The sequence below is a fragment of the Miscanthus floridulus genome, chromosome 3, assembly GCF_019320115.1.
Source record: "Miscanthus floridulus cultivar M001 chromosome 3, ASM1932011v1, whole genome shotgun sequence".
In the NCBI taxonomy this organism is placed as follows: Eukaryota; Viridiplantae; Streptophyta; class Magnoliopsida; order Poales; family Poaceae; genus Miscanthus; species Miscanthus floridulus.
This window is the reverse complement of record NC_089582.1, coordinates 125465599-125533662: the sequence shown is the minus strand read 5'-3', so window position 1 is coordinate 125533662 and position 68064 is coordinate 125465599. Positions and strand designations below refer to the sequence as shown.

At 44.3% G+C, this 68064-nt stretch overlaps 3 protein-coding genes and 2 pseudogenes across 3 annotated transcripts; 2 read left to right on the top strand and 3 right to left on the bottom strand.

The window, feature by feature from the left end:
* Positions 1-12082: 12082 nt before the first annotated feature.
* Positions 12083-13768, bottom strand: LOC136546808 (anthocyanidin 5,3-O-glucosyltransferase-like). The gene has a single exon (XM_066538778.1). The coding sequence runs from the start codon at positions 13686-13688 to the stop codon at positions 12234-12236; it is 1455 nt and encodes a 484-aa protein (XP_066394875.1). The 5' UTR covers positions 13689-13768; the 3' UTR covers positions 12083-12233.
* A 691-nt stretch (positions 13769-14459) lies between these two features.
* Positions 14460-25576, top strand: LOC136544363 (uncharacterized; annotated as a pseudogene).
* A 3252-nt stretch (positions 25577-28828) lies between these two features.
* LOC136544362 (uncharacterized) lies at positions 28829-29455 on the top strand (annotated as a pseudogene).
* Positions 29456-34924: 5469 nt separating this feature from the next.
* Positions 34925-36604, bottom strand: LOC136546807 (UDP-glycosyltransferase 71B1-like). Its single transcript, XM_066538777.1, is given in 2 exon segments — positions 34925-36341; positions 36344-36604. Coding segments are annotated over 2 exon segments (1413 nt in total). The 5' UTR covers positions 36477-36604; the 3' UTR covers positions 34925-35061.
* A 27367-nt stretch (positions 36605-63971) lies between these two features.
* Positions 63972-65623, bottom strand: LOC136542351 (anthocyanidin 5,3-O-glucosyltransferase-like). The gene has a single exon (XM_066534741.1). The coding sequence runs from the start codon at positions 65562-65564 to the stop codon at positions 64122-64124; it is 1443 nt and encodes a 480-aa protein (XP_066390838.1). The 5' UTR covers positions 65565-65623; the 3' UTR covers positions 63972-64121.
* Between the last annotated feature and the right edge of the window lie 2441 nt (positions 65624-68064).

The following is a 68064-nucleotide window of genomic DNA, read 5'->3' as shown; positions in this document are numbered from 1 at the left end:
TTATGACTTGGTTGATTATGTGAGGGACTGGCGTGCTGACTGGTTTTATGCCGCTAATATGATTCCTCCTCTTTCTGTTCATTCTGGATTTGGTCCCGTGGTTAATGACCGGTGGGAAAAGAACCCTGTGACGACGGCTGAGGTCCAGGCGATCAAGCCGTTTCTTGAGAGGATTTGTACTCTGAAACGGCAAGGATTGACTGGCTTCGGGATTATTTCTAATTTTCTTCGCCACCAAGTTCAACCTCTGAAGGAGCGAGAAAATTATGGTTTTGAGTACTCTAGGGTGGAGGACCCTTCTTGTATGGTCCCTGCCCTTGAGTTGACTGATGAGGAGGTGCTCGAGCGTCTTTAGAAGATGCTAAAAGGAGTAAGCATCGTCCCATTTGCTGTCCTTGAGTACAGTGCTAACAACCCACCCCCTGCTGTGAGTTGTTCTTTTCTTATGCGGGTACTTTTGTGTGTCTTTTGTTGTATCCACTTTTTGCTTAATCTTCCTTGTCTTATTGTTTTACTCTTTTATAGGAATTAGGGCGTAACTTTGCTGATTCGATTCCCCTTGATGATTGCCCTGCAAATGTGGAGGCTAGGGATAGTCTTGCTGGGGCATCCTTGACCAGTAAGTTTCAAACCACCACAATATTTCCTAGCGTTTCTTCTACAAACCTTGATGTATATGTAGAGTATGTTCCTCGTCCAGTTCCTTGAGCTCCTCGTATTGTCGGAAAGAGGGGGCGAGCGGATAGTTCTTCTGCTCTATGTACTGCCAAGAAGTCTTGCCAGTCGAGTACTCATCCAGGTACTCCAGTTGTAGCTAGCATGCTCTTAGGTGAGCATATTAATATGCTCTGTCCTTTTGTTGTTTGTTTTTATCTTTGGCCAAGTACTTTTGTCCTTTTTCAGCTGGTGCTATGGTGGCCTTGGTTGAGAGCGAGGAAGAAGAGGATGATGATGCCGCCCTTGTTACTCGTCGGTGAGTTGTTTTCTTGTTGTTGAACCCCTCTTTTTGTTTTGACTTTGGTCTTGTTCTCTTGTAGTAAGCGGTCATCGGGTTCAAGTTCTTCTGGGGCTCTAGTATCGGCCGCGCCGCTCCTATCGTAGGGTGGCGGTGATGTTTTTGCCACTATAGTTCTCCCTCTTAGGTCCTCTGTTGGTTTTCTAAAGAAGAGGATAGCTGAGTGAGTGATTGCTTGTTATGCTTCTTTGCTTCTGTTTTCTTTTTCCTGACTCATATTCTTATCATTGAGTTTTCTTATCATCTTGCAGACCCTTGCTTTCTCTTACTCCTCAGCCTCCCTCTTGTCAATCCTTTGGTGCGCCCCCACGTACTGAGTCAAAGGACTCAGAAAGTACGGTCGGTGAGGTGGCTGTGAGGGAGACAGGGCCCCCTGGTGATCATGCTGCTTCGGATCTGCTAACTCCTAGGATGACTGTGGCCGTGGGGGTGGATCCATCTGAGGAGGTAGCCAGGGCTTCCCAGGATGTGACCCTAGTTTTGCCTTCTTTGCCTACACTGGCTTCTCCTTCTGCCTCTCTTGGTACCAGTGCTCTGTGTTTGGATGATGATGTGTTGCATCAATTTGATGCTACTCATCGGTTGTCAGAGCTGACCACTGCTTGGGGAAACTTGGTGACCTTTGCGACTTCTTTTGGGGAAAAGCTCCAGGTAAGTTTTTTTGAAGTTCTTTCTTTGGATGTTCGTCTTTCTTCTGTCCTTATGTCTTGTTTTTCTCTCTCTCTTTTTGCTCAGTCTTTTTCTCATGATCATACCGGCTTCTTTTTCTCATCTGAAACCGAGAAAAAGTTATCTTCTAAGATGAGTACCTTAAAGGTAGAGCTTGTCCTCTGTCAGGATGAGTTGGAGACCGAGCGTCAGACGCATTAGGAGGAGAAGGCTCTCCATGCCCGGGTGGTTGAGGCAGAAAAGCAGTGAGATGCAGCTGCCCAGGAGGCCTTGAAAAATGTGGAGGCCATGAAGAAAGAGTGCACTGGTATTGCGAGTTCTTTTTCGTTTCCTTTTGTATTCAAATCTCCCTTTCTGCTGACTTGTTTTTTGTTGCCTGGTCTAGCTCTCTGAGTTGAAAAGCAGAAGCTCTCGGAGGGTATCGAGGAGATGAAGACACTTGTTTGTACTAACCACAATAGGGCTGAGAAGGTAATTACTCAAGCTGAAGAAGAACTTGCGCTTGCTAAGTTGATTAGGCGTGGAGCTGATAGGGATCTTGTGTAGGCCCAAAAAACTATTGAAGTCTTGACTGGCAAGTTGGCGACGGCTACTAAGAATTGGAATGCTTTGTGGAAATCTTTTCGGTCAGTAGCCGACCTTCTCCGGACTCCAACAGATGATGGCCAACTTTGGGCTCAATTTATTCCCCAAGTTCCAACTCATTTCTAGGAGTTCGTGAAGAGGTGCGCCCGCTTATGTACCAGAAATGTTCTTGCCCAGGTCTAGGTTCTTGCTCCAGAGTTTCCTTTGTCTAGGGTTGCTAATGAAGCCGAGAGTCAAGAATATCTGGATGCTGTTGAGAAGGTGGAGCCTGAGGTTGAAGATTTAGCCAGGAGGATTGTTGATAATCTTAACATTGATATTTCTTCTCCTGATGACAATGCTTGATGTAATTGACCTTTGTACTCCAGCTTCTGTACTAGAACACTATACTTCTTTTTGAATGAAGATTCTTTATTTTTTTGTTGATGTCTTCTTTGCCTGTATTTCTTCATCTTGTAAACAACCCGGTTTAGGTAGATCGTTGTCTTGACAAACTTTCTTGATCTGTCGAGTGCTTTTCTGGCTTTCGTTTGTGCCATGTAAACAACTCGGTATATGTAGATCATTGTCTTGACAGACTTTCTTGATTTGTCGAGTGCTTGTCTGGCTTTCGTCTGTGACTTGTACATAACTCGGTATAGATCGTTGTCTTGACAAACTTTGTGTTCTTGTTAGTACTAAAAAGACATAGGACCGACGATCTCAAGTATCTTCAGCTTCTTCTTTTCAGCTTAACTCGAGATGTGGTCAGCATCTGGTCCTTTCCCTGGTTGCAAAAAACATCCTAGGATCGATAAGCCCCCAAGCACTTCATGGTTGAGTTCTGGAAGCCTCGTCTTGTTCCTTCAGGTCCTGTCGAGTAGGCACAAGCGTCGTATGAGTGCTTTCTTGAGCAAAACCATGTAGCGCTTCTTGGGATCTTCTGAGTGCCCATCTGGGTGTAGCCCACGAGCCTCTTGCTATTTGGAACAAGGAGCTGGAGGGTCTTGTCTTGAAATTGCTTTGATTTATGCTTAGGCTTAGTTTCAGTCATTTTGCTTTTTGGTTCAGGTGTTAGCTTATTAGCTACCCTCATTGGCTGGCTCAAGCATCTTTTCAGCTCTTTTGCTCTTAGTCAGTATGCTCAGGCATATTTTCAGCCATTTTGCTTTTTGGTTCGGGTGTTAGCTTATTAGCTACCCTCATCGGCAGGCTCAAGCATCTTTTCAGCTCTTTTGCTCTTGGTCGATATGCTCAGGCGTATTTTCAGCCATTTTGCTTTTTGGTTCGGGTGTTAGCTTATTAGCTACCCTCTTCGGCGGGCTCAAGCATCTTTTTAGCTCTTTTTCTCTCGGCCGGTATGCTCAGGCGTATTTTCAGCCATTTTGCTTTTTTGGTTCGGGTGTTAGCTTGTTAGCTACCCTCATCGGTGGGCTCAGGCATCTTTTCAGCTCTTTTGCTCTCGGCCAGTATGCTCAGGCGTATTTTCAGCCATTTTGCTTTTTGGTTCGGGTGTTAGCTTATTAGCTACCCTCATCGACGGGCTCAAGCATCTTTTCAGCTCTTTTGCTCTCAGCCGGTATGCTTAGGTGTATTTTTAGCCATTTTGCTTTTTGGTTCGGGTGTTAGCTTATTAGCTACCCTCATCGGCGGGCTCAAGCATCTTTTCAGCTCTTTTGCTCTTGGCCGGTATGCTCAGGTGTATTTTCAGTCATTTTGCTTTTTGGTTCAGGTGTTAGCTTATTAGCTACCCTCATCGGCGGGCTCAAGCATCTTTTTAGCTCTTTTGCTCTTGGCCGGTATGTTCATTGGAAACAACTCGGGGAAAGCCATACATATGTTGTTGAAAAACCATCTTTATTGATCGCGAACATTGATAAGCCATAATAAGACATATGTTGTCGAGGAACCCTATATTTATTGATCATGAACGTTGATCTCTTGTGGTTTGTACATGTATTCTTCCTTGAGTTGTTTTCATGCATAGAATCTTCTTAGTTGGCTGATGTACCATATATTGTTGACTTCTTTCCCATCTTCAGTTATCAACTTATACGTTTCTGGTCCGGTGACTTTTGTGACAATGAAAGGACCTTCCCATGGACTGAGTAGTTTATGGCGTCCGTTAGTTTTTTGTATTCTTCTTAGTACTAGGTCTCCGACTTGTAGTGATCGAGGCTAGGTATTCTTGTTGTAGTGGCGTCTTAATCCTTGGAGGTATCTTGCTGATTGAAGGGTAGCGTTTACTCTGACTTCTTCTGTACTGTCGAGTTCTAATCTTCGGGTGTGTTCGGCTTCTCCTTCGTCATATTGTTCTATCCTTGGTGACGTCCAGATCAAGTCAGCAGGTAGTACAGCTTTTGATCCATAAACTAGGAAGAAAGGTGAGTATCTGGTGGCTCTGCTTATTTGAGTTCATAGCCCCCTTATGACCTTAGGTAATTCTTTAATCTATTTTGATCCATAGTCCACTAGTTCTTCATACAATCTTGGTTTTAATCTGGCTAGTATGAGTCCATTAGCCCTTTCTACCTATCCGTTGGCCTCTAGATGTGCGACTGATGCGTAATCTATGCTAAAGCCGCAGTCCTGTGCCCAACTTTGGAATTCTGTGGCTGTGAAGGGAGAACCTAAATCTGTGATGATTCGATTGGGCATGCCGAAGCGGTGCATAATGTCTTGGATGAACTTGACTGCTTTGGCTGTGCTGTATTTTGTGAGTGGTTTGTATTCAATCCACTTAGTGAACTTGTCAATTGCTACGAAGATGTACTCAAAACCGCCTTTTGCTTTCTTGCGAGGTCCTACTTGATCTAGCCCCCAGCAGGAGAAAGACCAAGCGGGTGGGATGCAGACGAGGTTGTGTGCTGGCACATGAGCTTGTCTTGCGAACATTTGACAACCTTTGCATCTTCTAACAATTTCTTCGGTGTCTTTCAAAGCGGTTGTCCAATAGAAACCGGTGCGGAATGCTTTACCGACTAGTGTTCTTGAAGCGACGTGATTTCCATAGCAACCTGAGTGTATTTCGTCTAGGATCTCTTTGCCCTCTTCAAATGAGACACATTTTAGGAGTACTCCTGATGATGCGGCTCTTTTGTAGAGCTTGTCTCCCACTAGGACGTAGTTCTTGCTTCTGCGAACAACTCGGGTAGCTTTCTCTTTATCCACTGGCAACTTATTCTTTTTGATGTAATCAATAAAAACTTGGGTCCATGAGGTGGTGATTACCAAAATCTAGGTGCCTTTAGCTGAGATTTAAGGGGTTATCTCACCAGGTTGTTTGATAGAGGGAGCTGATAACTCCTCTATGAATACACCGGGTGGGACCTTCGCCCTGTCCGATCCGAGCTTAGCGAGGATGTCTGCCGCAATATTAGAATCGCGCAGGACATGTAGAATTTCTAATCCTTAAAAATGTTTTTCGAGCTTTCGTATTTCAGCATAGTAAGCGCCCATGTTTTTTTTGGTGCAGTCCCAATCTTTGTTGACTTGATTGATGACTACTGCCGAATCGCCGTATATGAGTAAATGCTTGATTTCGAGGGTAATTGCCACTCGTAGCCCGTGGATGAGGGCTTCGTATTCTGCTTCATTGTTTGTAGCTTGCCATAATATCTAAAGGACATACTTGAGTTGTTTTTCGTCTGGAGAAATGAGGAGAACGCCTACACCGGCTCTGCCTAGCTTGAGTGATCCATCAAAGTACATATTCCAATGATCAAGGATGGTATTTGACATAGGTTGTTGAATTTCTGTCCACTCGGCAACAAAATCGGCAAGAGCTTGAGATTTAATTGCCTTCCGTGGGGTGAAATCGATATTGAGAGCACCAAGTTCAACTGCCCACTTAGATATACGCCCTATTGCATCTTTGTTGTGTAGGATGTCTTCGAGTGAGAAATCTGTCACCACGGTAATCTTGTGGCTTTCAAAATAGTGGTGAAGCTTGCGTGAAGTGATCAGGAGGGCGTATAGTAGTTTTTGCACATGCGGGTACTAGATTTTTTATTTTGATAGTACTTCACTGATGTAGTATATGGGGCGTTGTACTTTATATACATGCCCTTCTTCTTCTCTTTCTACGACAATCGTCGTGCTGATCATAGTAGAAGTTGTCGCAATGTATAGCATCATGTCTTCATATCTCTTTAGAGGTGTGAGAACGGGCGAGGAGGTAAGGTATGCCTTGAGCTTTTTGAAAGCTTCGTTGGCTTCTTCTGTCCACTCGAACTTATCTTTCTTCTTTGGTAGTTTAAAGAAAGGTAACCATTTTTTGCCGAGTCTTGATATAAAGCGATTGAGGGCCGCCATGCAGCCTGTTAGTTTATGCACATCTTTGACACTTCGAGGAGGGCCCATCTCTGTTATGGCTCAAATTTGCTTGGCTCTTGCTTCGATTTCGCGATGGCTGACCAAGAATCCGAGTAGTTGTCCTGAAGGAACCTCGAATACACACTTGTTTGGGTTCAATTTCCACCTCCATCTTTTCAGGTTTTTGAAGGTTTGCTTTAAGTCTTCAATTAGTGTGTCTAGATTCTTTGTTTTTACTACTATGTCATCCACGTATGTCTCTATGTTTTCTCCAATCTGCTCACCGAGGCATGTTTGTATGGCTCTTTGATAAGTGGCACCAGCATTCTTGAGTCAAAATGACATGGTTTTGTAGCAGTAGGCACCGAACGGAGTGATGAAAGATGTCTTGCTCTGGTCTTGTTCCTTTAATGCGATCTGGTGATATCCTGAATAGCAATCAAGGAAGGATTATAGGGCAGATCTTGCTGTTGAATCAACTGTCTGATCAATGCGTGGTAGCCCAAACGGATCTTTCGAGCAGTGTTTGTTGAGATCTGTGTAGTCGACACACATGCGCCACTCGTCTGTATTGTTTTTCTATACTAGAACTGGGTTTGCTAGCCAATCTGGATGGAGGATTTCTCTGATGAATCCGGCTACCATTAGCTTTGTGATTTCTTTTTTAATTGCTGCCTTCTTGTTGGGTGAGAATCATTGTAGCCGTTGCTTCACTGGCTTGGAGCCTTCATTGATATCAATTCTGTGCTCAGTCAACTCTCTTGGGACACCTGACATGTCGGCCGGCTTCCAAGCGAAGATATCTTTGTTGTCCCGAAGAAAGTTGGTGAGCATGAGTTCCTATTTTGCCGAGAGGTGCTGATGGTTGCCATTTTGGAGGGATCACCGGTGCCTAGGTCGATTTGCTTGACGTCGGCTTCTTTTGGTGGTGCGAGGATGCTGGGTTTTTTAGCTAGTATCTCTAGCTCTTCTGGGCTTATTTTTGCTGCAATAGTGGCTATTTCTTTTCTACCATTGTCGGCTTGTGCTTTTGCTGCAATTTGGATTGCCTGAACATCGTAGTCAAAAGCGCGCTTCAAATCACTTCGAAGAGAAAGGACACTGTTGGGCCCTGGCATCTTAAGCAACAGGTACGGATAATGCGGTGTCGCCATGAATTTTGCTAGTGCTGGGCGCCTGAGGATTGCGTGATATGATGAATCGAAGTCTGCAACTTCAAACTTGGTGAACTCAGTACGGTAGTTCGAGGGAGTCCCAAAAGTAACCGGTAGAGTGATTTGTCCAAGTGGCATTGTTGCCTTGCCGGGTACTATGCCATAAAAAGGAGTGCTCGTTGGTGTAATCATCCCATCGAGTTGTAGTCCCATCTTCCTTAGAGTTTCTAAAAAAATGATGTTGAGTCTGGCTCCCCCATCGATCAAAACTTTTGTGACAGTCATTCCGGCAATAGTTGGATCTAGAACTAGTGGGTAATGGCCTGCGTTTCCTACGCTAGTCCATTGGTCTTCTCTTGAAAATTAGATTGGATACTATGACCAATTGAGATATCTTGGAGTAGCTGGTTCTGCTGCCATGATGGTTCGTAGTGCTAGCTTTTCTTGATGTTTGCTTCTGGAATCTGGAACCCCGACGAAGATCACTGCTACTGTCCCTCTAGATTTTTGGAATCCCTTGTTTTCATGGTTGTCTTCTTCTTTTTTTTGATTATCTTCTTTAGTGTTCCCCTTACTATCTTTTCTTGTGTATCGTTCATTGAAGGTGTAGCAATTTCCGATGGTGTGATTTGCTTTGGGGTGCAAGATGCAACACATATTTTTAATGTCGTCATACCTTCTGGGTTTGGAAAACTTCTTTGATTTGTTAGTCACCGCAACGGTGTTGTCTGGTCCATGTTTTTTCTCTTGATGTCTGTTGTTTCGATGATTTTGCTTGTCCAGATTGTCTCAGTTGTTTCTATCTGGGAACCTTTCTTGTGTCTTTTTCCTCTGCAGTAATCATCTTTTCTACTGTTCATCTGAATTCTTTATTGTTTCTCGGGTTTTCTTTGTAGAAGTTCTGAAATTTCCACCTAGCCATGATTCCATGAGAGAAAGCTTCGATTACTTCTCGTTCGGTGATGTCATGTACTTGAGCACGTAGTTCGCCAAATCGTCGATAGTAATTTCTAAGACTTTTGCCTCTCTTCTACTTGAGACCTTTTAACTCTGTGTGGGTGATTGGGTGTGTAATGATACCCACGAAATTTTCACAGAAAGCTCTTTGCAAGTCCTCCTAATTTTTGATTTTTCCTGGATTCAATTTGTCGAACCATTGGAGGGGCATGGTCTCTAGGGCCATGGGAAAGAACAGGGTCTTGATGTCATTGTCTCCTCTAGCTAGTTCAATTGATTGCGAGTAAATCCTGAGCCACTGCCTTGGTTCGGTCTTGCCATCATACTTTGAGTGGTTGGACGGCTTGAACTTGTAAGGTAGCCGTATTGAAGCAAGTCTATTTGCAAAACAAGGGAATCTATCGTATGTTCTGGCTTCTGTGTATTGTGATTCAGCACCCCCTTCTTGCCAACTGTTGTCTTGGTGAGAGTAGTTCTGCGTGGTTGTCTGAATAGGTGCTTTGCTTCTGACCTTTCTTGGTTGTTCGACTCGGTCGTTTTGGCTATGGTCTCTTTTACTTTCTCTGTTGTGACTTCCACTTGGTCCAAGTCTTTCGAAAGTGGACTTCCTTTGATTTTGATCTTCCTGCTCATGAGATATTGACTTGGTAGGTAGTCTCGAGCGGGTCCTTCCATCGTGTGTCCTTAGGACTGTTGACCGAAGAAAGTCCCGGAGCTGTTCTTGTTTTTCACTGGGATGTGAGGTCGCTCTGAGTTCTTCTAGTGCCTCTCGGATCTTATCGTAGGGTGTATTCGCCACGCGTCCTTCTTTGACCTCTCGCTCTGATTTTCTTCTGTTGTACTCAGCCAGATCTGACTCATATTTAATCCGAGCTTCCTTGCGCTGCCTGGCACGGTGTTGGCGTCCTTGTTTCAATTTGTTTCTTCTTTCTCTGGCTTGCCTCTGACTCTCGGTCTCACCATCGTGCCCCTGGATAAAGGGTGATATGTTGGACTCAGATTCGTCCGATAACCTGACGTCGGGTGCTTCTAGGGGGACTAGAGGTGATCGAGGACGGCGAACCATGAGTACTTCTCATGCGTGAATTGTTCCACCAACAGCATCAGTTTCCACACTGTCGGAGTATTTGATAACTTTATTAGAGGCTTTGAGGTCGCAGATCGAATCTCCTTCTTGATAGGGTAGAATTGTTGTTGTCGTCGTGCCAACTAGTCGGGTGCCGCCATCCTCAGGAACAGAACCTGGCCAGTGGACGATGCAGTCTTGAGATGTTATAGTTAGTACGAGGCCTTACTGAGCCCCTTTCAGTGGCATTCTAAGCACCGGGTTGAGGGATCCTTCGGGCTATGTCTGATAAGATGTTGCCATGTTGTGGAGTCCGAATGGAAAATGCCCTGACTTCTTGGAAAGAATCTAAGTGAATTCTAAGTTGTTTTCTTGATAGGCCGAGGCCGTGTTCCAGAGCCTTGTCAGAAAAGAACTCGGTTTCTCGAAAGAACTCGGTAGAAATTCCATCTCGGATGCGGAGCCTGAGTTTGAGTCAGATACGGAAATCCGCAAAATCTGAGTTGGATCAGATATCACGAGCTGCGCGAATCTTTCGGTGATTTGATCTGTCGTAGTCGCCGAAATAGAAAGGTTTTCATAGTGATCCAAATCTTCGAGGAGACGGCCTTGAAGTTTGTCGTTGTCGTCCGCCTCACAGATCCATGAACCGAAGATGAAGGTTGATCCCGTCGAGAAGATCATGTTGTCGAGGTCCGTCGAGCTCTCGGATGCAAAGTCGCCGAAAGCCCCTACCTGGCGCGCCAGCTGTCGATGTTTGACCACCGATAGCCTGCCACGGGGGTACCCGGGGCAGTATGTTCGGGCTTCAGCGTATGCGGAACTCGATGCTTAACGCAAGAGACAGTCGATTTATCCTGGTTCGGACCCTCGATCGTAGATCGAGTAATAGCCCTACGTCCAGTCGGCGTTAGCCTTTGTGTTGGATTGATTATGAAGTATTGTGTCGTCAAAGTCCTGTCTCTAGGAACCCTGCCCTCCTTTATATAGTCAGGAGGTTAGAATCCTAGTCAGTTTACAATGAGAGTTCCTAGTAGAATTACAGAATAATACTACTACTAAGATTACATGGGAAGAATCCTAGTTAGACTAGATCTTCTCCCTTCCTTGTGGGGTATCCCATGGGTCCTGCACCGACAGTCACTTTGTATTTTTCTTTCATAATGACATATGGTTAATTTGAATGCAAACGTAGGGTTTATTTTGCATTATCTTTCATAGCAGGTGTGGGTAATTTATAAAAAATATTAGCATATTATTATAAATTATCTTTCATATGACCAAGGTGTTTATTATAAATATTAGCATGAAAAAATATTAATAATAGTAAGATGTTGTGAAAAAAACTCCACTCGGAAAAAATATTAGCATGAAAAAATATGTTTATTATAAATTATAAAAAATATTAGCATATTTTTCTTTAAAGCCCCTAGTTAATAATAGTAAGATGTTGTGGAGTTTTATGGCACGGACAAGTGGATGCACATAGACGACTAATAACACTGACAATAACGAGAAACCCAACGTAGCCCTTACCCGAGTAGCCACCCTAGGCCTGCTCATGTCTTGCGACTGAGCGCCGCCATCACCCACCGCCGCCACCACCGCTGGTCCCCCTCCCTCACTCCTCTAGCATATCGTCGGAGGTCGAAGGGAGTCGGGATCCATCGTTTTTAATAAGTTTTTTTTAAGTAGATCGAGTCCTTAGGGTTAGGGTCTCTCCATGCCAAGTTTCTTGGTTTTAAGGATTTATCTTCTCCTCTCTAGCGACAGCGAGAGGGCAGGGTGAAATCGTTTTATCCATGGCGGCTCTGTTGAAGATGGGGGCGATAATTACGGCGTCAGAAAGAAGAAGTTGCTCAACTCCGCTCGTATGAATGTTGGTCGTCGTTCGTTGGGCATCTATTCTCCGAGTGTTTGTCTGTGTGGTCATCCATACTGCAAAGTGTCGGTTTTGAGATTTCGAGCTATTTACTGTATGGGTGCAATTTAGATAAAAATTAATTTCTGAATATTTGTGTAATTCAAAAAGCTTGTAACGTGTTGATATACTCAGCTATTATCTAAAATAATTCTTCTTTCATCGAAACAAAAAAGACGACTAATAACACTCGATCTCCAGCTCAACACTGATTCCTGTGCTTTTCTTTTTAAACATTGTTAGCCTTGTATGTAGCACATTCTTTCTTCACAGCCGGTTCATCCATGGAACTATACAAAATTCTCTAGTACTGGTGTATATGATATGAGCCGAGCACAATTGCACAAGCAGGGATCACAGTACTACGGAACATGCTCGTACGTAAGCCAAGAGCTATTGCACGATGCCACGATCCATGCAAAAAAATCCATCCTGCACTTGGTTCCCCTGCACCTACTAGGGGCATGTTTGGAACACAGGAATCACACGGAAATTTCATAGAAATCCGTTCAATTTCACAAGAAAAACGCACAAATAAAAAAAATCCCGCGTTCCAAACAGGTTAGTACTACACTAGCAAAACCCATGCCTGCAGCTGCAGGATGCAGGGTCGCGCCTTGACGCCCCTCCGAGTCCCGAGATCTCGCGCATCAGTCTCTGCAACGCGGCACACGACGACCCGCCCTCCTCTGCCGCGTTCCGGCACGCGGCCTTCGCCTCGGCGGCCTTCTCCCTCGCCTTCCTCCCCTCCGACCCGCCCATCAGCGCCCGCACCGCGCGCTCCAGCTCCGCGGCCTCCACGAAGTTGCCCCGCCTCCTGTCCACCTCCATCGCCACGGCGACGCCCAGGCCCGCCACAAGCACGAACGCGTTCATGTGCTGCTCCGCGTACAGCGGCCACGTCACCAGCGGCACGCCGTGCCACAGGCTCTCCAGCGTCGAGTTCCACCCGCCGTGCGACACGAAGCCCCCGATGGACGGGTGCGACAGGATCTCCTTCTGCGGCGCCCATCTCGGCCACACGAGGCCCCTCTCCTTGGTCCTCTCCAAGAAGCCTCCCGGGACCAGCTCCTCCACGTTGGCGTCGGTCGGGTACGGCGACCCGGCTGGCGGCGGGCCACGGAGCACCCACAGGAACCGGTGCTCGCTGCGTTGCAGGCCCTCAGCGATCTCGTGCACCTGCCCCATGGTCAGGTTGCCCATGCTCCCGAAGCAGAGCAGGACCACGGACGAACGCGGCTGCGCGTCCAGCCAGCGCAGGCACTCGTGCGATTGCTCGGCAGGCGGAGCAAAGGCGATCACGGGACCGATCGGGTAGATGGTCGGGACGCGGCGCCCGGGCATGCACCTGCCTTCAGCGATGGCCGCGAGGGCTTCCGGCTCGAGCTCCGCCACCGTGTTGACGATGATGCCGGCGGCCTCCATGAACCGGTTGGCGTGGTACATGCTCCACGTGTAGCCCGAATCCCTCTTCATCACGGCATTCGGCAGGAAAGCCGCTGGCACCGGCGGCATACCAGGCACGTCGAACGCCGTTTCCGCCTCCCCAAAATCCCCCGCCACTTCCTGGTCCAGCGCCGGCAGCCGCAGCATGAGCGCGAGCATGGAGGCCGGGGACGTGAAGTACACGTACACCGGCAGTGCCAGCTCGCGGGTGACGTCGAACAGCGCGGTGCAGAAGTAGTCCATGACGACGGCGGCGACGGGGCATCCCAGGCCGGCAATGGCCGCCTTAGCGTTGGACGCTTGCAGCTGAATGAAGCTGGAGATCATGTCCTCCGGGCCGGAGAAGGCGGGGAGCTCCACGTCAGGGAGGCGGTGGAAGCGGATGTCAAACCCCGAGCCAGAGGAGGCCTCCTGCTCTACGATGTGCGCGAACCTGGCCATCGGCAGTGGCGCGAGGAGCACGGTGAGCGACATGGCGCGGTCGCCGCCGCTGCTCATCAGCATCCGCTTGCCGGCTTGGAGCATGGACGTCAGGTGGCCGGTGACGCAGAACGGGATGAGCACCACCGTTGGTGTTCCCATTCGAGGAGATGATTATTTGATTGGTTTCCCTTGGTCACCAAGAATTCCAGTACAAAAGTTCGGGGCTAAATGAAAATCGTCGTCAAGAGCTAATCTTAGTTCCATAATCTCGCCTGATCTGAAGCACCTTTCTTGGTACTGCTAAATGAAGTTCACGGCAGATGTGCGCGGCTTGCCGCACGTAGCTGTCAAAATACAGTATCCACATCTAAAAATAGAAAAAAGAAAACCCAGCAACTCTTGGAATGCCGCCATATCAAAAAATGATAAAAACTGCACGCAACAACTGCCTGTCTCCTCCATGCATACTAGCATTTGTCTCCAAATAGGCATACTTTCATGATTCATCTAATGATAATTATTCGACATCATAAATTTCTTACAGATTTGGTCAAACTTAAAATTATCTTACTCATCGAAAAATGAGAAACAGTTTGATTGGATGACCTTTGAGTGCTTGTATTTTCCAGGCCGTATATCCAACTCATGTTTTGTTTGCACCACTTGAGAGTTATTCTTGTTGGGTTGGTGTTTGAGGTAGAAGAAATGGCAGAACATAATGAAATGGGAGAGGATGCTGATGTATATATGCTTCTCAAAGATGAATGAAGATAGAAATTTGCAGGATTTAGGGATTCAAATGGGACAGGTTGATTTTGTAACAATTCAAGAGGCCACGGAGGAAATTGCTAGTGGCATGGGAATGCTGAATTCATGTTGAAAGAATGACTCAAAGACGTCGTTAGAGATGACAGTCCGACAGTGCATGATATGGAAAATAAATCAGTGTCGGGACCTGATGGTTTTTCAGTTCTGTTCTTTAGAGAATTCTGTCCTCAAATTAGACTAGAGGTGTTTGAGATGCTTATAACAAACTACATGAAGGTAATGTGGACTTAGCCAGATTAAACTATGGAGTGAGTGTTGATTCCAAAAGGCATAGGAGCCAATTTCATTCAAGCTACAAGTTAGCTTCAATTGCAGTTCATCATTTGCAATATGTTCTGTAATCTTCCCCTCAACTTGTTAATTTACCTACATTTCTTCCTCAGGTCACTTCACTATGTAAATATGCATATCCATGGATGTTCTTTTACATTAAGTGACCCTAGTGTATCTTTTTCTAGGATGGTAAAAAACAGTTGCAATATTTAGGAATAACAGACATGAGCAAATGATGGAAAACAACAACTTGCTAAAGCAACTGTTTGTCAGTAATATTTGAACTCTACTTGACTTCGTGCCCCTAATTACAGGTTCTGGAGAGCATAATGGATGAAGAAGGGGAAGAACTAGAGGCCCTCATTGGGCTTAGTTCACAAATATGTAAACTCATTCGTGTAAACTTTGATCAAGAACTAGAGAATGGTCAGAGTAAGGAAATGTTTGGGAAGATGCTTGTTGACTCCCTGAAAGCAAATATGAACCCAGCGGTTCATTGTCCTGGAACTATGAGGGTAATAATTGAGTAAGCCATATATTTGATGAAGTACAATTCTCATAATGCAGAGCTTTTCAACCAGTACAGCATGATGAAAGCATTATTGATGGTAGAACAAACACCCTCAAGGGTTGAGAGGTACACGATCTTCTTGGGGAATGCAGGACTCAGAGAGCACAAAAACTCTTGTGGCTAAAGCAAAAGAATTGATGCGTGTAGCAATGTCTTCTGACAGGTTAAGGAGGAAGTAGTAGAACTTGTAAGTGCGTACAACTTTGTCATTTCCATATCGAAATCGTACGAGGGCTTACTTTCCTTCAACATTATATGAACGGGAATGCTACATGACACACATGTGTTTTGTTGTTTGTTGGCATACGAATTTTGTGTCCGTTGGATGGGTGTTTGTTTCTCTGTGTCGTGGGTCCCGATTATCAGTGCTACTGTTTGAGTTTCTCTGGGACTCGCGCCCGAATGTGGAGCGTCTGTTCCCCCTTTTCCTCATTTTCATTTCCTCTCGTCTTCCTCGCGTTCTCCTCGGCGGCGACTGGCGATTTCTCTAGGGTTTGGCTCACAGGCGCCGTCCCGACGACCTGTGGCGGTGCCGCCACCTCGCCGTTCTTGATATCAGCGGCAACGCACACACGGGCCCCATCCCGCCGGCGCTCGAGACCCTGGCGCTCAACTCCAACCAGCTCTCCGAGCCCATCCTGCCGAAGCTCGCGTCGCTCGCGCCCACGCTCAGGGACTTGCTCCTCTTCGACAACCGCCTCTCGGGCGAGCTCCCGCCGTCTCTCGGCGACCTGCGCCTGCACGAGTCGCTGCGCGCCGGGGGCAACCACGACCTCGCGGGCATGATACCGGACTCCTTCTCCAGGCTGTCCAGCCTCGTCGTGCTCGGTTGGTTTTGCTCCAGTGCGTATGTGGTCTCTGTGTCGTCGTGTTCTGCGGATGCGCCTTCCTCATTCTGGATTTTGTCGTCGTTGTTTTCATTCTGGTCGGATGGGTGCTCTCTGCCTCCATGTTGTGCGTATGTTGATATGCGGTAATGAGATCTGGTTCATAGGTCTGTTTGTTGATTGAGTGATGCACGTACGGTTGATTGAGTGTTGCCTTGGCTGTGTGCAGAACGTTGTGCTGGGAGTGGGCGGGCAGGCCAAGCTGCGGCACCCTGGTCAGGTTTCCGCTGCCGTGGGCTAATGGCTGCCGTGTCCATGCTTTTTTAGCTTGATTTAGTAATGTTTTTGTTTGTTCATTTTTTCTTTGCTAGATGGTTTGGAAAAGGCCTGGTGGTGTAGTTGATTTATCTAGCTCTAGTGATTCTGAAAATGATGATTTTAAAGATGTCCATTCTCAGCTTCCTTGCTTAATTTCTGCTCTAGATGTGTGATTGTTTTTAACTCCTGTTATAGAAATTGTACTTTTGTACATGTACTATTTGATATCAGCCTGTGTTAGTAGCATGGAGGTATGCTTCGACTATTGAGTGTCATGTACTTGTGGCATGGTGCCATGATCCCTGTGTTTGTATTTTTCTTTGTAAAATTGGATGTTTCTGATAGCTTTATCTTGCTTTTGGCTGACAGGTTTGTCTATCAAGGTTGTTATCTGTGTTTTGAGTAGGGATAAAAACGGTACGGATATTTTCCGACCGTATTCGAAACCGAATCCGTTTAGAGGGGTTGAGATCTGTCCGTATCCGAGTTCGGATATCCAACATCCGATACCGTATCCATATCCGAATACTTAAATCGCATATTTATGATGTCGATATCCAATCGTATCCTATTCGACATAGTTGACACTATCCGTATTCGAATCCGAATCCGAACAGAAATATGAAAACAAATATAATATCGGTGATATCCGTCCGTATCCGATCCGTTTTCATCCCTGGTTTTGAGGAAAAGATGGACCCAAGTTTGTTGATGGTGTCAATTAGTGCAAGTACACCTCTGAATTCTCTGGTGTATGCATCTGCATACACTGGTTCCCTAGGCTGACCCTGAGTTGTTGGATGCTTTCTTGTGTATGTATTTTTAGGACTCTGCATTTATCAGTTTGTGGTCTCAGTTCCATCTACCTTTGTCTTTTTACTATTTTTACATTGATTTCCTCATTGTCATTTTGTTGACAGAGTCATGTAATTTTGGGACAACACATCTTCTATCAGTTGGTGTTGGATGCTCGCAATTTTATGGAGTGTCACTATGTGTAAGTATAATTGTCATCATTTCTATTACACAGAACCTATAGAGCACTTGGTTGTTTTGGGAGCGATTTTTTGTGGTTGTTGAGTCAAGAATGCATTGTCTGATATGTTTTGGTTGCTTTTTGCCTGAGTTGCAGGGCCTACTTTTAGTGTTACTGTTCTCAATTTGGAATTGCGCCTGGTTTCTGTGGTTGTTTTATTAGTGCATTATCTTCTTCCCTGTGATGCTTTACATTGGTCAGAGGTCATTTCATCAGGGTGCAAGGTTTGATCCTTTTGCTTCCTTGTAATTTTCGTTGTTTAGGTTTGTTCATGTGTTCTTCCTCGTTTTAGAGGTTAGGGTTCTGGTTTATTTGAATGATTTGTTCTCTAATGTATATTTGTTCTGAAGCAATCTTATGGTTTTGTTGGCAATAGCGTGGTAAGACTTTTCCACCCTATCATATTCCTTTCAATAAACTTTTCCAACCCACCTTCTACTCATGTTTCATATCATAAATTACAAATCAATTAATGTTCCTATACGTAGTAACTTTGTAACCTCTTCTGAGACTTCCCCTCCTTTTGTTTTCTTGCAATGCACTTCATCAACTAGATATGTTAGTTTGAAGAAGTTTTAGAACATGCAGCAAAGCTTGTCTGGTATCTTATCATGGAATACACACTTGGGTAATGACAAAACAAAAGTGAAGAGCACCATGCTACTCGTTTCCCTCACATATCTCCGTACCTTCTTGTGGTGGTGCTAGCGAGCAGATGATGAAAGATCGAAAGTGACATCCCTCCAGCCGATAGTCTTTGTTATTGCAGTTCCTTTTACCCTAGGCCATGTTCCAACTTGATCTTTCATGCATGTGTTTGTTGCCACTGCTTGGTTGTGGCAGTTAAGGCCTGAGTGACATCATGACAATTTCAGTTATCTAGCTATCTACCTAGAGTTGGTGTTTTGTTTCATGGCACCCAAGCAATCTAGATAATTAATGCTGATTTGTGCTTTGTATACAAAACTTAGATGAATTTGATAGTACTTCGATTCCCAACTTTAAAGCTGACTATGGTGTGTATATTCCTGTAGTTTTCTCACCATGAACCTGGGGTTACCCATGTCTTAGTTACAGGAGCAGCTGGTTATATTGGTTCACATGCCGCTTTAAGGCTCTTAAAGGTTAACTATCGAGTTACCATTGTGGTAATCAAGTTTTTCTTTGTACTAAATGTGTGAACTAATTGTTATTTAAGCGTTCTGCTGATGCACAGTTTGGTTCATCTTGTAGGATAATCTATCTAGAGGAAACATGGGAGCAGTAAAGGTTCTGCAGGGCTTATTTCCGTAGCCTGGGAGACTACAATTCATCTTTGCTGATCTGGGGGACCAGAAATCTGCATCCTCATTTATGCTTCTAAAGCTGCTTTGCTTGTGCCTTTTCTGCTTATGGAGAGTTACATCCAAAGTCTTCTTTTCACTTAACTGGCTCCTAGGTCAACAAGATATTTGCTGAAAATGCATTTGATGCTGTGATGCACTTTGCAGCTGTTGCTTATGTGGGAGAGAGCACATTGGAACACCTTAGGTAAGTCTGTTGTTGTTACGTTGACACTTACATTGATATCGAGGATCATCTTATTCTATTCTGCATAAAATGTGGGGATCATCCAGGTTTTTACACCTTTATGCATTCTCATATAGAATGGCCTGAACATCCATGGCCACTTGGCCAGGGAAAACATCATTAAGTATATTACCTTGTGCTGGCCTTCCTGTTGATTTTTTACTTAGCTCTAATGGCACCTCTCTTTCTCTCTGACTAAACAATGTATTAAAACAAATTATTTTGTCTTAATTGGTGGAACTCTGTAATGTTAGTGCCGTGATCATGGACTTACTCCTATCAATATCTTACCACAGATCTTATTTAATCCTCTTTTTTGATGTTTGAATTTCAATTTTTTCAGAGTTGTAGCAGTTGAACCCCTTGTGATAGTGAGCTTTTAAGATCCCAAATAGTGCTGTTAGGTTTTTCGTGCTAAATGGATGCAGTTATACAATTTTTTTGATTGCACATTTATTAGTAGTAAATTGCACACTTAAACTACTGCAATTATGGTGTGTAACATGTGCAATATCTGGTCTTTATAAATAACTTTGTCACTATTTTAGTTAACTTAGAGCATGCAATTGTTCTTGCTTTAGGGCATCGATATTCTTCTGGATGGGCCATTTGGGACTAGAAATGGGTCTTTTGTTTCAGTGTAAGCACTAGACAGTACATTTTTAAGGAGTGCATCTCATTTCTATTTTAATATAAGTCTTCTCTTTAAGGAATAGATCTAATTCGGCTTGAGAATTAGTGTGTGTTTGTGTCTTTAGAATGCATTTGTGAAGCTGGTAGGGTAAAAACTTTGTCCTTTCATAGTAAAAAATTATCTCTTGTGATTTGTGCTTTCACTTCATGAACTTTGTTAATTCTGATTTGTGCCAATACATATCTCATTTTTGTCCTTGTCCTCGCACATCAATATAATACAAACCCCAGAAGCACCATTTTCCACAAGTAGCTTGTTTTATTAGGTGGTTTTCTGTCAATGACACTGCTACAGGAGCACTTATGTCTTATGTCAGTTGTACTTTAGTGATACCAAAGAACTATTTCTGATCAGACAACTTAAAGATTCAGTAAACCAAACAATTTAAAGATGCAGTTACATAATTGCAGTTTGCTATAATATAGATTGCAAGTATCAGGTACTGCAATTTTAGTTCTAAGCATATGCAATATGCTGTTATTGAACCGTTAGCCTCGTTGTTACTAAATTGTTACTTGTGATTTGTGCTAGAGCTAGTATATTTGTTACTAAATGTATTTTATATTTGTCATGATTTTGTGGTTGTGTCCTAGTTTGTCATCTATCTTTGTTAATACTGATAAACAAGTAATCCTTGCTGGCTTTACCAGTGTTGTGCATGTCTGCTTCATTTCCCAGTAGCAGTAGGTGCTGATGATGAATGTAGCTTTGGTTTCACTGACTCACTAGGTTCTCAGGACCACACTGCATCTTTCCTGTGAACCCTATTTGCTTTAGAAAACTGATAGTAAGCGAAAGGTATCTATTTGTTTTCCTTAATTTTTTAGGTTAACACCAGCGGATAGTTTATTGGTCTGGCTGAGATGGTGGGTCGAGTTGATTTTAACAAGATAGTTGAATACTTGCAGCAGGACAAGTGGACTGGTTGGTTTCCTGTCAAGTGGCATATTATGAAGGACATTCCTAACAGCTTGTTGAAGCACATCAATCTTAAGTATAATGAAAACAAACCAGTTACTAACAGCAGACACACACAGGAGGTGAGTTAAGTTGCTTTTAGTTTTTCTCTTGTTTTGTCAGTTTCTCCATTGATTGTTGATGGTTTCACATTATAGTAAAAATTCTTGATATGCATGAATCAGGAAGTCAGTACTCTCTTAAGATAAATGGAAAATTGCTATGTCTAACTCTTTTAATGTTGCGGTAGCTAAGTTTTCCCATATTTTTTCATGGTGTCTCCAGGTTATCTGTCTAACTCTTTTAATTGTTATCTGTGATTTGTGCCAACATATTTCATTTCTGTTTAATGTGGTTTATGATTTGTGCCAGCACAAACATTGTCCTTGTCTTTCCATAGAAAAAAAATGTTATTTGTGATTTGTGCCAACACATTTCATTTTTGTTATTTATGATTTATGATTTGTGCTAGCGCGAACAACATTTTTTGTCCTTGTCCTTCCATAGAAAAAATTGTTATTTGTGATTTGTGCCAACATATTTCATTTCTGTTTATTGTGATTTGTTCCTGATGCCGTTGTGAATTCATCATGCAGGCAGCGTCTTGAGATAGTTCTGCTAGTTCTGCTAGGACTAGTAAAAGAAGGTGAGGAACAGCTGCAATAATGTGGTGGTTTGGTTGTTTTTGTTTTGGTTCACAATTTTGTTGTTCTGAATCACTCAGTCTGCTAAACATGCAGGCAGTGTCTTGAGGCACAAAGTGCAGTTCACGTGGAGTAACCAAGAGGATAATGCCGAGGTATGTATGTCCAGCCCTGAATTTCATGAACTTGCTACTGTTTTTGTTACTCCAAACCAGCTATGTAAATTCATCACTCTTTTTATATACACATTCTGTGCTGTTTAATTATACTGTGAGCAGGCTCCACATTCATGAGCCGGATTCTGTATTTATATACATATATAGTATAATTGCATTAACAACATGTAGTATTTGCACTATTTGAAACATGCAATTTTTATGTTCTTGTTTTGTAATTTTTGAAGATCATAATCATTATGCATTTTTTCACCGAGAACATCTCATTATGTGTGAGTAAATATTTTGTTTCGTAGTAATTTCATCGATATAATGCATTACACTTAATCATTTTTTCATGTTCTTTGGATGCTATGCTGGAAAGATGGTGTCATTTGTGTACATTCCAATTTATGTTTACTTGTCTTTTTTATTTTACCTTTTTCTAGGAGCATCCAAATATTGTTGTCCAGCTTGTCGACCTCATTGGTATCACATCAATAATGGAGGTAAGTAGTTATTGAACTCATTCCCCGTCTAGTTTGGTGAGTGCCTTTGGTTGGTGTTGGTCATCAAATTGATTGTAAAACAGGTGTTGATGAGATTGATTCGCGCTGATGAAACCATATACTCGAATTTCGCGGATACATTGCATTGGTTATAGAACACAGATGTATTGGGAATGATTGTGGACAAATTTAGCTCATCAGTAAGTACACTTGATCACTTAGTAACATAGTGCTATATGACATTTGTTGGGCACTAAACCATGTCATTATTAAGCTTTGGTGTGTGTAGAGTGTGTGGGTGTTTGGGTTCTTGTCCTATATTTTCTTCTTAATAATAATGAACCACAGCTCTCCTACATTTTCGCGAAAAAATGTCATTATTATGCTGTACTTGCAGTGGTTATGGAGGTTGGTTTGTTGTCTCAGTAGAATTCATATGTTTTTTGGATATATTTCTAGTAAAGGGCTCATATATCTATGTTGCCTTGATCAAACAGGACTCTCCTGAAGTGCATGCAAATGTTGCTGAAATCCTTTTCGCTGTAACTCGATGCGCCCCTCCTGCTGTTGCTGTGAAAATATGCAGCCCAAGGTTTGTCCTTTTCATTTAATTTTTGTGCGATCAAAAAATGCAACTTTTGTGCATCATATCGCTTCCTTTGTCAGATATTATTATGTTCATTTTTCTTTGCTTGTTCCTAGTACCAGTTTTGTTGGTAGGTTGTTTTGTCATGCTCTTGAAGTGTCAAGACCAAAATCTGTTTTGGTTCATTCATTGTCAGTGTGTATGTCTTTGTTGGACCCCAAAAGACTAGCATCAGCCTCATACCATGCATTTAGAAGCAACTTAACTCATGGGACGCTGATCACAGCCAGTCCAGAAACAGTTGATGGTATGCTGGAGAGTTTAGGTGAGTGCTCTATGCTTGATTCTTTCTACTTAATGCTACTTGTATTGTTTATATGCTTTTCACTTGTTACACCCTTGCTTTCTATCACACACATTCTCCTTGTTATGTGCACACCTGGCATGTTTAATGAAAATATGAAATGCTTGATTGCCTTTCCAAGGACTTACCAGTATACCTGTAATCACATCTTAGGTGACTTGCTGAAGTTACTGGACATTACTTCTTCTAAAAATGTTTTGCCTACAACTTATGGATGTTTGCGTCCGCCTCTTGGAAAATACCGTTTGAAGGTATGCTCAGACGCTGTGGATCTCTTGTTTTTAGTTTGAGCATATATGATTAGTTTTCGTTTGCTTAAGACATTTTTTCCTCCTGAATAAATTATTCTTAACCTTCCAGTTATTTGATGGAAGCATTCATGCTGCCTAGGGATTTTTAGACTTTACTATTATTTAATACCATGCATGAGGATATATGACGGGGTATTTCTGAGAGAGATATGCTTTCAATCTGAGTTTGATGGCCTCAACTGCTGTCCACCTTGCATAACTCTGCAGTTAGGCCAGGCTCAGAAGGTCCAATTAATCGTTTCCTTCATTCAACGTGTCTCTTCAGAGCCGTTTCCTGTCTATTTTGTTTTAATAAATTATACTTCTGTTTCTTTCAGATTGTAGAGTTCATCTCTATTTTGCTAACAATTGGTAGTGAAATTGCTGAGAAGGAGCTAATAAACCAATCAGTGATAAAGCATTGCATTGATTTATTTTTTTTGTAAGTGGGCTACTGTGTGTTTTATTCCTTAACGGTCACTGTTAATGGCAAATCCTCATACATTGCTTGGTGCTGCAGGTACCCTTATAATAACTTTTTGCATCATCATGTTGAGAACATTATTGTTTCTTGCCTTGAGGTTAAAAGAAATCAATTGACTGACCATATCCTTAATGACTGCGGCCTTGTCGGTAAAGTCCTTGCCGCTGAAAAAGGTCCATCTCTGCCAGTGGAGTCTAATGGGGTAAATCTATTTCTTGATACTTGTCATCTTGTTTTTTTTCTTTGCTTATGTAGCCAGTATTTTGATTGTGCCTTGTGTTTGTAGCCAACATTACCGTCAGAAGGGAAAGAACCTCCAAGAATTGGGAATATTGGACACATAACTCGAATAGCGAATAAGCTCATTCAATTGGAAAATAGTAACAACATGATACATAGTCACTTGCAGGTATTTCCAATTTCTGTTTCATCTTTGGCCAACAATTTGGAACTATTGTGTCATACTCATTTACATTTGTAAACTTGTGTTTATAGGAGAACAGCGAGTGGGCTGCATGGCAAACAGATGTCCTGGTCAAACGCAATGAGGTGGAGAACGTTTACCATTTGGCATGTGGGTATGTTTTTTCCCATCCTGGACTTTCTTATTCTTGTGTACACTGCTAAAACACTTGTGATTTCTCTGTGGTAACTTGTATATTTCTTCCTGACCGTTGGCTAATGTTTTATGCTGCAGCCGTCCAACTTCTCTACATGATCATGGGAGGGATAGCGATGATGATGACTTTCGATACAGAGACTATGATGTGGCAGCACTTGCTAATAATCTGAGTCAGGCATTTTGATATGGGATATACAGCAATGATGACATTGAAGAGGTGATTTTCGTTAGTTTTTAGCACGTTTTCTTGAGTTTTGAACATCATGTTCTTTTGTAGCATGCTATAATTTTGTAGAGTGGTATTTAGAAAAAAAGTTGTGTTCAATTTCTAAATCTGTTATAATATCTTCACTGTTGCTGTTTTACAACTAAACATTTCAACCATGTAAAAATAAAACCTTGGGATTCTCCCAGATAACTATAATATACTAATATTACCTTCATTGCTAACATTATAACGTATTTCATGTTTGATTATTGCAGGCACAAGGATCCCACGAATGAGATGATGAGGTATGCTTACAGTACTACTTATGTAAATATTTCTATTATTTTACTTCAATACAGTCAATGTAAGATTGGTAAATGGTCAATACTTTTGATTTGATAATTAAAAACATATTGTATCATGCTATAACAAACATGGATTATCTATGAGCTTATTCCTGCCATGTATTTTAGGATGTCTACTTTGATGATGAGTCAGCTGAAGTAGTAATATCTTCATTGCGTTTGGGGGATGATCAGGACAGGTAATTAATATTTTTTAGTGACCTAAATCTTACAAGAAGTAAGATGGCTTATAGTGTGCGCATTCTGCAGCAGTTCCCTCTTCATGAATTCAAACTGGTTTACGTTTGATGGTGATAGATGAATCAATGATCGCCTAGCTGCCTCTGTTCCTTCATCATCCCCCAATTCTGAAGAGATTTCCTGGAACGCGGAGGAAACTGATGAAGTGCTAATTGGTGAAACCACTGGCACCGAGTCACTGCTGGAAAGTGCATCCCTTGAAAATGGTCCTATTGAGGAGGCCAAGGAACTGGCAGAAGTTGCTAACGACAGTGATGCTACCACGGTCAGTGAGAAAATTTTGTGTACAGAAGAGGATAGTGCATCCCATGAGCCTGAAACCTCTGAGCGACATGTGGATGCTCAAGAGGGCCAGACTGGAGGTGCGGCTGAAGCATCAAGCACAGAGGGAGCAGCGAATGAACCTTGCAGCTCTTTAAAAACGTGTGCTACCTTGTGCTAAAACACATAGTTTCTTCTCTCTTGGAAATCATGTGTTATGCAAACAACCAACAACCATGTGCTAGCTTATGCTAAAACACATGGTTTTTTCCTTTGTTACAAATTGTGTGTTTTGTAGCTAGCAAACAACCATGTGCTACCTTTTGTTGAAACACATGGTTGATGAGTAGATATATTCTATATGAACTGTACTCTCTCTGTCCACAAAATATTGTAATTATGGGTTCCATCACTACCGGAGACGGCTTCTTTGTCGAGTGTCCCAGCCTTTGCCGAGTGCTTTTTATCGGGCACTAGACAAAGAGGCTATTTGTCGAGTGCCATAGAGAAAGTAGTTGGCAAACAAATGGCACTCGGCAAAGAGGTGGTTTGCTGAGTGCCGAGCACTCGGCAAAGACTAGGTTTGCCGAGTGTCGGGCACTCGGCAAACCAGAATACTCAGCAAAGGGCCGCCGTCGTTAACGGCCGGCAGCCGCCGTTAACCCTTTGCCGAGTGTCTTCTGCTGACACTCGGCAAAGTGGTGATTTGCCGAGTGTCATTTTTTGACACTCGGTAAACCATATTTTTTTTCACTTTTAACCTCCAAATTTTTTTCTACAGTCCTCATACAATACCTGGTACTCCATGTTCCAATATGGCACATTTCTCGGACTTTTTCTATATTTCTTTAATTTATTTCATTTAATTGAATTTTCTTAGATAATTCAAATTATAACTACTAGTTATTTGAATAATGAAAAAAATAAATAGAAAAATGATATTCATGTTATTTAGTATAATGTGAGGCCGTATCCAGGAACAGACCACCAATTTCGAACATCTTGTTGACGAAACATGACCACGAACTTGCGGTTGAGTTGTTTTTAAATTCTATAAAAAGCAAACGAAGTCCGAAAATTATAAAACTTGTCAAGATGTCATGATATCATATGTGGAGGATGTGATAAAAATTTGAGATGTTTTCGCGCAAGTTGTCACGTACGATGCTTGCAAACCGAAGAATCTCCAAAGAAGTTTCATGATTTCGTGAAGAGCTCGATGAGGTGGCAAGCATCGTACGTGATAACTTGCGTGAAACATCCTCAGATTTTTATCACAGCCTCCACATATGATATCATGACATCTTAACAAGTTTTATGATTTTTGGACTTCGTTTGCTTTTTATAAAATTTAAAAACAACTCGACCGCAAGTTCGTGGTCATGTTTTGTGAACAAGATGTTCGAAATTAGTGGTCTGTTCCTGGATGCGGCCTCACATTATACTAAATAACATGAATATCATTTCCATTCATTTTTTCATTATTTGAATGACCAACTGTTATAATTTGAATTATCCAAGAAAATTCAATTAAATAAAATAAATTAAAGAAATATAGAAAAAGTCCGAGAAATGTGGCACATTGGAACATGGAGTACTAGGTATTGTATGAGCACTGCAAAAAAAGTTTGGAGGTCAAAAGTGAAAAAAATATGGTTTGCCGAGTGTTTGAGTTTGGCGCTCGGCAAAGGAGCCTCTTTGTCGAGTGCCAGGATGTATGGCACTCAGCAAAGAATTAAAAAAAATTAAAACCCCCCTCTTTGCCGAGTGCTAGACTGGGTGGCACTCAGCAAAGAATTTAAAAAAATTAAAAAATATTTTGCCGAGTGCCAGATAGGGGGCACTCAGCAAAGATTTTTTTTAAAAAAAACCCTCTTTGCCGAGTGCCAGGCCAGGTGGTACTCGGCAGAGAATTAAAAAAAAATAAAAAATAGTTTACCGAGTGCCAGATCAGGGGCACTCGGCAAAGGGGGGATTTAACCCTGCCGGCCCAGCCAGCCCACACACACCCGCACACACGCACGCAGGCAAACCGCGCCAGCACCGTCGCCGCCACCCCCACGCTGCGCCGCCGGAGGAGGAATAAGAGAGGAGGAGGAGGAGAGGAGGAAGGAGGAAGAAGGAGGAAGAGAAGGAGGAGGAAGAAGGAGGCCACCGAAGCAACGATGCCTTTGACCTCGCGCGCTCCTGTAGCGGCACCGCAGCAACGCCGTCGGGGCGTGGCATGGCCCCGTAGCAGCGGCGACCCGCATCCGGGCATCTCGGTCGCGGCGGTGCAGTCCTACAGCAGCGACACTCCCTCACAGCGCTCTCCGAGCTAAATGGTCACCTTGCTCGTCATGCTGAGCTTTGCCATTCTGCAGTGGTGAGCCCCTATGCTGTCTCCGCCTGATGGATGTGGATGCATGAATAGATTAAGATGTCTTGGTTAGGTTTTGTAATTTAGGGATCTAGGGTTAGGGTTACTGTACATTCCTATGCATGTTTGTCTCCTAGAAATAAAGGATAAAAATTAGGGACTTTGATTTCCGTTGTGTATTGAACAATGTATAACTTCCCAATGGTCACTAAACTAACACATACATTCTTGCTTATATGTGTTGGAGAAATATTAGACACTACCTCACTCATTTCAAGATTTCAGTAGCATTTGTTACATTGCTAGGTGTTCCTTCATGTACATATATTAGTAATGGGATACAGATCCTGAATTTGTAATCCCTGATCCTTGCTTATCCTGATTACGTTGCTAGGTGTTCCTTACATAATCTTGTGCATATCGGCCATCGTGCCGTTCATATATATGTGCATGTCGGCCATCATGCCATTGGTTTTCTTGCAGGTTTTGGAAACCTCACCATGCAGGAGAGGTGCTGTCGAATTTTGTATTGATAGTTTTATGTTTCTTTTTTGCCGAGAAGAGCCCACTGGAGCGGAGCCGGAGTACCTCGATGACCTCGATCGCCTTCCTCGCCGCTGTGGGTCTGCCTGCACCGTGTCGCCTCGCCACTGCACCGACCCGCCATAGCCCCGCTAGCCTAACTCCACCACCACCCTAGGTATAACCCCTCTTTCCGTATCATGGTCGTAGATCACGTAACCCAGTTAGGCGTCTCCCATTCGAAAGAGATACGGTTGGAAATATATAGATATTTCCATATCTAAAACCGTATCTGTTTCAAATTATCCATGTTTTTTAGACAGCCCGCGGATGCATAGGTGGGGTTAGTTTCCATGGTCTGCTCCGATCCAAGATAGAGTTTTGGCATCATCTCCCTGTTGTTCTCTGGATACACACTCTCCCTGGTAGGACGTGTATTTGGAGAACAGCGGAGAGGTGCTACCGAAATTCTATCTCGGATAGGAGTAGAGCATGGAAACTAACCTCATCTATGGATCCTCGTGTGGGATTAGGACCTATCCTCACCTATTAGATAGTAGGAACATCGTGTAGATGCAATTGATGTTTATATTACTTGCCGCTATATATGTTAGAGGATGAAGGACCATAAGTGGATGTACACGGGCCATGCAAGTCAGGGTCAGGTCACCAATGAATGGATCGACAAGACTGATGCTTTCTTGGAATGGGCATTTGGCGTGGCTGCTAAAGGAGCGAGTAAAATTTGTTGTCCCTGCAGCAAATGTACAAACAGGAAAAGACAAACAAAGAAGGTCATGGGGGAACATCTTTGGAAGAATGCATTTATAGTAGACTATACCCGGTGGGTCTACCATGGTGAAGCCAATCGTATGAGAGATGAGGTGGTGAGACCACACGTCGAGGATTATGATGCTGATGCTGGGGTAGCAGACATGTTAAATGACTATCACGAGGCATAGTTCGCTGAAGGACGTACAGAGGAGGAGCCAGAGGCAACTGCAAAGGCATTCTAAGACATGTTTGCCGTGGCACAAAAACCCCTTCACGGCCAGACAAAGGTTTCTCAACTGGATGCCATTGGACGCATAATGGCGTTAAAGTCCCAGTATAGCCTAAGTCAAGACGCCTTCGATGGTATGTTGATAGTTATTGGCAGCCTACTTCTAGAGGGTCACCTTCTACCAAAGAGCATGCATGAGTTACAGAAACTCCTTCGTGCACTTAAGATGCCGTATGAGTAGATACATGCTTGCCCGAAGGGGTGCGTCCTATTTAGGAAAGAATACGTGGAAGCAAAGTATTGTCCAAAGTGTAAATCCTCTAGGTTTCTAGAGGTAGATTCTGGTGATGACTAGAAGAGGCAGCTTGACATTCCCGTGACAATCCTATGGCGCCTTCTGTTCATACCGAGGATCCAACGGCTATACATGACCGAGGAATCCATGAAACAGATGACATGGCACAAAAATAGCAAACGATACAATCCTGATAGGATGGTACATGCATCCGATGGTGAAGCATGGACCCACTTTGATGGCATTCATCATGAGAAAGCTAAAGAGGCTCATAATGTATGTGTTGTGCTGGCAACAGATGGGTTCAATCCTTATGGAATGATGGCTGCCCCATACACATGTTGGCCCGTGTTTGGTATCCCCCTCAATCTCCCCTCGGTGTATGCTTTCAACGACAGAACATATTCTTGTCATTGATAATTCCTAGACACACAGGGAATAATATGGGTGTGTTCATGGATCCTGTGATTGATGAATTGGTCCGTGCTTGGGAGGAAAGGGTATGGACATACGACTGAGCTACAAAGAAAAACTTCAAAATGCATGTTTGGTACCACTACTCCCTGCATGACTTCCTAGCGTATGGGATATTCTACGCCTAGTGTGTTCACGGGAAGTTCCCATGCCCAGTATGCAAGGAAGGTCTGGGGTTCATTTGGTTGCAGAAGGGTGGCAAGTATTCATCGTTCGACAAACATCAGCAATTCCTCTCTTTTGACCATGCATTCAGACGAGACATCAAGAACTTTACAAAATGTGTCATAGTGATAGACCCTGCACCACCGATAATGACTGGTGCCGTGGTTCGTGAACAGATAGATGGTCTCGTAGTCAATCCAGAAGGTGGTTTTGTGGGATATAGAGAGCAACATATGTGGACTCATAAGTCGGGCTTGACTCGGCTCCCCTATTTTGATGACCTTCTCCTTCCACACAATATTGATGTAATGCACACTAAAAAGAATGTTGTCGAGGCAATTTGGGCAACAATCATGGACATTCCTAACAAGTCAAAGGACAACATTAAGGCTAGAGTGGATCTAACAACGTTATGCGATAGACCAAACCAACATATGAAGCCTCCTAGTCACGGCAAGACATGGAGAAGGCCTAAGGCCGATTTTGTCTTGAGCAAGCCCCAAAGGAGGGAAGTACTAGAATGGATCTAGACGTTAATGTTCTCTGATGGGTATGCAACTAATCTGAGGAGGGGAGTGAACTTATCTACTATGCGAGTCTTAGGGATGAAGAGTCATGACTACCACATATGGATTGAGCGGCTTCTTTCGGCGATGGTTCGAGGCTATGTCCCTGAGCATGTCTGGCTAGTGCTAGCAGAGTTGAGCTATTTCTTTCGCCAGCTTTGTGCCAAGGAGTTATCTCGGACCGTGATTGCTGACTTGGAAAGAATGGCACCTTTGTTGCTCTGTAAGTTGGAGAAGATCTTTCCACCCGGCTTCTTCAATCCGATGCAGCATTTGATTTTGCACCTCCCGTTTGAGGCACGAATGGGGGGCCCGTGCAGAGCTGTTGGTGCTATCCAATCAAGAGATGTCTAAAGGTTCTTTGAAAGAAATGTAGAAATAAATGAAACATCGAGGCTTCCATTGCAGAGGCATACATTCTAGAGGAGGTGGCGAACTTCACAACAACATACTATGGTGACAACCTCCCTAGCATGCATAATCCACCCCCTCGTTACAATGCTAGCGAAAATGAATCGAACCTCAGCCTTTTCCGAGGGCAACTCGGAAGCGCAAGTGCATCGACCCCCAAGACCTTGAATCATGAAGAGTGGCGCCATATCATGCTATACGTGTTGACCAACCTTGATGAAGTGGCGCCATACATGCAGTAAGTTCTCAACGAACTTGTTAAATACATCATCACTATTCTGCATCCAACCCCCTTGTTTCTCGTTGGTACAGGGGATTTCTTTATGAATTCTGGTGTCAATCAAGGGATCCTACCCCGTAGCAGGTAGATACCCTTCTTAGACAGGGTGCGGGAAATGGAATGCCCGATTTCATTTCTTGGTTTAAACGGAAGGTACCGTCCAATTTAGCTCGTACTTAGTTTGACAGTCCAAGTTACTCGTACGTGCGAATAATATAATGATGTATCCTGCTTGAGCATGCAGGGCCAAAGGGATGCGTCTATGCGTGCCGAGTTGAGACAGGTTGCCGATGGCTTTGCCTATAGGGTCAGGTCACTTTCCAGTTATGATGTGAATGGATGTCGCTTTCGCACAACAAGCTACGAGCAGAGTCGGCCTAATCGAAGAACCACAAGTTCTAGAGTTTTTACACCCAGTGTTGATGAGGTCAAGTATTATGGAAGAATTGAAGAAATATAAGAACTCAAGTTTCATGGTTCCAAACCTTTTAATCCCGTCATATTCAAATACCATTGGTTTGATCCTAAAGTAACGAGACGGACATATTCTAATCTTGGGCTAGTCGAAATTCGATAGGATTCTGTCTTACCAGGAGACGATGTCTATATTGTGGCCCAACAGGCCACGCAAGTTTATTATCTCCCATATGCGTGTCAAAGCAAAAGTCATCTTAAGGGTTGGGATATTGTGCACATGGTATTGCCACACGGTAAAGTGCCTGTCCCAAACGATGAAGATTACAACTTAGACCTAAACACATATGACGGAGAGTTCTTTCAAGAAGAGGGACTAGAAGGGAGGTTTGAGATAGACTTAACCGAAGCGATCGGAATGGAAGTAGACAATGAAACGGTTATTGAAGAGGACGCTGGAGATGAGGTGCAAAATGTGAAGGACTTACAAATGCTTGAGCGATTACATTTAGACAATGACAATGGTAACATTGCTCATTCGGATAGTGTTGATTATTTCGACATGATTGATAGTGATGATAAGACTTATGATCCAGCTAATCCCGATCATGAAGATTATTTCTAATACATGTAATACTATGTTATTTTGTAATTACGTTTTGTTTATTTTGCATCTCTTTCTAAGTACTTCTTGTTTATCTGTGCACATTGGTTTACTCTTTTTAATTGCAGGTGATTGAACAAAGATGGTGGGCGGTGGGATGAGGAAGCTAGGTGATGATACTTGTGGTTGTTAATGGTACTTCTATTTGCAATTGTGGTTGTAGATGATGGAGCACTTGGATTACTTATGAACTTATTTGTGATATATTGTGAGACATGTGACGTTTGTGATATATATGTGGTGTTGGTGATATATATGTGCTGTTGATGATATATATGTGATGTTGGTGATGTTTGTTATATATATCTTCTATTTGTTTGGATGGAATGTAAAAAACAAATAAAAAAGGCTGTTTTCAGTCACTTTGCCGAGTGCAATGGCCATGACACTCGGTAAAGTGACGACAAACCAACATATGAAGCCTCCTAGTCACGGCAAGACATGGAGAAGGCCTAAGGCCGATTTTGTCTTGAGCAAGCCCCAAAGGAGGGAAGTACTAGAATGGATCTAGACGTTAATGTTCTCTGATGGGTATGCAACTAATCTGAGGAGGGGAGTGAACTTATCTACTATGCGAGTCTTAGGGATGAAGAGTCATGACTACCACATATGGATTGAGCGGCTTCTTTCGGCGATGGTTCGAGGCTATGTCCCTGAGCATGTCTGGCTAGTGCTAGCAGAGTTGAGCTATTTCTTTCGCTAGTGTCTTGCCGGTGGCACTCGGCACAGTGGCCACCTTTGCCGAGTGTCTGAGTCAACGGCGCTCGGCAAAGAGGCAACCTTTGCCGAGTGCTTGACCTTGACACTCGGCAAAGCCGCCGTCACGGTGGCGCTCACCGTCACGGTGACTTTTCTTTGCCGAGTGTCAGATTAGCACTCGGCAAAGGCTTTGTCGAGTGCCCGATAAAATACACTCGGCAAAGAGGTCTTTGCCGATAAACTGTTTACCGAGCGACCTTTGCCGAGTGTAACACTCGGCAAAGGCTTTGCCGAGTGTATATCGGCCTCAGGCCTGAGGCACTCGGCAAAGAAGCTGAATCCGGTAGTGCGTGTCGGTCAAACTAGCTCAAGTTTGACCAAATTTATAGTAAATAGTATTAGCATTTATGTCTTCAAATAAATTTGTTATTAAAGTATATTCTATAACTAATCTAATGATACTTATTTTTGTATTATCAATGTTAATATTTTTTATATAAATTTAGTCAAGTTCAAACTGTTTGACTTCTCGAAAAAAGAGAATTGCATTCTTTTATGGATGGAGGGAGTATTTGTTTTCTTATCAAGGTGCTAATATGCTCAGATTCATCTTCACCTAGTAATACCGGTTTTATTATGGACGATCGTTTGTTATATTTTGTGTTCTCAAACATATGTCATTGTGGTTAGATTTGTTGTATGGACTCGTGGTCCGACGGTGATGTATATTTTGAGGCATTATGTATGTTCTGGGCATGATGTAATCCAAATACTAATGGTATTATTATTTTGATATATTAAAATTATATTATGAAAAATACAACATCTCACCGCCGGCCTATCCAAATCGTTGGTGGTATGATAATACCTGTGTTGATGATAGTAGCAACATCGCCGGAAAAAACGCCACACCGGTGGTGATAGACAAGACATCACCGCTGGACCAAACTCAAGGGCGACGATGATGTCTGCTCAATCACCGATGGATCGTATGCCAGAATGACGGTGATATATCCGTCATTGAGATCGAACGCCAACCAATTGCGATAGTTACTACATCACTGACGAATCATACACTAGGCCGACGTTGATGTATCCATCACTGTCGGATCGTATGCCCAACCGACGTTGATGTCTCCAACATCACCGCCGGATCATATGCCAAACTGACGTTGATGTCTTCATCAACACCACTATATCGTATGTCCGACCGACGTTGATGTCTCCTTCATAACCGTCGGATCGCTAGCTAGACCATCGTTGATGCCTCCATTGTTAACGCTAATGCTAATATCTCTGACCGACGGTGATGACCATCATCACCGTCGGTTCATACGTTCGACCGGCGGTGATATTCAACGTACTGTCGCTGGATCGAACTCCGACGCAGCAGTGATGGTAACGACATCACTGCTGGATTGAACGTCAATCTGGCGCTGATAACCGAGGTTATCACTAACGACTTTCACAAACAACCAGTGGCGATGATAGAATAAATTAGAGGGGTGCGCTTCTCTTATAGGTGTGAAAATTTAAGCTACAGTCATGGTGAAAATTTGATCCTAATAGTGATTTTTCAATTTTTTTTGTGGGTGCCACCTATGTAGCTTCGCCACTGCAAACAATGGCAATAACTGGCGGTGTTGGGGGGGGGGGGGGGGGGGGGGGGGGGCGGGTTACAACCGTCGGTGGTGTAGTGCTTATTGTTCAACACGTGTTCACACCGTCGCCTGAAGGTAATGTAGATTTTTGATGCGCCTGCCTGACTTTTGTTATTACTAATAATATGTGGTGTCCTGTTACAAACATAGCACCAAACTGATCACGACGCATGCCGACGGCCCTTCTTCGTCCGTAAAACAGCGAGCCTGCCCAGCCGTCACGGCGACGGTGCCCCACCGCCGGGGCAGAGACCGCGCATGAGCTCCCGAAGCGCAACGTATGATGACCCGCCCTCCACCACGGCATTCCGGCACGCGTCCTTCATGTCCGCGGCCTTCTCCTTGACCTTCCTGCCCCCTTCTGTCCCGCCCATCAGGCCCCGCACCGCCGCCTCCAGCTCGGCTGCCTCCACAAGCAAGTCCGCCTTGGTGACGTCCATATTCTTGAGGTGGACGGCGACGCCCATGTCCCTGGCGAGCTCGAACGCGTTCAGGTGCTGCTCCGAGTAGAGCGGCCACGGCACCATCGGCACACCGAACCACAGGCTCTCCAGGATGGAGTTCCACCCGCAGTGGGTCACGAAGCCGCCGACGGCCGGGTGGGCCAGGATCTCCTTCTGCGGCGCCCAGGCAGGCCACACGAGCCCGTGCCCCCGGGTCCGCGTCAGGAACCCGGTGGGGAGCACCGTGTCCAGGTCGGCGTCCGTCGGGTGGCGCGAGCCGGCGGCCGGCGCGCCCCGCAGCACCCAAAGGAAGCGGTGGCCGCCGCGCTCCAGGCCAGCGGCGACTTCCCTGACCTGCGCTACGTCGAGGACCCCGTTGCTTCCGAAGCAGAGGAACACGACTGAGGCCGACGGCTGCGTGTCGAGCCACTGGACGCACGCGTGCGACTGCTGCTCAGGCGCCGCGGCGGCGAACCAGATCACCGGGCCGATGGCGTAGACGGTCGGAGCCGGGCGGCCCGGCACGCAGTGGCCGTCCGAGATAGCGCCGAGAACCCCAGGCTCCAGCTCGACCGAGGAGTTGATGATGATGCCGCTGGTGTCCATGAGGCGGCGCGCGTAGTACTCGAACCACTCGTAGTTGCCGATCTTACTGCCCGACAGGCACGCCGGCATGTAGGACACCGGCACCGGCGGCAGCCCCGGCACGTCCACCGTGCCTTCTGCCTGCTTGATCCTGACGATGAGGTCCTCACGGATTCCCGGCAGCGGCAGGCGCAGCATGAGCGCGAGGAACGCGCCCGTGGAGGCGAAGTACGCATACCGGGGCACGGCGAGCTCGCCGGCCACGTCGAGCAGGGGCGTACAGAAGAGATCGAAGACGATGGCGGCCACCGGGGACGGTAGCCCGGCTATGGCCTCCTCGACTTGGGGCGCCTGGAGCTGGATGTACCTGAAGTTGAACTCCTCGAGGGCCACGCAGTCGGTCGTCGGCTCCACGGCGGGGAGATTCAGGAAGCGGATGTCAAGGCCAGACGACGACTCACGGCTGGCGTCGGGGCCTGCATGACCAGCACGGTCAGGGAGAGGGCACCACCGCTGGCGTCGAGCATCCGCTTGCCGGCCGCGATCATGGACATGAAGTGACCGGATCCCCAGCATGGTAGGAAGACCATGGTTGCGGCAGCCATTGATCATGGGCTAGGCCAACAGCGTGCTCTTTTGCTGGACGTGTTGGAGCCTTTGGAGGGATTGCAGCAGAAACAAGAATCAGAATATTGGCTTTGTTTTATACGAACATGGAGAACCAGATCGACGTAAGCCTGTTTGTTTTGGCTGGATTGGCTTATAAGCCATGTCTGAAAGTACTGCTGACTGGTTTGGTGTGAGAGAAAAACACTATTGGCTGATTGATAAGCCAAAGCTTATAAGCCAGATACAGGCTGCCGAATAGGCCGGTAATCCTACTCCTGCAAGACATTTGTGGCCGTTGTTCTCGTCGATGATACCAGACTGGCATCAATCGAAACGACACCAGACGATAAGTGTGGCTCTGGTTTTTGCTAGTACATACTGTTGCGAGTATTTACCATTAGCATATGTGAGATATCTCCATTAATTCGTCCGTCAAGTCTATTTTTTTTAGGTTACACACCACAACTCAGACACTTATAACGTACGCATACTCACCCCCTATAAATGCACGTACGCAAACCCTACCCCTATGACCATTTTCGAAGACTCGGCCGGTAAATCCTTGAGATTGATGAAGTCATCGCCTCGCTGTCGACGGGAACATTGCCTACTACTGATACCCCTATGAGCACCTCGCTGTCGATCGGAACATTGCTTACCACTGATACTCCTATGAGCATATTCGAAGACTGGGCTGACAAATCTTTGACGAAGTCACCACAGGTGCCTCGCTGTCGACGAGAACGTCGCCTACCACTGAAAGCACAACGTGTTAGATCGTGGAATATTCGCTCCCATGGGGAGTCATACACAATCAAGAGAATCTGATCCAATTTGCTGAGATACAAACAAGCTCAACATTAATAGGACTTCGATGGCTTAGTAATCTACTTAGGGTGGAATGTGTGAAATAGACAAAATAGGAGAATTTTTCAGCAAAACGGAGGACCACAAAAAAGCGCCATTTTTATGTCAAAGAAACCAATTGAACAAATCTAAATTGCTGAGTCGATAATCCCTTGGTTGCTCTCGGCTTTGTTTGGTTCTTTGTTCTTTGTATCCATGGCTTTCTTAGTTTCTTTGGACTTGAGGTGTGCTCGGTAGTTTTGTCTACGATACGTAAATAGTTGTGTAATTGTGTTCTCTTTATTTGTGCCCTTTTATATTTGTCTTTTACTCTTTTAGTAAAAATATGAAAAAAAAACTCATGCTGTCATTGAAAAAAAAATACTGGTATGAAATTAAAACATAAGCAAAAGCAACTGCGTAATCCCTAGTTTGGAGCGAACATATAATGAAAGGGCAGCATGGATCTTGCCGTGAATTTTTGTCCACTGACTGGAGACTATTCTTAGACTTAAGTGGCGAATTGTTTGTCCAAATATGAATATATGATCATTAACAACCTTCAGTTTTTTCGTAGACGCTGCTCTCTCTTTCGCCATTGGGTTGAGTCCATCGTTCCGCTTTGTCCTGTAGCCAGATTGCCAGAACTGCCCAGACAGCTGATTTGTCAATGTTGGTGTTTGGATCAAAAGGTGTATTGTATCGTTGTGACGACGTGGCCTTGGGTGTTCCAAAGACCTCGATTTCTCACTTGCTTCCGTGCCAACGTATCGGCTTCGGAATGTCAGAGAGCTATTGGGATCAAGAGATGAAGCAGAGGCCAATTTAACATTCTTCAACTATTATAGATCAGCGTGATCTCGTAACAGGGATGACAGTTGTGGCAATTAGACTCGCGGGTGCCGGTGTCCACACCTTAGAGCAAGAGAACACAGAAGAGAGGTGGGCTGTGATTTTACGGCTAGCCGAAGCACAAGAAGCAAAAACATTGCAAGGGAAAAAAGTGTGGGTCATAGGTTAGCCAACTACTATATATTTAAGTGGACTCATAAGTGGGTTGTATGAGTCCATACAGCCAGCCGAAGACTATTTTATTAGTCTTGCTGTAAAGTGTGGGCACGGGTGTCAAATTGTAGTCTTGGGTCGTACGTATTGGATAAGGACTTGAGATGAATAATGATCGGTAAAATGAAGATGGATAGTTACATTTTCTCTCTAATAGGGGATAGATAGCCATCGCCTCGTCGACCCTAGGGTTCCAAGCTGCAGTCGCCTCGGGGCCCCTCCCTCCTCCCCGGCGTGGCCACGGCGGTAGCGAGGAGAGGGTCCCACCCATTATTTACAGTTAAGCAGTCTTTATGTTTATTCTAAATAAATTTATTGGTGGCATCATCACTGTGGTTTGAACGGGAGCTTGGTACCTGCAATAATGACTTCGATAATGACAATGATGACATGGATGGCACAAGAGTCGATTTCATTGGCAGTGTAACACCCATAAATCATCTACTAAAACATGTCATGAGCATCATGTTTATATGTTAATGCATGTGATAAAGTGTGTAGATCAATTTCTGTAACTCAAAACGATCAACTAGAATGCGAAACGAAAGTTGATTCGATAGTCATGTTATATCACTTAGCGTTTAAAACCAATTTTTATTAAGCAAAAATGCTATAGAACATGTATGTGATACTTAAATAAAGTTTGAAGTACAAACTTTATAGATGACAATAAAATACTTGCGGTCAAAAAATGATATTACTAGCTAATATTTCCACTAACTTAGAAATCACAAATGGAAATCAAATTCAGCTAAAAAACTTAGAAATTTTCAAGTCTGCCAACAGTTAGACACTCCTATGTTTAGCAATTTATTGTGAGAGATTGTGTTAAAGGGTGGTATAGTGTTATAGCTTGATTTGGTAGTCTCATGTGCCATCTTGAGCATGGTGGAGATGGTTTAGGTCCTAAAGCAATCGTTTGGTCGTGTTGAACGCTTTAAAATTCGTGCGTGTCACTGTCTCAGGTTGGTTGGCGCCGGGTGCGCGGTCACCGCGCGGTCTTCTCACGCCGCACAAATGGCCGCGTCCCACGTGGTCAGCTGTGCTGCCACGCTTGGCCGGTCGAGCCGCCTGGGCTTGGCCGAGGCCGGTCGCAGCGAGCCGCTGGCCCCGCGCCCTGCTGCTCTGCCTCACGTTGTTGTCTTGGGTCCTCACTGCTGTCACTACTCGCGTCACGATGCTGCCGCTACAGTCGCATCGTCGTCGCGTCCGCGCTGATGTGCTACACCAACGTTGTTGTCAATCCTATGCGTGTTGCCTCTGCCGCGTGCACGTGGGCGAGCCACCGTCGCCATGCCATTTATGGCACTACGGCGCGCGGGCCACGCTGGTCAGAAGCGCGCACACGTGGTCCATAGCTCCGACGCGTGGGCCTCCCGTTCTCGCCGCTCGCACCCCGCCAAGGCGTGGACGAGCCGAGCCCACCTACCACGCCATCTCTCTTTCTCTCTTTCTCCCTCTATTCTTCGTCGCCGTCGTGTCGTGTCACGGTGAAGCCAAAGAGCGAGCACCTCTCATCAATTTCTCGTGCTCGCGTCTCCGCCTTCATGTCCCCTCTCTAGCCGACCCCACCCTGCCTTGACTCGCGTCACGCCGAGCTTCAATTTTGGAGCTTTGCCCGCCGCCGTGCCGTTAAGGCCCGTCACCGCCCGCGCCGTGGCCAGCCTCCACCACTTCACCTGTGCTAATTCCTCTACACCACTAGCTCGCCTTGGCTCCCTCTCCACCATGCGCACGCCAGTGGGAGCACTATCGCCTCCCCGCTACAGCTGACGCAACCATGTCCACCGCGGCTCATCGCCGTGCTCGTTGCGCGCACATAGCCAGCACTACTCAGGTAGTCGCCGGTCGAACTACCACTTCGGGCGGGTTCATGGTGTGCCCTTGGTGCTTATCTCCTATATCTACCGTCCTATTAGCGTTGTGGCTCACCGGGACGCGGTTGCCCGCTCTGCTTCACCCCGTTTGTGCCACCACCGCCCATCACTTCGCGTTGAACCCTAGGTGAGCGTCGGCCTCGTAGATAGGTCAGCGTGGGTCTCGTGTGGTCGGCGCAAGCGCCAGTGCCACCGCTCGCCATGGCGGAGCGCGCGGGGGAGGCCGGGGACCTTGCTATTGTAAAGAGGAGAAAGGTCTAAGGCTTCTATTGCAAAGTTGTTGTCTATAGAAATAGTAACGTGACTGCAGATTGTTTTGCTTATAGTTCAGGGGTGTTTTTGCTAATGTGCCAGCGCGCGTGGAATTCCCCCGTCGCGGGCCGCCTCGTGCTGCAGGCCGGCCTCGCATGGGCCGCACCTGTGGGCCACCGCACGCTCGTGCACGCGCGCGTTGCATCGTGTGGGCCGCGTTGGGCCAAAATCAGTTTAGCTTTTTCGTGGAGAATAGAAATAGCTTTTCATTTTAATTCTGAGCTAAACTTTGATAATTAATATAAAATCATGTAGGTATCCAAAAATTGTGAAACCAATTTTGTTAAGTTCCTAAAATTGTGCTCTATCTATTAGTATATTTAGTTCATATATATACTTGTTGATACTAGGAGCTATTAAATCATTTGAGAATGCTTAATATTATTAGGTTAAATATTGTAGGAATTTTTGTGGCAAAATAGTGATAGCTTTAGCTTTAATTATTTTATAGTAGCTTCATGGTATTATTATGTGCTTACTGTAATTTTTGTAGCTTTAGAATAGACTTAACATAAGGGTAGTTAAATGCTCTTTGTTTCAAATATACATTAAATCATTAGTAGAAATAGAGATATATCCTTTATTTGTAAAGCTAGGTGTTTGTTAGTTGAACCCAACACTTTACTTGATAAAGATGATAGTTAGCTTAGTATCTTAGTCGTTAGAGCTAGCTTAGTAGTTTACCATGTGTATTCTTATTTTAATAGTTGCTGTGGCCAAAATGCTAAGTGTTGCATCATCATCGCATGCATGTAGAGAACGAGTTGGCGGAGATCATGACCATCGAAGATCACGAGTTTGATGAGGTGATCGAGGAGTACGGGGAGGAGATCCTCATGCAGGAGGAGGTCCCAAAGCCACCACTAACTGACTGAGCTGACACTTCGTCTGCCCAAGGCAAGCCTCGGTGCATAACCCTTATTTTAAATAATCACTGGATATATATATATATATATATATATATATATATATATATATATATATATATATATATATATATATATGTGTGTGTGTGTGTGTGTGTGTGTGTGTGTGATGTGCATTTACGTTATAGGCTTATTATTGAAACTATATGCTTAGATATACCTACCTATGAGTCGTACTAGCTTAGGCCACGTAGCTGCAATGCTTAGGCTATCGGTAGCGTGAGTAACCTGCCGTTACTCATAATAGTTGATTATTATTATCACTCTCATGATAAAATGGTGAAAAGAAATAAAGATCAGGCAGGAATATGGTGTGGGTATTGGTGGGTGTAAGAGGTTGTGTCCTGCGGCCAACGGGGCATAGCTTGGTTACACTATTTTCCCTGTCCATGTCGGTTAAGGACCGGCTGTTGCATTTGATTCTAGTCAGGTCATAGACTTATTATCCTGAGCACATACTTACTTATAGGGGCGGAAAGGCTCGTTGCTCTCTTGTCATGGGTTCTGGCTCTTTTTGGACCGACTGATTGAAGGCAGGGATGGTGGAGGTCTAAGCACCACACTGAGTCTGAGACTCAGATGTGGGGGCTTAGAGTCCAAGTTTGGATGGGGATCTAGATCCCTTGATAGGAGAGTGATGGATTGGTCCTGCTTGTGCCTAGGGTACAAGAGGGGCATGTGTTTTGGGGTACCCAACTGGGCTATATTGATTCATGAATCACTGTGTAATATGGTACGACTTATCTATGATCTAGCACCGTAGTAATAAACAGGAAGATGAAAGATGGTGAAATGGATCTGATTACTCAACTCTTGCTTAAAAGTAGAACAGGTGCTTGCATAGAATTGTTAGCTAATGAACTAATCATGGCTGCTAATAAAACACATACATAAGGATTCACTACTAGTATGGCTTTTTGCAAAAAGGAAACCCAGTAAACCATAAAGCTTATCATATCCTTTAGAGTTGGGAAATTATTTTTACTAGTCAAATAAGTATTGCGAGTATATTATGTACTCAGGGTTTATTTACCCCTATTGCAGGTGCCGCTTGAGGAGTAGCTATTGTGTGGAGGATTCTTCTGGTGGGCACAGATGGATCCTTGTATCTTATCGTTAGATGTTTATTTTAAATTCCGCTGTTTAAATTCCGCACTCTGAACTTGTTATTGTAATAATGTATTTCTGAGAACACTTTATGTATGAAATGGACTAAGTATTGTAAATGCGTTCTCATTATTAGATCCTAGAGGAAAAACATGGATTGTTCGAGTTCTCCCTTGGGGTGTGCTCGATGGAACCGTCCGATGTAGCTTGTTTTTGGGGGTGCTTAGTGTCTGGTGAAAGATGAGCGCCTTCGGAAACATGCTTGTAACACCCTAGGTGTTTGTCACCAGTTAAGCAATGGGTTTGAGCTCAAACATGATAGGTTAAGTGGTGATGAGGGTGAAAGATCAAATCTACGAGAGTGAGCTCCAACTTAAACTTAGACAACGCACCTTTGCTTACATGTGGACCCTTGTGAAGATTATGCAAGAGTAAGGTTAAACATGCTTATTTCATGTACATTACATCAACATGCATCCATCTTGACCAGTGGAAAAGTTTTATAAAGTTTGGAATCAAGAAGTCACATGAAATGATAAGTTATAATCTTTCTTGGATTGCTTTATTAAGTGAATGGAATTATAGGCCATCAACCAAACCTTTCTACCTTACCCAAACAACTCTAATTTGGCTCTACAACAAAAGTCATGAAGGGTTCGTGTTGAGCACATGTCAAAAAAAGGCCTCAATTGGTCGAAAACCCTAATTCCAGGGTTACCGAGATGCTGCTTTGACCAAGATGAAGAATTGGTTTATGTACCAGATATGAAGTTTGACCTTTAATAAAAGTTTAAGATTGAGTGGAGTAGAACAAACTTTGTTTTTGGACCAAGAGCCATATCAACTTGGAACTAAGTCAAACCGAGGCTCAAACTTTGAATCTGTAGCTGTTTTCAGTACTTAAAATTTTGCTGTCTGGAATTCATCGTCGATGACCTTGGCATCTCGCGTTCTCATGATTTTGTTAAACAACTTGATTTGGTCCAAAGATAGAAGTTGGAGTATACATTGTGGAAAAGTGCGTGCAAAAGGATGGCACTCGTTTGACCTTGTTATGACCAACAATTTTGGAGTTTGTTAATCACCATCAATGTGTTGATAATACCGTCTTGGAGTGTCATTAACCGCTAATCTACTACCCTAATGACCATGGTCCCTAAATGAAGATTGTAGAGCAGTCCGTGTAGATCAAACTTTGTTTAAGGACTGTTCGCAAATGCGGCCCATAGACAGCCCAAAACAGCGTCCCGTAGTGGCCACTTCGCCGCCCGCCAGGTGTTCATCGAATTGATGTCGTGGCATCCATGCAAGGCAGCAACGCCCTACCTTGCCACCACGCGCCCCTGCCCTCTCCTGCCTCATGTGGAGCACCCAAGCCTCTCTCGGCCTCCCTCACTCACCTTCCGCCCTCTCAGCTCTCTTCCTTGCTCTCTCTCGACGCTCCACCATGGTCGAGCTCCAAGCTCATCGGAGCCGTGGCCATTCCTGCTACTCCCAGCCTCCTCGTTCCCTACTAGCATCACCATCAACTTCGCCTCCATCTTCTGCACTCCGTGCTCATGCTCGTCGTCCCAATCCGTTACCATAGTCGCTGGAGCACCGGCCGTAGCCGCCGCCGCTGTCGGCACATGCACGTGGCCAGGGGGGCCACGGTCATCCTCAGGCTGAGCTGTGCCCCATGGCAGATGCACCTGGCCATAGGGAGGCTACGCCGCCACTCCCCGGTCACCGACGTGACCTCCTCCGGTCAGAACAGTGAGCTCCCGACGACATTTTTCGTTGAAATCACGTCAAGGGCCGCGCGCAGCAATTCGACAAAAGGGAAGGGTCTAACTGTGAACCATAGACTCATGTGAATAGTGCTCATGAGGACCTCTTGGCTAGTGTTTAATTTGTGTTTACTGCAGGGTCCCCGATGGAAGATTTACATCCCTTTTTCTTTGGTTTTTGCAGATTTGAATGATCAACTTTGAAAATTCATAGTAATTAGTAGAAAAATCATAAAATAGGAAATGAGGATATTTTGGAATCCTTGTGAAATTATCTATGCATTAGATATATAATATGTCATGTTTTAGTTTAAATATTTTGCTATAAAAATAAATTCATGCAGTTAGGTTTTTAATACTAGTTATGTCTTGTCTTTTTCATAACACCAGTTGTTGTGCTCAAATAAATGTGAAATTTTTATGGAGTTCTACTCAGGTGATGGTTGATGTCTGACAAAAATTTCAGGAGTTTAGGTTTGATGGTTTAAGGGTTATAGTAATTTTCTTAAGCTTTTCAAAAAAGCTAAATATCATAATTTTTTGTTATGTAGATTTTTAGTTATTGCTGCTTAAATTTATATGGTTGTTTCTGCCCAAACCCAGATAGGGTTGCCTTATTGGTACTGTGTGGCCTTTTAATAGTTGAATTAGCTCTAGGTGTTTATAACAAAGTTGTTTAGAATTTGCTAAGATTTATAAAAAGTCTAGAACCATATTTATTGGACATGTATAACTCTAGTTATAGCTATTAAAAGTGGCATGTTAGATTCTGTCCATGTTTTGGATAGAGATGCATTCATTGGATTAATTAATCTTGTTAACTGTAGGATCATCTTATAATGAGAATAATAATATGTAGGTAACTTCATAATATTTTAAAAAAGTTATGATTCAAGTTTGTTGGAGGTCTATAACTCTAGTTATGTTTCTCTAAAATTCCTATCAGTTTATTGTACCACTACTGTGTGGACTGCATGTGCAGTTTTGCTTGTGCAATTATTTTTATGGTGTAAATGATATTTGATGTGGTTGTAGTAAATACCAAAGTTGTATCTAATTGCATAATCTTGCTTGTGTTCAAATATCATAACCATAGGCCGGATAATTTAGGAGCTATAGATTTTGTAAGTTCATTATCAGATTTTGCATGCTCTCTGTATAGATCTAAATAATTGTGTTATTTGGCTTAGCTATAGTTTGAATCATGTCTTGGAGATAATAGAATAAGTGTAGTGATTTTCATGATCTTTCTAAATTATTAAATATCACTAATTTTGGTGGTCTAAAGCTCTAGTTATAAGCTTGTGAAGTTGCATGGCAGAATCTGTCCAAGTCTAGACAGAGGTGCTTGATTGACCTTGTTAATTGAGGATTCACCTTGTGATTATAATAAACATGTTTTAGATAATTTCATAAGCTTTCTATAAAGTTAAGGTTTATGCTTGTTTGATGTTCATAACTCTAGTTATGCATTGTTGAAATCGCTGCTACTTTTCTGTCCTAGTTTTGTGTAGATCTAAAACATTGGCATGTTTGACTTGGTTAGCTTTGGAATAAGCTTTTGGTGATAATAACAATATTGTAGACAATTTCATTAGATTTCCAGAAAGTCTAGGGTCACCCTTGTTGGATTCTTATATCTCCAGTTATGGTTAAAACAAGTGACTACTATGTTGCTGTCTAGATTTCTATACATGTGCTAGGTGATTGCTTTAGCTTGCTCTTGTTTTGGCTAAACATGTTGGCCAGTTCTTGATCGATGCATGTGTGCAATATCTGAACTTAAGTTCCCTTATGTGCCATGCCTAGTATGCTTGCTATCCCTCTATAATAGGTTATGGGATGTTCAGTTAAATAACTCTAGGTGCGTATGTCTTGTATGATCTTAGGTTGCCTTGAATGCTATTATGTGATGCATCTCATATTACCATTCTTCATATTTATGCACTTGCATCTTGCATCTCATCTATGTACGCTAGATGAACCACGCAAAGGTCGAGATGTTGGAGCCGAACCCAAAAACGATGTATGGTGGACCTATCCCAAAGATGGAAGGACTAGACAAGTGTTAGGATGGGAGATACTCACCAGGCGAGTGTCATCTAACAAACACTGACCTAGTGTTGGATCCTAGACAATCCTTGGAGCATTCTAAGCCTCCTACATTTTTATAAATATGACTTGAGTTCTTTATGTTTGATGCATTAGGTTATAAGAGTTGATTGGAACCACTTGATGCATATAATTTCCTTATCCAGCAATATACCTTTAACCCTATATAGGTCTAGGATGGAATATATGCTTAGCCATGCTTAGACCGGTAGACGTTGGGTGATTTCCTATCACCTGGGAGATATAGGTGGATACCAAAGCATGGTTGGCTATATTTGCTATCGTAGAAATAACCATGTGTTAATAATGAATGGAGACCGGGCGGGATGTCGATAGAGAAGCAACAAGACATGGAGGTCTTGGGTGTGGATCTATCCCCATCTATGTCGATTAAGGGCCATACTGTTGTTGGCACTTCTGACAAGATTGAACACATGCCTATCACTTAGCTAGCCAGATAACTCGTTCTGACCATGAAGTCGAGTAGCTCAACTCAGGCCGAGCACCGCTCTGCAAGAGTGCGCACACTAGAGGAAGTAAGGATGTGCGGGGAGCGGATCAATAGACCATGAGCAAGCATGACCTGAGCGACCTGGTCCAGGACCGTGGGTAGGCATGGCTTGAGCAACCTGGCTACCGTCAGTCCCTGATTGTGCGGCGCTGGGCGAACCCGTGAAATATGGACATGAGCTATACCAAAGGTGACCTAAGACTACCTTGGCGCAGGTATGTCTGGGTATGTGTTAGAAATAAATTCCCAGCTAGTTGAAATTGATTCGAATAGTCGTCTCTCCCAGATAGTGAGAAACTTGGCTAGCTCCAACATCGTAGTAATTGTATTATGGAATGTGATGGTTCTGATAAACATGGAATTACTACACTGGCTATGGTTACTATTGTATGCTATCAAATGATATACCACATATTTGGCATAGGTTAGTTGCTAATCTAGAGATGAATAGCTATAATTCACTTGATGACCAAAGTATAATTGTACAACTGAATTAGTCGCGTTTTATGCAAAATATTGTCAAGCTAGCTCCACCTATAAAGCCTTCCATACACTTTGGTGTCACTTTATTTTTGGTTTATGACTGGTAAGTGTAGCTGAGTACATTTGAGTACTCAGGGTTTATCCCACTGTGTTGCAGGTGAAGTTTTGGCCTGCTGAAGATGGTGGCTAACCGTCGGTGGGCTCGGTGACTCTATAGTTACTTGTCATTCATATGCTTTTATCTGGGGATGTCATTTGGAACTTATATTAATGTAATTATTTGAAAGCTATGTTGTTTTCACTAATCAGTTTTGAAACCCCAAACTTGTACTATTATTTGTGAACCCATTTGTAATATTATTTCCGCTGCAACTCTACGTATGTGATGTGTATTTGCTTAATCACGCGATCTTGGTTGTGATGTTGATTTACCGAGGTCCTTCGTGACACTCGGCAGACTACTGGGTTTATATAAGTAAAAGTATACGCGTGTCAACATGTTAGCGGGGATAGCCATACTTGATCTTGTATAAATTGGGCGGTTCTATCACAGCTGGTATCGGAGCAAGATTAAGCATAATACTATCATGTACATAGTTTTAAAAACAAAGTTTTGTTTTAAAATGCCTAGTTTGACCAAAACTTTAGCTATAGGCAGATTTGTCAAACTAATTTGCAATACTATGCTAGCGATATCCTCCTTTATGCCCAATTAAGGACTACTAGGTGGCTAAGTAAACTAACACTAACTATGGAGGTTTACTTCTTGCAATTTTTATTTCGTCGTCCATATGGCGTGCTATTGTATTGATGCCATTCGCTTGAATGGTAATGTATGGATCACTATATCTCTACACCCAGGTAAGAAGGTAAGTTGATGAGTGGCATGACCACAAGTGTGAGCATGCGGTCAGGGAGAGCTAGCTTTGATACGACTGTATACACATGCTTCCATGTGTGTATGGTGCGTATTTAATTGTGGGTAGCAAATTTAATGATCGGGTAGCTTTGATATGGAAGTATATATATATGGAAGTATTTAGCTTGCAACCTAGAGCCCAGACTTTCATTTTTGCATATATAATTGTGGGGTTGGGCTGAAATGAAATCCTTCTGCAAGTACGCTAACCACGAATGCGTAGATTGAATGTAGTTGACGACTAGCTATATGTCCAGAGACTACGTGTTATGCCACCGACATAGAACGTGATTGCCACCTTAGGTTGGCAATTTTGTGAGGATGAATAGGATGGTCATTCATCATGATTGTGCTTGTGCATAGATATGCTTCCCTCACTTTGTTCTAATACTAAGTAACTTATGATCCATGTGAGGTTACTATCTTCCCTTTGTGAAGCTAGACAAAATGCCTTGTTCCATGTCGCTTGATTAGCTGTGCTTGAAGATAGTGTGTGATTGTATGTTTGCTTCCTAAGGAAATAGATGACAAGTTAATAGTTAGCAAAAAAGTTCACCTCTTTGAAAACTAAATTGCTAAATGTAAGAAAAACTTGTTTTGTAGAGATATCCACCTACTCAGTAAAAAGGAAATAAAAGATAACAATACCTTACCACCATGTTTCACATGTTATATGTAGTGGTGTTGCTGTAGGTGACCGCTTGTTATGTGTGAGCTTTGTGCTTAGTAATAGTCGCTTAAGCTAATTGGATTGAGCGTTTCGAATTGCTTGCTTAAGACCATGATGTATGTGTGGATGCTCGTTATCTAGGTAGTGCCGTAGCTGTCACCCCTTTTGCCCTCGGTGAGCATACGAATGTTGAAGAGCGCTATCCTAGAATAGCATCCAAGTTTTGATAATCTCATGATTATCATCTCTTATTAAGTTCTCTCTTAGGAGCCGGAGCCTGTACATGTGGTTGCTAGCCCTTGAGCGTTGCGCTATGAAGACCTTTATCCATGCTTTGCTTGACCTTAGGCCCAAGCTTAGTCCCCTTGAATACTTGCATGTGTCGTGGTTGTCCCGCTCCTGTGTGGGAGGACCCTGCTCAAAAATTCTTGTTAGACCTCATTGCTCCTTCTTCTACCGATGATCTGGTGCAAAGCGAATCGCTATCTACCTAGGCTTCAGAACTTTTTCCTCACAGATCATGTTGTTGCTTTATCAACTGAATCCCTAGTCAGTGCCTTGGCTCTATCCCTTGCATCTCATTTATTTTGCCTCCAACCCTATCAAGTCTCTAGATGTTTATCAGTCTTGATCTCATGTTGCTGCTCGATGAGACCAAATCTCATGTTAATCTTTATCTGGTAATCACCTTGGTGGACACAAGGTGTATATGGAAATTAAGCAAGAGTCCCCTGCTCAATTGTCCTGGGCAATTAGGCTATGTTCTCTTGCACTGTGTTTTGTTCTTTAGATCGCCTCCTTGTTGACTACGAACCTTGTGACTACCTTCGCCTGCTACCCCTCCTTTGTATGGTGCTTGCTCCTATGCAACCAAATTTGTACCATGTGAAAATTCTTGTGGGTTGTATGTTCAGTAATGGTGTTATGAGTAGCAACTATGGTGTCGTGATAGAACCTAGGGCCTCCTTGTGGCTGGCCAACACATGGTTGTGCTGCTGGGTGTGCGCTGGTATCGAGGTTTCTAGTTATAATCTATTGCAAAACTACACCAAGGTGTTATTTTCACATGAGCTTTTCCTTGGTTATCTCTCCTTATCTTGTTAGAAGATCTATATGTTGAACCAGATGCAATAGGACTTCCTTCTGAAGTCGTCCAAAGGATAACCTTTGGAGAATAGGTCGCTGATATGAACATAAACAGACTGCAAGAGGTGGTAGATATGTGACCCTACTTGATTGTCCCTATGATGACATCGATCATCTAGTGAGCAACTTATGCCATCCCCGTTGGATCAGAAAGGTACACAACATGTAACGTTGGACAAGTTAATAGTCGAGTGACAATGGATGGAGATATTATGTGCTGTAATAAGCCACTTGGTGCTTATGAGCTTTCTATCTCAGCCTTGATCTTTAGGTGCAACGTGATCAACCAACCTTCTTCGTTGTGACCCCTTTTTGCTGACTTCAATAGCGACCATCTATTTATGCTTCGACCACAATTCTTATTGTAAAGAGTGAAGATTTGGAACCTTTTTGGTGTTGAGAGATAACAAATTAGTTAATAGTAGGAAGGTTAATTTCTAGCTAGGTAATGACTCTTTGGTAACTACGAAGGCCAGATCTCACAGAACAATGTTATACGAAGAAACAACAAAGCTGGTCATCAATGCTAGTACTGCTTTCTTCTCCAGGCCCTGTGTCGTCAAGTCAAGTCCATCTTAGATAATCACATGGGTAGTGCAAGATGCTGTATTAGCTAAGTAAAGAGCTAGAGAAAGCATATCCCTAGTCTCGGTCAGCCTCATTAGTATATGATGCTATCAAAGGATTGTTCTGGATTATATTGGATGAAGCATAGAAGGATAATCAGAGACATTCCCTTATCTTGTAGGACTGTCACTCCACGTGAAGTATGTATTGTGCCTTGCAAGAATATCCCACCTGTCTAATGCTTGTGTATCATTGAGATGGTGCCTAAATCAATAGTTGAAGTTGTTTCCTAAGAGGCATGTGAGGAAAACCCTAGCCTCCATCCTCAGCGAGAAAGCTACCATGGTTATAAAGAGAATTAGAGAGTGCGGAACACACTCCACGACGCGTGAAGCAAAGAAAAAGAAGACCGGGAAATCTGTCAAGGTTTTATGGCACTCCACTAGTTATCTTAAGCCGGTGATTAGTGGCTCAAACAGGGTTGAATTCACACCAAACTTGGTGATCTCATTCCTCACTTAAGGTACTTTGATGTCTGAAGTTGGTTTGAGGATTGGTTGAGTAAAGCATCAGATTGAGAGATGTTTTGATAGTTTGGTCCCAAAATTTCAGAACAAAGCAATTTTGGTAGATGATTTGTTGGATAGTCAAACAGTGTCTGTTTGAGCTGAATTTTGGTCAATAGTTAAACGACTCTTGGATCTAAATGCCTACCAAGATTTGTGCACCATTGAGCAGTAGTTTGTAGGATATGAAATGATTACTGAGAGGTATAGAATCTATGATTTCTCTATTGACTACTATCATCTCTCATATGAGAAGGTTGTGTTTGTAGTTCAGGTCATGTTGGCAATGTGATGATTGTAATACTTTAGATGCCCTAGAGAAGACTCCTGGCACCCCTTTTTGCCTCGCTTTTGCCCTCTCATATCAACAATGCTAGAGCAGTCAAGGTGTTCTACAAGTCAATTTGTGCCTTTGAGAGTCGAGAACAATTTGAAAAGTGTCAAAAAAATAGATTTTAGATTTTGTTTATGAGTTGTTGATTGACAGTAGAAAGGAAGCCTCAATGTCAAAAGTAGTTCAACCAGGCTAATTTTGCGATAGTGCAAGTCAACCCAACTTACTACGCCACTGCACCATGAAGGCAAATTGTGCTCAATCTGCTAAGTAGTGTACTGTTTTTCCAGTCTATATATATATACTTGCAACTTTTGTGACCTTCAGACCTCGTTGTCATCCTTCTCCAGCGAGGATTTCCAAGATGGACTTGTCCTTGGTATATTCTATGTGTTTTTACTCAAGAGGTTGCCTCAGATTCAGCCCAGATGACTGTTGCCGCTTGGATACGAGGATTCCCTCAAATAATGATCATCGAAAGCGCTGAGTCAATGAAGTCAGCTATCACATTCACCACTCACTCAATAGACTCAGATAACACAGTCTTATCATTAGAGAAAGAGAACTGCACCCATGGAACATTATGTAGTTTTCCATCGGTTGGCATCTGATTGATTGAACAATTACGACCGGCACGGACATTATCTATTGGTTGCTCGGTTTCTCACAACCGCAGAGGATGTTTACCCCATCTGTGATCTCATCCCTTATAAAAGGTTGTACTCAAGCTACTTTGGTAGAGAACTGCTTTTCAAACTTTGTGGATGAACATGGAACCATTGTAATGAGTAGCTTTCAGAAGCTTGCACTCTAGTGCAAAGTTCGCATGGTTCATGTTATATCCACTAGGGAAATAGAGATTGTGGGTAATTAGTTTGTGCTCCATAGTACTCTCCGTATCCCAAGAACAAAGTGTTGTGCTGTCTTGGATTCCTCCCAAAGTAACAATGCTTCATGGAAGCCAACGAAGGAAATTCTTTAGACAAAACTTATTGCGAAGAGCAAGTACCAGAAAGTGTCTTGACCAAATTAGCCTCTCTGATACTTCGAAGTTAAGTAGCCTAAGGCCATCACTGATATTGGAAAATGGATGACATGCTTCTCTTCTCTTAAAAGTCTTTTGCACCGAATCTCAGGGCGAGATTCCTATAAGGGGGAGGGCTGTAATACCCTAGGTGTTTGTCACCAGTTAAGCAATGGGTTTGAGCTCAAACATGATAGGTTAAGTGGTGATGAGGGTGAAAGATCAAATCTACGAGAGTGAGCTCCAACTTAAACTTGGACAATGCACCTTTGCTTACATGTGGACCCTTGTGAAGATTATGCAAGAGTAAGGTTAAACATGCTTATTTCATATACATTACATCAACATGCATCCATCTTGACCAGTGGAAAATTTCATGAAGTTTGGAATCAAGAAGTCACATGAAATAATAAGTTATAATCTTTCTTGGATTGCTTTATTAAGCGAATGGAATTATAGGTCATCAACCAAACCTTGCTACCTTGCCCAACTGACTCTAATTGAGCTCTACAACAAAAGTCATGAAGGGTTCGTGTTGAGCACATGTCAAGAAAAGGCCTCAATTGGTCGAAAACCCTAATTCTAGGGTTAACAAGATGCTACTTTGACCAAGATGAAGAATTGGTTTATGTACCATATATGAAGTTTGAAATTTAAAAAAAGTTGAAGTTTGAGTGGAGTAGAACAAACTTTGTTTTTGGACCAAGAGCCAGATCAACTTGGAACTAAGTCAAATCGAGGCTCAAACTTTGAATCTACAGCTGTTTTCAGTACTTAAAATTTTGGTAAGTCTGGAATTCATCATCGTCGACCTTGGCATCTCGTGTTCTTGTGATTTTGTTAAACAACTTGATTTGGTCCAAAGAAATAAGTTGGTGTATACATTGTGGAAAAGAACGTGCAAAAGGATGGCACTCGTTTGACCTTGTTATGACCAACAATTTTAGAGTTTGTTAATCGCCATCAATGCGTTGACAATACAATCTTGGAGTGTCATTAATTGCTAATATACGTCCCTAATGACCATGGTCCCTAAATGCAGTCCATGTAGATCAAACTTCGTTTAAGGACCATTCGCCATTCGGCACATAAACAGCCCAAAACAGTGTCCTGCGGTGGCCACTTCGCCGCCCGCTAGGTGTTCGTCGAATTGACGTCGTGGCATCCATGCAGGGCAGCAGCGCCCTACCTTGCTGCCATGTGCCCCTGCCCTCTCCCTGCCTCATGTGGAGCGCTTGAGCCTCTCTTGGCCTCCCTCACTCACTTTTCGCCCTCCTAGCTCTCTTCCTTGCTCTCTCTCGACTCTCCTCCATGGCCGCCATGGACGAGCTCTGAGCTCACCGGAGCCGCAGCCATTCCCGCCGCTCCCAGCCTCCTCGTTCCCTACGAGCACCACCATCAACTTCACCTCCATCTCCTACCCACCGTGCTCATGCTCGCCATCCCAATCCGTCACCGTAGTCGCTGGAGCACCGGCCACAGCCGCTACCGCCGGAGCACGCATGTGGCTAGGGGGGCCACGGTCGTCCTCAGGTCAGGCTGCGCCCCATGGCGGATGCGCCTGGCCACCGGCGTGACCTCCTCCGTTCGGAACAGCGAGCTCCCGACGACCTTCCCCGTTGAAATCACATCATGGACCGCGCGCAGCAATTTGACAAAAGGTAAGAATCTAACTGTGAACCATAGACTCATGTGAATAGTGCTCATGAGGACCTCTTCGTAGGAGTTTAATTTGTGTTTACTGTAGGGTCCCCGATGGAAGATTTACATCCCTTTTTCTTTGGTTTTTGCAGATTTGAATCATCAACTTTGAAAATTCATAGTAATTAGTGAAAAATTCATAAAATAGTAAATGGGGACTTTTTTGAGTACTTGTGAAATTATCTATGCAGTAGATCTATATTATGGCATGTTATAGTTTAAATATTTTTCTGTAAAAATAGATTCATGCAGTTAGGTTTTTAATACTAGTTGTGTCTTGTCTTTTTCATAACAGTAGTTTTTGTGATGTCTGGTAAAAATTTTAGGAGTTTAGGTTTGATGGTTTAAGAGTTATAAAAATAACAAATACCCTATGTTGCTTTGCTCCTATTCTGAATAGGCCTGCATATTTGAATTAATTGGCTCAGTTAAGTTATGAATCATGACTTGATGACAATACATGAGTTATAGTAATTTTCTTAAGCTTTTCAAAAAAGCTAAATATCATAATGTTTTGCAAAGTAGATTTTTAGTTATTGCTGCTTAAATTTCTATGGTTGTTTTTGCCCAAACCTAGATAGGGTTGCCTTATTGGTACTGTGTGGCCTTTTAATAGTTGAATTAGCTCTAGGTGTTTATAACAAAGTTGTTTAGAATTTGCTAGGATTTCTAAAAAGTCTAGAACCACATTTATTGGACATGTATAACTCTAGTTATAGCTGTTGAAAGTGGCATGTCAGATTCTATAAATATTTTGGACAGAGATGCATTCATTGGATTAATTGACCTTGTTAACTGTAGAATCATCTGATGATGAGAATACAAAAGTTGTAGGTAACTTAATAATATTTTTAAAAAATTATGATACATGTTTGTTCGAGGTCTAGAACTCCAATTATGCTTCTCTGAAATTCCTATCAGTTTTCTTTACCACTGCTGTGTGGACTACATGTGCAGTTTTGCTTGTGCAATTATTTTCGTGGTGTAAATGATGTTTGCTGTGCTTATAGTAAATACCAAAGTTGTAGCTAATTCCATAATCTTGCGTGTGTTCAAATTTCATGATCATAGGCCTGATAATTTAGGAGCTATAGATTTTGTAATTTCATTGTCAGATTTTGCATGCTCTCTGTATAGATCTGAATGATTGTGTTATTTGACTTAGCTACACTTTGAATCATGTCTTGGAGATAATAGAAGAAATGTAGTGCTTTTCATGAGCTTTCTAAAGTGTTAAAGATCACTCCTTTTGGTGGTCTAAATCTCTAGTTATAAGCTTGTGAAATTGCATGATAGAATCGGTCCAAGTCTAGATAGAGGTGCTCAATTATGCTTGATTGACCTTGTTAATTGAGGAATCACCTTGTGATGATAATAAACATGTTTTATATATTTTAATCTTTCTATAAAGTTAAGGTTCATGCTTGTTTGATGTCCATAACTCTAGTTATGCATTGTTTAAATCGCTGCTACTTTTCTGTCCTAGTTTTGTGCAGATCTAAAATGTTGGCATGTTTGACTTGGTTAGATTTGGAATAAGCTTTTGGTGATAATAACAATGTTGTAGACAATTTCATTAGCTTTCCATAAAGTCTAGGGTCACCCTTGTTGGATGCTTATATCTCCAGTTATGGTTAAAACAAGTGACTGCTGTGCTGCTATCTAGGTTTCTATACATGTGCTAGGTGATTGCTTTAGCTTGCTCTTGTTTTGGCTAAACATGTTGGCTGGTTCTTGATCAATGCATGTGTGCAATATCTGAACTTAAGTTCACTTGTGTGCCATGCCTAGTATGCTTGCTATCCCTTTATAATAGGTTGTGGGATGTTCAGTTAAATAACTCTAGGTGCATATGTCTTGTATGATCTTAGGTTGCCTTGAATGCTATTATGTGATGCATCTCATATTACCATTCTTCATATTTATGCACTTGCATCTTGCATCTCATCTAGGTACGTTAGATGAACCACGCGAAGGTCGAGATGTTGGAGCCGAACCCGAAAACGGTGTATGGTGGACCTATCCCGAAGATGGAAGGACTAGACAAGTGCTAGGATGGGAGATACTCACCAGGCGAGTGTCATCTAACAAACACTGACCTAGTGTTGGATCCCAGGCAAGCCCTGGAGCTTTCTAAGCCTCCTACGTTTTTATAAATATCACTTGAGTTCTTTATATTTGATGCATTAGGTTATAAGAGTTGATTGGAACCACTTGATGCATATAATTTCCTTGTCTAGCAATATACCTTTAACCCTATATAGGTCTAGGATCGAATATATGCTTAGCCATGCTTAGACCGGTAGAAGTCGAGTGATTTCCTATCACCTACGAGATATAGGTGGATACCAAAGCACGGTTGGCTATATTTGCTATCATGGAAATAACCATGTGTTAATAATGAATGGAGACCGGGTGGGATGTCGATAGAGAAGCAACAAGACATGGAGGTCTTGGGTGTGGATCTATCCCTGTCTTTGTCGATTAAGGACCGTATCGTTGTTGGCACTTCTGACAAGATTGAACGCATGCCTATCACTTAGCTAGCCAGATAACTCGTTCCAACCGCGAAGCCGAGAAGCTCAACTCAGGCCGGGCCCCTCTCTATAAGAGTGCGCACACTGGTGGAAGTAAGGATGTGTGGGGAGCAGATCAATAGACCATGGGCAAGCATGACCTGAGCATCCTGGTCCGAGACCGTGGGCAGGCATGGCTTGAGCGACCTAGCTACCATCAGTCCCTAATTGTGTGGCGCTGGACGAACCCACGAAATGTGGACCTAAGCTGTACCAAAGGTGACTTAAGACTACCTTGGCATAGGTATGTCTGGGTTTGTGTTAAGAATAAATTCCTAGCTGGTTGAAATCAATTCGAATCGCTGTCTCTCCCGGATAGTGAGAAACTTGGCTAGCTCCAACATCATAGTAATTGTATTATGGAATGTGATGGTTCGGATAAACATGAAATTACTACACCGGCTATGGTTACTATTGTATGCTATCAAATAATATACCACATGTTTGGCACAGGTTAGTTGCTAATCTAGAGATTAATAGCTATAATTCACTTGATGACCAAAGTATAACTGCACAACTGAATTAGTCGCATTTTATGCAAAATGTTGTCAAGCTAGCTCCACCTATAAAGACTTGCATACTCTTTGGTGTCACTTTATTTTTGGTTTATGACGGATAAATCTAGCTGAGTACATTCGAGTACTCAGGGTTTATCCTACCATATTGCAGGTAAAGTTTTGGCCTGCTGGAGATGGTGGCTAACTGTCGGTGGGCTCGATGACTCTATAGTTATTTCTCATCCATATGCTTTTATCTGGGGATGTCACTTATGCTAGCAATGTATTTGGAACGTATATTAATGTAATCATTTGAAAGCTATGTTGTTTTCACTAATCAGTTTTGAAACCCCAAACTTGTACTATTATTTGTAAACCAATTTATAATATTATTTCCGCTGCAACTCTACGTATGAGATGTGTATTTGCTTAATCACGCGATCTTGGTTGTGATGTTGATTTACTAAGGTCCTTCGTGACACTCGGCAGACTACCGAGTTTATATAAGTGACCGATGCGTGGACCCTGGTCATCGGCGCATGGACCCATGCCTTGGCAACTGGATCCGGTGAGGCTAGGGAAGGATATGGAGGGCCTACGGTGGGCTTCGCCTGGTGAAGCTTGCACAGCGCATCAAGGTGGCGACAGCGACTCGTTGTGGTGGCCGATGCTCAGATCTGTGGCTTCAACGACCGATGCTGGCGTGGCAAAGGACAGATCTGGTGAGCCCATGCGCTAGGCGAATGACGTGCATCAACTGTGAGGAGGCCCGGCGCTAGCGTGCATCGGCCACGAGGGTGCCCGACGACGTTGAGCAGCAGCCAACGAGGCAAGCAGATCGGATATAGAAGATCAGGCCCCGCACACGCACGCCGGCTAGGCCATGTGGCTGCTGGGTGGTCGGTTCTACAGTCGAAGCCGCGTGCCTCTGTCAAGTGCCTCAGCCCCCGAGCACGCACACCGGCTAGGCCATGTGGTGGCTGGATAGCCATGGCCGTTACCGGAGGCCCACGCATGCCACTACGCCCGTGCGCTCGCCAGCTAGGCTAGGCGGCAGTCGGGTGGTCAGGGATGTAGCCGAAGCCGTGCGCTCATGAGTGTCTAGGTTCGTGTCCATGTATGCTGATCGGCTGGCGACCTAAGCATCGACGGCTAGTCCTCGGCAAGGAGAAGGCAGATCTAGTGGAGGTGGTTTTGTAGGCAGCGGTGGCCTGGGAGTCCAACAAAGCGGACATGCATCCTGTCGGCTCGCGTCTGATCGGCTAGTTTCGACTGGACGACGATGGATGAAGGTGGGCTAACCGGTGACACATGGCGTCAAGCGGATGAAGATGGCACCAACTGAGATTCGTAGCGATGGCACACTAGGGGTGGCGGCGACTTGGCGACTTCCACTGACCGAATCTGCCCCTTTTAGGAGAGGATGTTGGGAAGCACATATGTGCTGAAATTGTAGTTTTTTTGTATGTATTCTCCTCTTTGTTGAGGCGTGAGTCGTGGATATAGAGGCTAGATTAATGAAAATCCATTATCTAAAAAAAGATGTGTTTGAGTCTAGTTCTAGAATGTAGGTTCCTGTGACAATGTTAAGGTTTTGGGATTGGTCAGTGAATTTGGCATTGAGGAATGTACTCTAGCTTAGGTGATCGACAATGCTTTGTTCACCTAGAGCATCTGATGCATCGATCAAGGCCACTAGGAAAGAAGATGATGTAAGGACTTATATAGAATATTGATTTAGTTTTAGGTTCTTTCATATGTAATTCAAGGATGTATTGTGCCAACTTTTATTACAAATTTTCATTCGCTTTGGGAAAAAAGGATTAGGCGTGGGTGCCTATCAGGTGCGAAATATAAAGGTAATCAAGCATCTAATAGTTACCAACAATATGTTTGTACCGTGGCCTTAGATTTTCAATTAATTTTAAGAGCAACTCCAAAAGACTAGATAAAATTAGATGCTCAATTCACTACATCAAATATGATTTCCAAGGGCGGCTACAGTGCATTTGTAGGGGCAGTTCGGCCAGCCGCCCCTACCATACCGTCTCTACAAATCATGCATTTATAGGGGGCAGTTCCCAGACCGCCCCTACAAATCGATTTGTAGAGGTGGCTGGTGTTATCAGCCGCCCCTACAAATCGATTTGTAGGGGCGGCTAGTAACACCAGCTGCCCCTACAAAATCAATTTGTAGGGACGGCTACAGTACCAGCCGCCCCTACAAATCGATTTGTAGGAGTGGCTACAGTACCAACCGCCCCTACAGTGCATTTTTCCACAAAAAAATCAAATTACCAACACGTGCTCCCCCAAATCAGATCAGAACAGACAGAGCTCATTACATTTTTAAAATACAATGACAATGTACATAATGAATGACAAGCTGCACATTGAGTGTTGAAACCCATTGCATTTTAGAATACAAAGAGAAGTCACTGTAAGGCTTCATCAGACATTCATCTGTGAACTTCTTTTACAATTGTGTCTTCACCAACAGAAGACGTCGGAAGCAGGTGTTTGTCTTCCAAGTCATCTTCATCAAAGTTATCGTTGCTGCTGGTGTTGGAACCATCTAAATTCACAGACAACAATATGACATAAGACTGGATAACAATAGGGCATAAACACACCAGAATGGACAATAGTACAATGTATAGACATGAAAAATGACTGCAAGGAGATCTATATGCATGATATTGTTAGTTATAAATAGCATGAGAAACCACCAGTTATGACAGGAAATAGAGAACACCAGAATCTACCTGAGAAATGGCAGTCTGCAAGATGCTTTGTCTCAGTTGACTCAAGCCACATGCTTTCTGGTAGAAGGCAGTTGCAGAAGGCGCCTGAAAATAGTTTGGATTATCCTCCATTGTAAGATATTGGAATTTTCATCCCAATATGTGTGTTCTTTTGCAACAAAAAAAAGTATATGTTTTGATACGAAGTTACAAACCAACCTAATAGATCCATGTGTTTCATTTGTCAGTGACTCAGTTACATCCAAAAATGCAATTCAAATCATGGGAGATATTGACATCAAATATTAAGGTTTATGCTTCTGATGTTTTTCACTTTCATAATGGGGCCATACATGACCCATGAGGAAAAACTCTGGTCGGTATTTGCCTATAATCTGGACAAGACTAGTAAGAAATGTATTGCATGTGGCAAGGATAACTAGTTATCATTGATCACAATAGATCATGTATGAGTTTCACAATATTCCTTTCAAAGACAATATATAGAGGAGCACATGTTTGAACTGGACAAGACTAGTAAGAAATGTATTGCATGCTTGCAGAGCTGGAGAATGATTGAACTACTAATGTTGTATACTTCTTGGCTGTAATAAATCACCAGAAACTTTCAAAGACAATATATAGAGGAGCACATGTTTTATTACCTAGCCTTGCAAGTCGATTGACCCAACCAGGAATTGGTTTTCCTGTTAATCTAGTGCTAAGATCATCTGTAAAGTGGTTACAGTTCTTAGAAATGAGGTGCTAAGACCAAATAACTGGATTGCAGATAGTAATACTTAGAGAGTGGTGCACTTTTCAAGAACTTGCACATTGACAAATTACACTTTCAGTTTCTTTTTCTTTTAGAAGTGAATACAATAGAAACTTCATTGGCATTAACCTTCGCATTTGGCATGTTTGGATAACTTAGATCAAGCTGCTTCCATATCAAGTCTTTTATCCAATTCTGTACACTGGTTAATCAAATCTAAGCATAAATCACAACTGAATTGGAAACAGTAAACGCAAAGCAAACTTTGTTTAAACAGAGAACAATGGAAGCAATAGCAAATAGCTCAGTACCTATTCTCTTGAGTTCTCCTGATTGCAACAATTATCGAATTTAGATTATGAGCTACACCAACAAATGTCTGTTACATTATTCATCCAAAGAACGGTAGGTAAAAGGAAGGATATGTCTTGAAAAGCTTGATGGGTTTGATAGCACAGAGACATACAATTTCATAGAAAAGTTATAAGAACTTAATTCAAAATGTGGAGGGACAGGTACCTGCAAGCAGTTCTCCACATCAACAATTAGAGATCTCATCTCGAAGCCCTATTTCAGCAATTTCAGCAATATGAAACCATATCAAAACTAGAAGCCAGCTTATCCTGTCCCATAGCCATTTTTAAAAACAACTTTATGTTTTAAAGTATTTCAGTAAGCAGAAGAGAACAAACTTGACAGTCTCTTACTTGAGTCAAGTCATTGCATCTTGAGCATGTCCACGTAAACAGCGCAGTTAAATCTGTCATATGCACCTAGAGACAACAAAGAATCATGAGATTAACCTTTGACACAAAAGGTGGAAGGACTTGGAAATTGTGAATAATGAGTGGAAAACAAAATCTGCCAAAAAAACTAGGGACAACCACTACCTGGCAATTCCATCAGATAGTTGGTAGGTGTCCCTTTTGTCTATGGCCCTATGTAAAACTACAGCATTTGAGATGTTTGCAAATGCAATGACATGCTTATTCCACTCATAGCACAATCGATGAAAATAAGATAATTATCTTGTTTGTTACGGACTATTAAAGCTAGCTTGCTGCCGAAATCATTTTGATACTAATTTATATACAACAGCAACCCAACAAGCATAAGAGAATCGCACGGAACTACCTCTTCCATGAGAAGCAGCAGACAGCAAGAGTAGGAGAGCCACCACGCTGGCGCCCAGGCTCCATCTCTCCATGAACCTGAACCTGTAGACGCATCCAAGCTGAATCTCAATCGGCTGAAGCGCCAGAGGAACATCAATCACACAAACCGAAAGCGAGCAGACCAATTCTTTCTTTTTTCTTTTTTTTTTGAAAGAAAGCGAGCAGAGCAATTCCACGGCACGGAGCCTCCTACATAATCAATGCGAGGAGAATGTGCAGCAGCAGGCAGCGATTCCAGAACCAAACGCACGATCAGAATAAAAAAGCTTAGGGGCGAAGGATTTGAACTTCCGGGGACGTCGAGGGGCGGCAGGAAAGAGAGGGGCTGGACAAACCGAAATGGGAGAAACTGGAAGAAGTGCACAAACAGCACTAGAGCGCTCGGCGCTCGTAGTGTAGCCTCCCTGCAACTCGCATCGATGAATAGCAGAACGACGAACGGAGAACCAACTGCACGAACAGAAAAACAGACGACCATAGGAATCGACGAAAACCAAACCAAATCAAAAGGATTTGATCCCTAACTTTGCACAGGCCATCACAAGTGGGTTAGTGAGGATACTCCAAGAGATCATCGCCCAATTTCTACCCAATCTCCAGAAAATTTTAGATCGAGCCAAGAACACGTAAAAGTCCCCCAAAACAAAAATCGTTGATTTCTCTGTGCTCGAGTCGATTCAATCAAATTAACTCTTAGGATAGCTTCAAATCATGTCATAGCACGAATCAACGCAAAAAGAATGAACAGATTTGGTCTCAAATCGACGAAATGAAAAATCCCCTAAAATAGCTCCGAAAATCACAGCAAAAGGAAAAAAGTCAGATTTGGAAAGGAGAACAAGTGCAACACTACGAGCCGCGGGTCTAGAGCTCGTCGGCCGGGCGCACGGGCGGGCGAGGAGCCGCGGCCATCCGAGCGAGGACGAGAGAGAGAGAGAGGGAGGGGAATGGAAGAGTCGAGACGGAGAGAGAGAGGAGAAGGGTTGCAGATATTTTTGGGTGGGTGACTTATTCACTGTACGTGGGGCATAGGGGCGGCTCGTATCACCAGCCGCCCCTGCTGTTCCATTTGTAGGGGCGGCTGGTCTCTGGTCTTCCGAGCACGTTACTGTAGGAGCAGCTCCATCACTAGTCGTCTCTAAAAAAATTCGTGCAGTTGCTACAAACCTTTTTTTCACGTAGTGATTATAAAATTTAGTCATTATATAAAATAAAAATATAGAGTTTTATGATAGTCTCGCTAAATTTTCTCTTGTCTATATTTAAACCGGTCATGTCATCTGTTTTTTCACAAAGTTCCGATCGGCAACGCCTTCGTCCACCGCGTGAAGCCTAGCTACGTCCCATGGAGACAGCCAGCAGCTGCGCGTGCAACTGTCAGCAAGGTCTGTCCCATGGCCAGCACCCCTAGCATACCTGCTGCTTCCAGGAAGGCCCAGGCTGCATTGCACCAGCAAGCCTGCTCGTGCTCGTGGTGGTCAGCGGCAGCCGACCGGCCGCAAGCCCGCAACACTGGAAGGAGTTTCTCGTCGTCGTCGGAGTGCTGGAAGGGGCACACACGGGAGAGGGCGGCGCGCGAGAATTGATTGGCTAGACAGATAGACTCGTTATGAAAATATGACCCACGAGAATGGTGGAATACCTGGGCAAAATGAAAAACAATATAAACAGGTTGTTGGAATGTTTGTTTAGAACACAATAATTATAAATAGACTTCATATACATAGTCCTTTGGAGTTGCTCTCAAGGTACTAGAAAATACGATGGTTTCGAGCACTAGGTAGGCCCATGAAACGAACATGCGAGTTTATTTGGCGAAACACATGAGCACATGAGTTTCAAAACAGAATGCAAGGAGTACAGCATTGGATGGCTGATGGTTTCATGCCGTGAAGGAAATGCACAGAGGCCAGAGCCTTGTCATTGAACTCTGTCGCCATCACTTTCTCGCGTGCACGGCACCTTCGACGAGCGCATGACAGAGACTCTGCAGCGACACGTTCGATGATCCGCCCTCCTCCACTGCCTTCCGGCACGCGGCTTTCATCTCCATGACCTTGTCCCTAACCTTCCTCGCCGTCTCGCCGTCGCCCATGAGAGCTTTGACCGCTCGCTCCAGCTCGGCCGCCGCCACAAAGTTGTTCCTCTTCCTTTCCACGTCCATCGCCACGGCGACGCCCATGTCGGCCACCAGCGTGAACGCGTTGTAGTGCTGCTCGGCGCCGAGCGGCCACGGAACCATGGGCACGCCATGCCAGAGGCTCTCGAGGACCGAGTTCCAGCCACCGTGCGTGACGAAGCCTCCCACGGCGGCGTGGGCGAGTATCTCCTTCTGCGGCGCCTTGGTGGGCCACACGAGCCCTCTGTCCTTTGTCCTTTCCAAGAACCCCGCCGGAAGCAGCTCCGCGAGGTTCCCGTCCGTGGGCATCTTCATGCCGGGCTCCGGCGGCCCGCGCAGCACCCACAGGAATCGATGCCCGCTGCGGTCCAGGCCGTGCGCTATCTCGAGCGCTTGCGGCGCCGTGAAGCAGCCTTGGCCTCCGAAGCAGAGGAACACCACAGAGCCCGGAGGCTGCGAGTCGAGCCAACGCACGCACTCGTGGTGCGCCTGCTGGCCGGCGGCGGGTGGGGTGAAGGGGATCACCGGACCGATCGAGTACACCGGAGGGGCCGGGACACCGCGCGTGCACCGCCCGTCGGCGATGGCCGCGAGGACGAGCGGCTCCGCCTCGGCAACGGTGTTGAGGACGATGCCTCCGGCTTCCATGTAGCGCCTGCCGTTGTACAGGAACCAGTTGTAGGTCGTGATCTTCCTGTTCTCCAGCCCCGTCGGCAGGCAGGACGGCGGCACCGGCGGCAGCCCCGGCACGTCCACGCCGCCTTCCACTTCTTCGAACTCGACGTCGCCGGCGACCTCCTCATCAAGCGCCGGGGAGCGCAGCAGGAGCGCGCACATCGCGGCGCTGGCGATCAGGTACACGTAGGCCGGCACGCCGAGCTCGTGCGCCGCGTCGAACAGCGTCGTGCAGAAGATGTCGACGACGAGGCCGGCCACCGGGCACGTCAAGCCGGCGACGGCCGCCTTGACGTGGGGCGAGTACAGCTGCACGTAGCGGGATACGTACTCCTCGATGCCCGAGCTGTCGGTTGGGGGTGCCATTAATGGCAGATGGTGGAAGCGGATGGCGAGGCCAGTGGCTTCCTCCTGGCGTATGTGCTCGGTGATCTCGGACGCCCGCGTCGCCTCAGGCTCCGGCATAACGAGCACGGTGATCGTGAGGGGCCGTGCGCTGCGTGCGAGCAGCCGCTTGCCGACCTCGAGCATTGGCACGAAGTGGCCAGCACCCCAGACGGGCAACAGGACGACGGTCGGAGTAGCCATTGCTGGATCGGCGTTTGTAAAATGGGACAAGGAACAAGAGGGGTGGGGGAAGTGGCTATTAATACGAGCGAATTCATCATTGGACAAGGAACAAAACTGCCGTTGCTCATTGCGCGCGTTCACAGCCGCAAGTCTCACCTACCTCACCGGCACAGCCGCTCGTCTCACCTACCTTGCCGGCACCGCTCTCATCCTTTCTGCGCCGTTGCACCCCTCCCGTCCTGTCCTACGATGCATTAAGGAGGGCCACTCGTTCTTTCTCTCTCGGTCTCTCCCTCGCTCTGACCACTGCCATGGCCACCACCAGCTAGGGCTCTTGCCGTCGTTGCGCTCCCAGTCGTCCTTGCCCGCTCTGCTTACGTCCGCCGTGGACGTTGGGCGCGAGCCCGAGCTCGGCCACCGCCGTTCTTGTCGTTCCGTCCCTCCCCGTACTCGTTAGCCTGCACCGTCACCTTCGCCTCGCTCCTCTCCATACCCCTCGCGTGCACGCCGGAGTCCGCGCCGCCTGGAACCGCCGTTTCCTCACGGCCGCCGGGCTGTCGCCGCTACGGTTGCCCACGCGCACGGCCGGATGGCCTCGGGCCGTCTTCGGTGGAAGCCGAGCACAACCTCGAAGCCGCGTGAGTCTAGTGGTGCTCCGGCGCTCCTTCCTGGATTGCACCATCGTCGGCAGCGCCGCTGCCGCCGTACTGGTCTGCCTCCGCCGCCGCCCTGCCGCTGCCGCGCGTGGCGGGTGCTTCACCGGCCGCGCCCGGGCGAGCTGTTGCCGCCCACACGTGCGGCCGGCCGAGCTGTTGCCGCCCACGCATGTGGCCGGGGCCGCTGATGCCCCCACGAATTGGCTCGCCGTCTCCGCCGGCTGTCGCGCCAAATCCGACGTGCCACTACCCTCTGCTCTGCTTCAAGGTGAGGAGAAGGACCGGAAAGTTGAATAGAAGCTTTTCCTGGGTTCCCAATGTAAAACCGTGACTCATAGGAATAGTGTTCTTGTACTGCGGATTAGTTTCGAGAAAGTTCAGGGGTGGTTTCACAAAAGTACTTGGGAGCCGTGGGGGTGGGCGGGGGGAGGGTCTGCTGGTCTACTTGGGCAGTTGGCCGGCGCCCCGGCCTCTTAGGCCCTTGGCCCCACGTGGGCGCAGCCGGCCATGGGCCATTGCCGCGGGCGCACAAATGGGCCGTCGGTCTTCGCTGGGCCGTCACGTCAGGCCACCAAGGCCGCGGGTCTTCTTTTGTTTTCCACATGAAAACTGTTTTCTTTTATGTTTCTATTGGAAAACTTCTAAATCCGGCAAAAAGTGTAGAAAATCACAAAAATGCCTAACCAATTTTTTTAGAATCCTAAAATCATGATCTATCTGCTAGTATATTTTGTTCACATAGTTTTATAATATTCTTAGATGTTATATAATTACTTTGAGATACATAATATTGTCAAAATATAAACTTATAGAAATTATTGTGATAAATTGGTGATAGTGTTGGCTCTAAAATTTTTACAGTTATCGGCGCAAAAACGTGTTGATTCGCCTGACACACAGCAAGCCGGAAGGATCTGCTTAGGATGAGCCTGAAGATCCGGTTGGCTTCAATCGCAGGACCCGTCGACCCTGCGAATTTCTCCCGAGGGCGTGCTAGTCAATTTAACCTGCAATTGATAAGGAGAGAAAATTTATTAGTAATTTAAGGCAAAACATACCGGTCTTACCCAAACAATTCTAAGTGTGCCGCTTCGGGAGCAGCCAAACGGGAGAAATCGATTAAATAGCCGATGCGTGAAGAAATCGGCTGTTAAGGACTGTAAAGCTCGTGGGTTGCGATTAATTTTATGATGACAAGTACAATGCACGCAGATGTAAGTAAAATCATCAGCTAAGTAGATATTAGCAGTGTAAAGCATTGAGCCTATGAATCTAACGAGAAATGATATAACATGCGAACAAATCGACTGTCTAGTACAAATGGATCTACAAAAGCTCTGAATCTAATCTGTTACTATCAACAGTAAGGTTCAACCGGATCGATGGCAACTATGATGACAACAACAATCTAAAACCGAAGAATCCATAAAACAACCTATATATTGACAGGTTTTCTAAAAGACATGCTATATCTGTGAAAGCACAGGCGAATCGGCTGAAATAGCCGATTCAAGTAGAAAAAGGATCATAGCATATGAACAATTAACTATTCAATACGAGCAGACCTATAAACTCATCAAATCTAACATATTATCTTTATCAATGGAGTTTGACCGGATCGATGACAGCCATAATAAAGATAACAGATTAAACCTTTAAAGAAAACAGATCTATTCACATTTAACAGGATCATGAAAACATGATATGAACGTTAAAGTATGGGCGATCGGCTATTTAGCCGATGCAGGCATAGCAAACAGTCAAAGTTATGCCTGATCAAAAACAAATCTACCAAATAGCATCCTCCGATTTTAAAGTGCCATCAGTGGGGATCAACCAGATCGTTACAGCCATAATAGCGA

Bases quoted from the DNA above. Each gene is read 5' to 3' on its own strand.
- LOC136542351 (XM_066534741.1), bottom strand. From the start codon at position 65,564: ATGGCTACTCCGACCGTCGTCCTGTTGCCCGTCTGGGGTGCTGGCCAC.
- LOC136546808 (XM_066538778.1), bottom strand. From the start codon at position 13,688: ATGGGAACACCAACGGTGGTGCTCATCCCGTTCTGCGTCACCGGCCAC.